Raw genomic sequence first — 71,269 nt, 5'->3', positions numbered from 1 at the left:
TGTGTCCTTCAGTGCTCTGAAATTTGTATTACTTGCTTGGAAGTTAGCATGCAGGTGTTTTGCGCTTTCAGCTAACTATGCATTTGTTAAGTTCACAGGTGTCATGTGAACATCCCTCTCTCTGTCTCCCCTTCTCTGTCTGATGGCCAAAAATAGGGCCAAGACAAACAGTTTTCTCCAGATGTAAACTGCTCCAGTTATAACTCCTGCACACTGTTAACAGGCTTCGGTAAGCTTGGTAACCAGCATAAAACACAGATTTCTCTGAACTGCCAAACTCTGCAGTTGTTACAGTGTGTTATGTTTCTGGCAGGAAATCTGGATGAGATGCCAAGTTGGTGGAAAATTCAATATCCCACTATAAAATGTTTATCGTTTGGCACATATATCTAAGTGTACCTTCCTGTTGCTAGGTTAACTTGATTAAAAAAATCCCCCATCTGAGAATCAATCATCCAGCTGCAGAGTTCAGTGAAATGACTCTCCATAAACAGTGCAAGTGTGACGGAGCCATTCCTGCAAGGGCTTTGGAGCCAGAGCACCTCCTGTTATCTTCTGCAGGCCCTTTGCATTTCCTGATGTCTAGACGTGAACTTTTACTTAGTTCATCCTTTTAAACAGTCATAGAACCGTTATTAAAACGATGAAGGATACGCCACCTGCTTTCACAGTACAAACTAGGAAGATACAGGCTTGATCCTACCCTAACAAAGCCAGATACTTAGTAGTTCTTACATCATAACCATAGCTATAGCTGGATGAGAGAAACGAGATTTCTTTTTTCTCTTCCTGAATATATGTTTTAATAATTTTAAAAAACCCCAAAACATTCATGTATGGGTTTGTAAGCCATGTGTGTGGCTCAGGTTCACAAAATGGCACATGTTCTCATGCTAGGTAATGTATTTACATTATAGCATTGCTAACACTTTAAGGATGTAAAAGGTGAACTTCACAAATGCGCTGTCCTCATCCACATCCTTTGAGGGCACGCTAGAACATCTCCATTAGGTAGTTTACAAACATGCCAAACCAATGTGTAAGTATATTCCATGGTTAAATGGTCTTACATTGCATGAGCAGGAACCATGTGATCTTCATTACCTTAAAATAAATCTTTTTATACCTATTTCACCTTTGCATTCAATAATATTTGCTCATTTGTAGAAACAAATTTAAGTTTTAGTGAGCCTTTTCAAAAGCGTCCTTGATTTCCATTGGTTACCCAGTACTGCAGCAAGCCTTTATATAAACAGAAAGTGTCTTGCTAAGGGTGCTTGAGACTGCAGGCTGCAGCCGGCTCACCCCCAGATGTGTGAAGTGAGCTCTCCTGCAAGGCTGCGATGTCTGGCTGGACAGGTTCAATCTCCACCAGCCATTGTGACTTCCCCAGCTGCAGGTGTGTTTTAGCCTGGGTGCCTTCAGGAGTTCCCACCTGCTGTCCAGTGTCTCAGACCTTGCTGAAGTGTTTTGGATCGAGGAGTAGATCCACGGTGGCTGCAGCCCATGGCTGCGTGGTCATTCTGTTGCTGCTTCCCTGTAGCCTGCATGCTGCTTAGAAGAGGTCACCGATGACAGCACGTTTGGTCCTGTCACGGTCCCTCTTCATGTGTCTCACCCCCGCCAACAGAGCACGACACATTAAGCAATCAGCTGAGCAAATGAGGCCCACGAGTGCAGTAGAGCGTGCTGCAGATAAAGACAGCAAGCTGCTGGGAAAGCTGCCTGTGTGACCTTACACAGCACTTGTCCTTTTACGGCTGGCTGAGGCCAGCACTACTCTCACAGGGACGGCTGCACACTCACTTCTGGGGGCCTGGTGCCAAGCCGCTGGAATTCCACTGCTGTAACTAATGAACTCACTTAGGAACCTCAGAGTAAAGCTTAACATTCTGCAAAATGCATTTATTGCCAAATGCACTGGTGAGGATGTGCAGCTGCTCTGGATACACAAGACTTCACAGTACACAGACTATAGAGGCAAAGGTTAATAAAGCTAAGGTACAAATTTAGAATCACATTAATTCTTAGAATAGTTCACCAGATGATGCAATTTTCCACCAAATTAGCAGCAGAGGAATTACCAAGGTTCTGCTGTCCTGTCTGACATAAAACCTGCTCTTGAGGAAAGGAAGAAACCTTTACACATTGTAAGGAAGCTAAATAACATGGAATTGGGAACCACTGCTACCTCACAGTTAATCAGTCGAGACAACAAAGTGAAGCAAAGATTGCCCCTCTTCTGCACAAGCTCACTCACTCTAACAGTCTTTGCCAAGTTCCATAAATGCTGGCTGTAAGAATGATCACTAAGTACAGAGCATGTGCATTTAGTCTACTATGTGGTTTTCAAAATAGCTTACAGTGCAATTAATAGCTGGATAAGGTCCTTCGTGACAATCCAGTCCATTTCCTTGGCACCAGACACTAATGCCTGTGCAAAAGAGCATGCAGGTAGTTCTGTTCAGCTCCAAGCAAGAAAAAACCGCTTTGCAAACACAGGATGCTATTAAAACCAAAGAGAGTTTTTGATGTTTTTGACAGGCACAAAAGCAGACCCTTTACATGACTCACTCTACAGTGAAAATAAAGAGGTCTCCTGGCCCTCCTGCTGCCTTCTGTGGGTAAATTCACATGTGTTGTAGCCTCTGGCAAAGCCAAAGGCATTAGCTAAACAATTTCACCTTTATTCCCTGATATAATTGCTTCCTGAGATACTTTCTCCGTAGCTTCCTTGGAGTTCAATGTACTGTCTTCACCTTCACGTTGGCAAGACTCCTCCCTTGTCTCTCTGAGTTCATCAATAGAGAGATCTATGTATTTATAAATTGTTGCGATGCTTTAGGTAAGTGAAAATGTGAATAGCAAAAAGTAACCTTCCTCACATAATCATGTCTGTCTTTTCAGAGGAAACCTGCAGAGGCTGTTGTAAATTCATACAGCAAAGGAATACCTCCTTTCCTGCTCTTGCTCCACCAGAAAATAAAGCTTGGGTGGCTGGATGGTAAAACGGTGAAGACACGGGAGTGACCACAGTGAAGTGGGATAGAACATCCTAGCACTCTGTGCTCAGACTGAGAGAAGAAATAAAATCATCTACACCAATAGTTTTGAAAAACTGGTGTATAAAACTGTTGTTCTAGGAACAGAGATTTGAAAATCTAGGAGTGCTCCCATCTGACAGGAGAACAGTAGGCACCGTACCCATGCTTATTAAAAAGACAAAAATTATCTTGGCAGTCAGAGGCTTATCAGTCTTTCTGCAATCGTGGGCAATCTTTAGAGCAAATTTTGAAGAAAGGAATAATTAAGACCTGAAGATAAGTAGAAAATTATGTAGATAAAATGATTAGGGCATACTCAGCTCGTATCTTGTGTTGATTTTCCAGGCATAACTCACTTACATGGATGCTGAGCTGACAAGCTAACTAGCTAAGCTGGGTTGATTTGATCAATCATGATACCTGTCTTGGACTAGACAGGATAGAAGTGGGTATCAAAGCAAAAAAGGAGCCAGCAGAAGTCAGCCTGGGAAAAGAATTACTGATTGGGAAGGAAATTAATACTGGAATTCCTCAAGGTGCTGGGCCTGATCCTCCTAAATATTTTCATTTATTACCATGGCACATGTAAGGAAGTTTTGAAGCATCGTCAACATGGAAGAGGGATGGAATATTAAAAGCACTGCATGACACTGGTGACTAAAGCAGTGGAAATAAGGTAGTGTTTGCTATGGCAGAACACAAGCCATGCATGAGGGTAGGACCTACTTGTATGTTAGATGTCAAATGCAAGCAGTTGTTAAGGCTTCTTTGTCAGTAATATGGAAAGAAAAACACTTCTGGAAATTCAGTCTTGCTACCTTAGACAATAATCTGGGTGAATCATCTGTGTGAGGTATCTCTGATGTACTCAAGAGGTAGCTGTGAAACCCACTATTTGGTCAGTTGAAGCTGTATCAGGTCAGTCAGACCTGCTCCAGAAAGGCCATCCATAGCTCTGAGAGGGCTGCAGCAAGGAAGGAATGAGGATAAGAGTTGATCATGGCATGACTACGATGGGATGGTCATGAAAAACACAAACAGATGCTCTATATATCCAAAGAGATCTTTCTAAATCAGAGTATTGATGTATTCCCAGGCACATATACTCAAAACTCATGCAGTTCAGGGAACCTGTGCTTGAGAAAGAGGAACTCGAGACTGCACCATGTGTGAAGAAAGCTGCAAAAGTCAACGTAAGAATGGAAAATGTGTTTTGTTAACAGTGCTTGAAGGAACTGGGGTTGTTTAGCCTCAGAAAATGAAGATTAAGGGGGACTTTTGCCTTTTTAAACATATCAGAGCAAAGGAAGAGCTTTTAAAATTCCTGACATGATGCTGGTAAAGGATCATAGTCTAGTTAAGAATAAATTTGAACTAAAAATGTAAGGGTCTGTAGCTGTCAGAGCAGCTGGTATTGCCCGACAACCATTTTCAAAATGTTGCTTGATACATTTGTAGTCCATGTTTTTTTGGTTTAGGTTGTACTCCAAGTTAAATATCATAATGAAGAGTCCTACAGAAACAATTTTTCACTGTTAATAGGACACTTCTAATGAGATCCTGCTATGTCCTCTGTGTTTCTGGTTCAAGCTTCATTGTTGTACATTCTCTAGCATGTTCTCAATATCAGCCTGTTACAGAAGTTCTAATTGTAAAGGTTAATTTATGATAATGAGTGGATCCAATCTTGCTGAGCTGCCAGTCTTGCTTGAGAAACACTTACCAGTGGCTTATCCCCAGGAACTCCTGTGCACACGAGGCAGGATGTCCAGGCAATTCTGCTGCTTGGGCTCCATAAATAGCAAGGTGACAAATATGAGAATCCTTGATAGGGAGTAAACTGGTATTTATGACAACATAAATGTAAGGGTAAACTTCCAGAGTGTTTAGATTCTCCTTTACCCTAATAACCAGGTGATGCTTTACAAATAAGCCCGTGCTGGAAGCTGAAGGAGTGAATGATGTTTCCTGACTGGTTGCAGACGTGTCAACTTGTGGCTGTCGTTAGGAATCAGCCCCACATCATTAGCCTGGCTTCAGCGTGTAAGAGATTCTTCATATTGTGCTGGCATTTTTACAGCATAGTTGGATGGAAATTTGCAAGTGCCAATGAAGTGTAGGGAAGAACAGAAGCATTTTAAACATTTGCTTTGAAGAACTGCAACTGGGTTATTCTTCAGGAGGTTTTAAAGATCTTAATTTCAATGGTACAGATGATGCCTAATGCTTGATTGAAATCAAACATTCAAACGGATTAGATTTGTGAATTTAAAGTGATTGCCACAGATCAGGAAGTAAGGACTGTGTCCCCCTGGCAGCACGATTCAGTTGATCTGGTCTCTTGGTGTAGGCAAAGTCAGCATTTGCAAAGATAAAGAAGATGGAGCAGGGTGCTTCTCAGTGGCACCCAGTGAAAGGCCAAGAGGAATGAGCATAGACTTAAATATAGGAAATTCCACTTAATGTGAGAATGGTAAAACACTGGCAGAGATTGCCCAGGGAGGTTCTAGAGTCTCCATAGTTGGAGATACTCAAAACCCCACTGGACACAGTCCTGAGCAGCCCTCTCTAGCCGACCCTGCCAGAGCAGGGCATTGGAAATGATCTCCAGATGTGCCTGCCAGCCTGCATTGTTCCATGATTCTTTGAAAGGTAGTGAAATTCCTAAGTGATCAGGTTTTTGGTAGAGATGGTGATACCAGTGTACATTTTGCATCGGTTACTTACTGTTGGCTGAGGAAGGTACATTGCTATCCTCAGTCCTCTAGAATGGGAGAAAACCCCAGATGTCCAGGGACAAGAGCAAGGGAGTTCTGTGGCTTACCTAAGCAGGACTTTACCCATGTCTGCTGAGGGTTTGTCTGCTGACAGGGTGGGTACCCAAGAGGCATTGTCCTCACCACCACCCCCACAGAGGCCAAATCACGTTGTGTGGGATAGGGCTGTTCTGCACCAATTCTGCCTGTCTCATGGCTGGGAATGGTGTTTTAGGAAAAGCAGCCAGGTTTCACCATCTTATCTAGTGATTACCTCAGCATAAATCAGGTGGGTAGAAAATATAGCAAGTCCAGTTTGGGGACTTTTCTTTCACTAAATTTATTTTGTTTCAAATGCATGAGTCTACCTTCCAGGGTAGGAGTAGAAGCTTCCTCATCCTTCAGTTGCTTTCCCAGCAATCCTTTCCTGCCCGGTGAGCCTCTGACTGACCAGAGGAGCAGAAGAGCCTGGCTGTCAGGGGACAACACAATATTATTTATTATTTTTTTAAATTAAATTCTGATTGGGTATTGTTTTGCTATAACTAAAAGTTCTTTTTGAGGACCAGGTAGCTCTGAAAGTAAGGGTGAACTGGACAGGATGTGGCAGAACAAATCACCCGGTCACTTGTTTTTCCATTACCCTGTTCCCCAAGGATCGTGGAGACATGGGCAAGTGTGTCTTGCCACCTGTAGGCTGAAAGTCTACAGTTTGGGTCATATAAGAAGGACACCAAAATGCAATTTACATTGCATTTATGAGTCTGACTATATGAAGAGGGGAGGATATAACAGAGTTCCAAACCATGAGGCCATATAAAGGCTGGGCTCTCAAGTTTTCAATTATTGTTCTTGATAGGTCTGTTGTTGATGATGACACCGTCTCTGGGAAAGTACTGGTGGCACAGTGACGGAACTTGGCCTCTGAGCCGTAATGGACACCCAAAGTAGTGTTTCCAGAATACTTCTACATCCTTTCTGCTCCATCATTTTCTACACAGAAATATAAAACAATGTACTGCCTGTTACACTCCTGTGAAATTCACAGAAACTCAGATATGCTCCTTCTCCACCTCAGGCTCAGCTCTTACTCCTGCGAGGAGGAGTGCCAGTGGAGAGCATCTATCATCTGTAGATTTCTCTTCGTACAGCTGATGGCTTAATGAGAGCTGTGCTAGTGCAGGTTGCTCAGAATTGCTGTTGGGGGCATTATGAGAATGCAATGAACTTTCACAGCTTTCCTAGAAAGTACGAGAGGAGCAAAGAGGCAGCAACAAGCAGTTCCGCAAGGCAGTAAGAGGTGTGAGACTCCTCTGCGGGGGCTCTCCCTTACTGACTCATATGAGAACTGTACTCCCACTTTTCATTTGAAAATGAACTTCTACCCCTCCCTTGACTGTAGGTGTCCCCAACAGTGTTGGTGCCACCTCTACACATCTTTCTCTCACAACCCTGTGTGGGTGGTGCTGCTTTGCACATGAAAACACTGGGGTTTGCTCAGCCCTGCTCTTTTGTTCTGGTAGTGGTCACCACTGAATATGCTTTCATTTGTACTGACAAAAATGTTTCCACCATAGCAAATACAAGGATCAAGACTGTTGCTAGGTACTCCTCCTACCACACAGTAACTAAAAACAGCCAACAGAGCCTCTGGTCGAAGGTCTCTGCTCTGGAGTGCTTGCAACTGCCCTGCTATTGCTAAAACACCTGTGAGACAGTCTTTCATTGTGTGTGAAGTGAATCCACAAAAAAATAGCGACAGGGGAACATAGATCAAACTGCCAGATGAAGGAAAAAGACATAGTTTGAAGACTCCTTGCTAATTACGCCGAATGTTTCAGATGGGATTGTGTTGACTCACAGGAAGGAGCTGCTTTTGCTATCTTCCACACAAGTGTACTGATAGTGACAACATATTGCCACCCCAGGTGGGTGGCAGCTCTTTGAGACACGAAAGGGAGGAGTAAAAAGACCTGGAAATCTGAATTCTGCAGTTACTTACCCCTAGGTTAATTTTGTCCTTTGTGCTTTCCGTCACCCTCCTCAGGAGTGGAACAAACAGTCTGGTTTTACAGATGAATACGATGGCCAAGCCCTCACTTGACAGCAAGTCTGGCACTACTCAGAGTTAATGGTCTGAGTCCTAAATCCTGACTGCAGGCACATCACTTGCTGGGAGAGCATTGGTGTAGGACATAAACACATGTAAATCTGTCGTCTCTTGGAAAGTTCCTGAAAGGTGCTTAGTCTTGATGGATCTAGTCCTGTACAAAGATTAGAAGCAGGGATTCAAGGCATCTCTGGAATTACAAATTCCTGCTTTTTAACCCAAGGCCATTTGCCGTTAGAATGGGCACACAGAGAGCTGATAACAAAACTCAGCCCTTCACTCTTGCACAAACAGGATGCGGCAGCAACACACCCAGCAAGATTTAACAACAGCTCACCTGAAAATGAGTCAACAGATAAGCATTTTGAGGAGTGAGTGGAAACTTTCTGTTCCTAGGATAACAGCTCTAAGCAAGACTGAAAACTAATGTTTTCTCTTATTATTGTGTAGAAATGCAGTGTAGTCTGCGGCACCGAGGGTGGAGTCAGGATGAGTCCAGCATTACAGTCAGAGCTGACTGGTAGTTTAATGGTAACTCAACAGTCATTTAATATTCTTCATAATTAATATTGTTGTCACTGCTGTTCCTTCACCCAGGCAAGGATGTTGTAGTCCATTTTGTCACAAGCCAGTGGGATATCCTCAAGCATGAACCCCTCTCAGGCATATCAAGTGCAAGAAGTGATGTCAAGACCATAGAATCATAGAATCATAGAATAACCAGGTTGGAAGAGACCCACCGGATCATCGAGTCCAACCATTCCTATCAAACACTAAACCATGCCCCTTAGCACCTTGTCCACCTGTGCCTTAAACACCTCCAGGGAAGGTGAAACAACCACCTCCCGGGGCAGCCTGTTCCAGTGCCCAATGACCCTTTCTGTGAAAAACTTTTTCCTAATGTCCAGCCTAAACCTCCCCTGGCGGAGCTTGAGGCCATTCCCTCTTGTCCTGTCCCCCGTCACTTGGGAGAAGAGGCCAGCACCCTCCTCTCTACAACCTCCTTTCAGGTAGTTGTAGAGAGCAATGAGGTCTCCCCTCAGCCTCCTCTTCTCCAGGCTAAACAACCCCAGCTCTCTCAGCCGTTCCTCATAAGGCCTGTTCTCCAGCCCCCTCACCAGCTTTGTTGCTCTTCTCTGGACTCGCTCCAGAGCCTCAACATCCTTCTTGTGGTGAGGGGCCCAGAACTGAACACAGGATTCGAGGAGCGGTCTCACCAGTGCCGAGTACAGAGGGAGAATAACCTCCCTGGACCTGCTGGTCACGCCGTTTCTGATATAAGCCAAGATGCCATTGGCCTTCTTGGCCACCTGGGCACACTGCTGGCTCATGTTCAGTCACTGTCAACCAACACCCCCAGGTCCCTCTCCTCCAGGCAGCTTTCTAGACAGACTTCTCCTAGTCTGTAGAACTGCATAGGGTTGTTGTGCCCCAAGTGCAGGACCCGGCACTTGGCCTTGTTAAACCTCATGCCATTGGACTCAAGATCATTGACCAAGATCAGAGTTGTAATATCCAGCATGAGAAATACACAAGGACTCAAGGGTAATTGGAGAGCTATTTCTGTCCACAAATATAGGTGTTTATTTTCCCTAAGCTATAAAAATCAAAGGCACAATGCTGAAGGAAGGCCTGCTTGTTTTAGTTGCTGTAGGAATTAAGCAGCAACAATTCACCTTTATGCAAAGATTAATCCTTAAATAGAGAGGTATGGGTCTCTTTTAACACTGCTTGACTTTTCCACAGGAGTTTTTATATTTATAAACGACTGTTCCTGCTTGCACGGAAAACTTCATTCTCTTCATCTGCTTCCCTGGAGACTTCTGAACTTGTTATCAACCTGATATCCCAGCCAGAGGAACACTTCCCCACTATGCAATGAAAATTTATCAGCTTGTCCTTCATCATGTCTCAACAACTGAGAGATTATTAACTCCTCTTTCAAGTGATTAATACCCCTGGGTGTTTGAGAGGCATAACTCTGGTACTTATGAGGTGCTTGGAGGCCCTGGAAAAGAAGGCAGGAGGCAGATGCAAAGTGTGATGGTTTGGGTTGAGAGGCAGACTAACCACGCTCTGGTTCGAGTCCTCTGCCCGTACCACTTGTGTCCTGCTTTAGCTGGCCTCTGTAGGCCCCACAGCACAAACAGGGAGCAGCCCTTTATAGCCTCCTTCCTTTGTATGACAGTTCAGGTCTGCAGATTCCCGAGGGAGTACATCTGAGAAGAAGCCATTTCACTTAGCACTGCCTAATTATAGGCATGTTGACAGCCACAGTTGTAACTCCTCTGCTAAGAGAGTTTTAGTATTCATCAGCAGGCTCCTCATTGGTGGCTGCAGAGTACCTGTCAGTCACGATAATTACTAATTTGTTTTAACTTGCCTCGGAAGCATTCCTAGAATTTATAGCTGTGAGTTGGCACAGGCTTCATTATTCTATCTGTGCCTTCTACTGTGACAGAGCTATGGCAGAAATGCAACATATATAAAGTCATCATGACCAGTCTCTAAGACAAATGATGTACTGAGAAAATGCACGACTGTGATGGAGATGTGTTTGTGCCATGAAGAATGCCAGCAGCACCTTACTTATAAATCCCTCCTGGAATTGCTCTTGTGGGTCTGCCTGTATTTTGAACATAGACACTGGTGAGTGCATGTATGTCATTTTCCAGGAGAGCTGGTCTGTCTGTCCTTGCACTTGTGGCTGAGGCAGCTAATGGGGCATCAGAATTCAAACAGGGTCAGGCCAAGTGAAAAAGAAAAAGGAAACACAAAGGATAAAGACCATATTTCACAGCTAACCAGGCATAGGTCCAGTGCTTTTGTCCAAAAGATCTCCTATTGTGTCCCTAGACAGACTTTGACAGTCTTGCAGGAAGCAAAGTTGCTTCAGAAGATTGTTACAGCAGGATATGTCCACCACGCTGCTTTACTGGAATACATCAGTGCAGATAAAGAGCACCCAGATCGTGTAAAACACAGGGCAAGAATAGCACGAACACAGTAGTTTGTGCTCCAGTTAAGGGCTGATGTCCTAATCATAACGTTGGAAATGAAGCAACATTCCCCCTGGCCCCCTACCACGTAACACAAGACAAACAGGCCAGTTCACCCCAGCCTGCAGGACACCCCAGGACTCCTCCACAGCATTGCCCTGCCATGGAGCCTGAGAAGCCACCCCAGCAGCTCTGCTACCTGCATGCCACTCTCACAAACCTTCCCCTCTACTTCCCACCCCCCTTTCTGCCTTCCATGGATACTGTGTGGCTTTCTGAATCACGCTGAACATGCTTGAAGCTTCCCAGCTTGGCCCAGGCGAGCCCCTTGCCCATTTTGCTGTCGTGTCTGCACCCCTGTTGTGCTGAGCCATGTCTGGCAGTCTGGAAAACAGCCTCTGTGAACTCTGATGTCTGCTTGTGCACGGCAGAAGAAGGGGATCCACAAGCATCGGTTCTTCTCTGCTGTGCTCCTGCTCTCAGGAGAGTTCCCAAAGCACACATCATAAATTGCTTTTCCATCTGCAGCAGTTTCAGTTGTCTTGCAGCCTGGGAGCCTGTTACCCTTGTGACCATCGTGACTGGAGAGGGGGTTTCCTTGCATACCCTGCTCCAGGACCCAAGGAGTTTCCAGGCTCCTCAGTTTAGACAGAGCAACTCCCACAAGGCAGCACTGGGTGGATCATGAGGTTGTTCCAGAGGGCTGGGCTGAGCAGGTATGACTGGCAGAAGAGCAGAGTGACTGTGAGCAGCCCTGGTGCAGTTACTCTGCCCAGGTCGAGATGTCCCTCTGCCGGCACAAGTCCTTCACAGGAATACCTGGGCCAGAATCCCCACGGAGACCAGTCCCAAAGTCTGACATATTATAGCCAGTAAGAATTTCTGAGTTTTGACAGTGTTCAATAGCCATGCCATATTACAAATATGCCAATGATTATTTTGAGTAAGAATTGAATCAGTAAGGTTCCACGTGTTCCCTGCAGGAGGAGGCTGCTCCAGCAGCCCTGCTCTGGCTTCTGATGTTATTGTTTTACCTCAAAGACCCATCACACAATCAGTTCTGCTACTGGTCCTTGAATCCAAATAATCTCCTTTCCATCAAATGGAAACATTAATTTGATGAACAGATGGATGTTTCAAAATGAGACCTTCCCCAAGGTGAAGCACTCATTGGATGTATTATTTATTGGGTTTTGGTTTTTCCACAGGCAGAGATGTCTGTTTTGTCAGGAAGGTTAAAAAAGAAGATGTTTAAAAATTCATTTAAGTGCAAATGCAGCCTTTACTGCTGTAGTAAGTCTTTCTCTTAACTGCACATTAAAGAGCAAGAAGGGGCTGTACTGGAGGATAAATGATAGCTTGTCTGAGGCAGGACTGACAGCTTGCAGCTATCCATGGCCGGCTGCAGGTGCAGATTAAGCAGTCTCCAGCCCTTTCTTCTGGCTCACTTGTAATCCATCTGCTCTCTGAAATTGGACTGGACTGTCCTTTAAGCATGGAGTACCTCTGTTTGTCTCACCCAGCCGCTGAGCTCATGTTCTTTGGAAGGTGCTCCTCTCCTCTCCTCTCCTCTCCTCTCCTCTCCTCTCCTCTCCTCTCCTCTCCTCTCCTCTCCTCTCCTCTCCTCTCCTCTCCTCTCCTCTCCTCTCCTCTCCTCTCCTCTCCTCTCCTCTCCTCTCCTCTCCTCTCCTCTCCTCTCCTCTCCTCTCCTCTCCTCTCCTCTCCTCTCCTCTCCTCTCCTCTCCTCTCCTCTCCTCTCCTCTCCTCTCCTCTCCTCTCCTCTCCTCTCCTCTCCTCTCCTCTCCTCTCCTCTCCTCTCCTCTCCTCTCCTCTCCTCTCCTCTCCTCTCCTCTCCTCTCCTCTCCTCTCCTCTCCTCTCCTCTCCTCTCCTCTCCTCTCCTCTCCTCTCCTCTCCTCTCCTCTCCTCTCCTCTCCTCTCCTCTCCTCTCCTCTCCTCTCCTCTCCTCTCCTCTCCTCTCCTCTCCTCTCCTCTCCTCTCCTCTCCTCTCCTCTCCTCTCCTCTCCTCTCCTCTCCCCTTTTCTTTTTGCAGATTTGTTAAATAATTATGCCAACAGTTGCAAGAATAAAATCTGAGTGGATTATGGAAAAGCAGAACAATTTGCTGAGAAATTAGCTCATTTGATTGGAAATAATACCTTATATGCCCTGGTGAATCGTTTAGAACTAGAAAAACGTGCATGAATAATGTAAATAAGAACAACATTTTGTAGTCATCTTTCTGGGAAAATCAGTCTTGACAGCTTGTTGGATTTGCCTCTTCTGTGAGGCAAATTTGCGATGGTGACTTAGAAACTCTTACTGATTGACTGCTCAGTCAAGTAAAAAGGAAGACTAAAACCAGTGTAGGCTCTTACATGTTCTGTTATAAAAACTGACAGTGCTTAGTCCTAACAAGATGCATTATTCTCCTGTGCCAAGCTGAGGCCGGGCCCCAATGCAGACTTCCTTCCTGAGCTTTGGCTGTTGATGCCATTCTCTGATTTACGGTGTGCAGCACAGAATCATTAGCATGTGTTGAGCAAGTTTAAATTCCTTCATAATCAGGAGTAATCAGTAACAGAGGATAAGAATAGCAAGTAAAAACTGCAGCCCAAGTGATAAAAATAGTCTGACTGAAGCACTGGAGCTGGAATACAGCAGAGCCTGGCACTGCAAGACCAGAACCTGAGAGTCCTGCTCCTATACCTCCTCCATATGTGCTTGCAGGCTCTGCACAAGGTGCCCCATGCCATGTGAGGTGGGGGGGTCAGCACCAGTGGAAGGATTTTTCTGTAAGCTTTCTAACCCTAGAAGAAAGGCCAGATTTGATGGTGTTTGCATAGCAGGGATCACAGCCTGGACGCCCACCTCGCTTTTGGTTCCCAACAGAGCCTATGCATAAGCAGCCAGGCTCCAAGTCTCACTGGGTCAGGCAGGGCTTTCTCACAGCTGTATCACCTTCTCCTCCCCTGATGAAAGCCACCCTGGTTCTTGCTGGCAGTGGATGAGCCTAGGTCCTACACCAGGGAGCAGCAAGACCCTCGAGGTGTCTTCAGCACAGCAGCCTGTGGGGACAGGGTCGGCATTCACAGTCCTGGCACAGCACCCCACTCCTTTCCCTGGAAGCCCTCTCAAATGCAGCAGCAGCACCCTGACCACAAAGCACTGTCCCCCTGCTCTCCTAGAGCCCACAGCATGTCCCTTGTCTTCCTGCTGTAGAAATCTCATGGCACTGCCACATCCTGCTCTTTGGGCACATCAGTCTATGGGAGCCAAGAGGGCTACACAGGGGACATCCTCGGAGCATGGGAAGGAGCACCTGGCTCTGTGTCTGCACTGTGAGTGAAACTTGGTTAGCAGAGCATGGAAAATGTAGTGACTTCCAGTCCTTTCCAGATCTTTCCCACACTCTTAGCGTGACTGTGCAGGAAATGAAGAAGTTAAGCAGCTTGCTCTGCTGCTTTTCCTCTCCTGCGACCCTGGCGACAGTGAGTAAGTGTAATGCCCATGATATACTCTTATTACCATAGTAACTCAGCCAGGAGCTGACGGTTGCAAAGTAGATGCTGAAAGGGAAAGACTGCCTAAGGAAGAAATCAGCTCTCTGCTACCTGGGTGCATCATCCTTATCTGCACTAGATACTCCTTTGAAGACAGTGGGATTCCTCTGGCACACAGCGAGAGCAAATTACAGCTTAGGTCTAAGTCTGTGCTTGCAAGGCAATTTTCCCGAAGGATCCAGCCATTTTATGTCTACATGAAAGATAACCCACCCGTTATTAGAAGAGGCTGATTTTCAGCAAGGCTCTGCGCTGCCCTCTCTGTATTTCTCCCACTCCCTTTGAAGCAAGGACATGGGGTGCAGCCCGAGCTGTGCCACCTGCAAGAACACAGGTGTGTCTGCATCTCTCCCTGACAGCGGTGGCTTAGTGCAGAGGACACACACTTTGATGTTTCAGCTGAGTGAGAGTGGCTGGAGGGTCCACGCATGGGATGCCCGTGGCTGTGCAGTGTCTAACCTCAGCAATCTCTGCACTAGCCTGGATGCCATGGGGTGAAAAGGCCCTTGGATGGACTGTGGTGATGAGACAGCCCCTTGCTCCAGGGCACACCGTCAGCCTGGAAACCTCCCAACAGCAGCTAATCTCTCATCCATTTGCCTTCACTGTGCCCTGTGGGGTATGAAATTACCATGATATCCATCAGACAGGCGAGTAAGGACTGAAATACAAAGAAGCTGTCCAGGTACCAGGGCCACCAAATGGACATGTAGCAGGGCAAGGATTTGAAAGCTTGTGCTTTACGTGAATACAGTATGAGTGCATAGGTGATCTCAGGGTCATCCTCCCTTTACTAAAGCAATAGAGATCAAAGAGGACTGCTCCAGGTACATGCAATTTTGTTCATCTTTTCTTCTTAGCTTTGCCTGTTGGGCAGTAAGCTTTCTAACATTAAAACTGCTGTTCTTCTAGCATACACTACTCTTATTCAGGGGCATAACATTTCTGCCTGGTATCCAAGGAAGGAGAGGGACGCAGAGGAGCAGGATGAGATTATTTTGGCAGTCCTGGACACCAAGACTCTGTGAAGATGACATTAGGTAGTGACACCCTTCAAAATCCATCCTTCCCAGCAGCCCAGGATATCTCCCTCAACAACACAGGAAAAAACATGACCATCACAGACATTACACCATGGTGGGAAATAGCAAAGTCCTGCCACACAGTCCTGCCTAGTTGCATAAAAATGTTTCAGGAAGATTTTCATAACCTTTCTACCAAGTGCTGTCAGCCACTACAAGGGCCAGACTCAATTATGCAAGGTTTCCTCTTAAAACTTCTGGTCAGCAATAGCTCAAACCTTTCTCTACCCCCACCTAGAAACATGCATAAGGTAAACCTTCTCTCTCTGTTAAGTTTCTATTGAATCCTGAAGCTGCACAGAAAAAAAAATGTACATATTGTGGAGGAGGAAAGAACTGGAGCATTCATGTGGGAACACACAAACCAAAAATTACATAGATCAGCTATAGATATTTACTTGTATACACGTGCATGCATCTGCTTATTTGTGCATATAAATCCTGAGAGATCTGTCTCCTCCCCTGCGGCTGTGGACAGCAAACCTCTGCACTCTTGGGGCACAAGGTGGCAAGGCTGCCTGTGCTCCTGTCCCTGTCTCATGCTTCTCAATGTCTCTGGCCCATAAAGGCACAGGCCAATATTAAGAACCCATTTGAGAAGAATAATCAAAATGCTGCATTGGAAAACCAGAAACCTGCTGCTAGGTCTTCCCAAGCTTTACCAGCAGAGAGCAACAGCTAACCCTGCTCCTTGCCCAACATTTCAGGGTGCAGGAGCTGGGGACAGGCTCGGTCTCAGCACACACAGGACACGCACAGGCTCTGCAGATGGGCAACTGACTCTGAAAGCTAATGCCATATTTTACCCACTCCTCTCTTGAGACACTAATGCAAAAGTACTTGGGAGAATGCCTTTATTTCTAAGGCTGTCATATAAATCAGAAAAGTCTTGCTGCATTTGAGTTCCCAGAGATGGTGCCAGGCTGACCGGCCAGCTCATGCCTCCATTCCCACTGGGGTCTGACAGCAGCAGGTGCTGAGTGTGTCCAGACTCACAGACCAACTGCTCCCTTCTCTTCTCTGAAATCTCTACAACAGGAAAAACTGAAAGGTGATAACGTGTCAGTCCCTAGCTTGTTTCTAAAATACTAATGGAAACGGAAAATGAGATCAGAGACAACTCTATGGCTTTGTATGTGACAGCCTACAGTTAAGGAAACAGACTGGAAAGAGTCCAGGGCAGAGGAAAGATGAAAAGGAGAAGAAAGCAGAGATAAAAGTCAGTGGAGCGGCTGGAATGTGTGCTGACGCTGGGGGAGATTCTGCAGCTAATGATGAGATGACAGTACACAAAGAGATTTGAAAGTGGAAAGCCAAACTGGGAAGCCAGATGAAAAGCTGGAAAAGGCAGGTACTGATGTGTGTGTGATCATGGAAAAGAAGCTGGAGAGAGAAAAAAAGTGGGAACAGCAGAACAGAAAGGTTTTCTGAAATGAGAAGAGACATCTGTCGTCTGCTCTACCAGACTCAAAGGAAAGCAAAAGGAGTCAGTGGCATTTCAGCCCTTTTTGCAGCAGGTGGCTTGCAAGCTCCATCCCCAGCTGGAGCTCTGGGGAGTCACAATTAAATGCAATGAACTGGAATAAGATAGGCTGGAGCACTGCAGCATGGCAGTGCCTGAAGCCTGGAAGGTAGTGTCTAAATCCACGTGGGAGTCATTCCTGTAATCTGCAAGGAAAATTGTGCTCGCAGTCCTGCTAAGCACTAAAAAAAAAGAAAAAGAAAAGTGCAAGTTTACTGTATGGTGGTAAAACATGGAATTCTGTAGTAGCAGAGGAAGGACCTGTGGGTTCCCAAAGCTCTGAGACAGATCTGATGTGGCCTTCCAGCACCAGACCTAGCGTGCTCACAGCTTATACTGGGGGTCCTGGGAGCATTTCTCTCAGGGCATTCTTCTTAGGAGCCCTCTTAACAAGTGCAAGGGCTTGGCAATCTCACATAGCTGTTTGCAGGCTGTCTTCTGAGGAGCAGAGGGCACTGAGGGGTTATGTGTGCTTTGTCTTCAGCAAGACAGCCTGTGATCTTAGTCTCAGATGCGTGGAACTGCATATTTAAGCGCTCACACCCGCTCCTCACACTGAGCGTTAGCTCAGTTGGTTATCCTCCACTCTCTACTCCAGACCCACGTGAGAGGGAGACTCAGCTCTCAAGATCTCTCATGGCACAGAGGTCTGCCTTGAACCCATGTGCTGGGATCCACAAAGGACCTATTTCCATTGAAGCCAACAGCAACCTGCCTTTGGGCCAGACTCTGAGCTTCCTTACTCCCATCTCATGTGGTGATGGGAGTAGGAGAGGTGTAAGCCAAGCACACCCAGCGCTGGGGAGCCAGACACCTGTGTCCCCACCTCTTTGCAGGATCCCTGGCTCTGCAAGCTTGGGTCACCTTCCGGACCAGGAGTCCAGGACTTCTAGCAATGTCTTCACTGCCATTAGGGAGATTCAAGGGGAGTGAAGGGAAGTTCATCCCCTAAGGCTGAATGTCTTGTAGTGGCCAACCTGCACAGAGCCTGTACCACAGCCGGCCAAAGCCTGCAGCATGTTCAGTCCCACCACATGGGTTTACCATCTGCTTGTGGCCACGAGGAACCCAAGGCAATCACTAGCTCAGGTTTTGATGCTGTTGCCTGCTCTCCATGAGAAATCCAAGGCTCAACGATAACTGCCTTATGAGTGTACTGGCACCATTCACTGAAGCTCCAAAACTTCCCATGTACATATAAAAGCCACTTAAATCCAAGGCTTCAGCAGAGTGAGTGATGGGAGCCTGACGGTAAATTTAAGCACCCTCCTGAGCTAATCTTGCATGAGCAACCACTCCTGAGGGTCCAGTAGCCAAGTTCCTAACATGAATACGCTGCATTAGTTGTATTTGCTTTTGTTTCTATTAGACAAATGTTTCTATTTGTCTCATTACATGATAACACCCACAAAGCAGCCAAATAGCTTTTGCAAGCTGCTGTTTAGTTGCTTCATGCTGGTAAAGACTGGTTGTGCTTGTCTTAGGAAGCCAACCTACATAATTTCAGCTGCTATTATCTCGTCAAACTGGCCAGCCTCATGCTAGGTAGTTCTTGTCCTGTCTTGTTTCAATCAGTTGGCACAGTGGCTCTTTTTTCAAGGATTCACATTTCGTTTGCATAAGAATGTTAATGAAGTAATTTCAGAAATCAACGCCCAGCTTAACCCTGCTTAGGAAAAGTCCTCCCTACTATGAAAGCTTTTTGGCATTTCTTTTCTCTTCTCCTGGCTCACAAAAGCACACGCGAGAGAGGTCAAGCTTCTCTTTGTGCCATTTCCAGAAACAGTGGCTTTGACAACAAGAACTCACTCCCAATGTTTTCTGTCTTAGGCTAAACTCATAAACGTTTCCTAGGTGGAACCAAAGAAGAGCAGGCAGGCTGGAGAATCTTACTGCTGGCAAACGTTTGGCCTTTGCTTTCAGTGATGGGGCACATGTGGCTGGGGGACAGAGCCACGTTCAGGGTCTGGGTTGCTGGGCTCTTTGCACATTTCCCCTGAGGCAAATTCTAAAAGGAGAAACCCCCAAATCTGCCTTTGCAGGGCACAGAGCCCTATGGCTGGGGTGCAAACCCAAACTACCTGTTCTCTGGGATGTTTGCATCCGTGGCCATACTGTAGCACATTCCCACTTCGAGTCAGGAAAGAATGGAAAATCTTTCTTTATCTGTGAAATAGCCTGCAACTTGCTGGTTTTTGCAGGGAGGTGGTGGATGTGTACTTGGGCCCCTTCAGCTGAGTAGATGCACTAGACGATACTCTCCAGCACACAGAAAAGCCGATGCCTGTTTTATCCAATCCTTCACACTCACTGTCTCTTTTTCTATGAGCTGTGCAGAAAGATTCTGCTTTGTCAAGGTTAATGAGATATTTATTCTACATTTGATTTCTCCATTTAAAGCTTAATTACTGCCCTAGAAAGCTCCAGTCTCTGGAAGTTGGTATGTTTGTATAACAGAAAGATGGAGCCCTCAGCTATTTCACGCTACATGAAAGAAGCACCAGGACATTTCATGTTATAAGGTAGCTCTGTTTGATGGTGAGTCAGTCAATCACAGGTTTTCCTCAAGCACTCTCTACCCTCCACTCTTCTCCTCCTCCTTCCTTGCTGTTCTCTTCCAAACCTCTATCTTCCCTCACTCCTCGACACCCCTGTGAGGACACCCAGCTGGGGCACATGGCCTCCAAGCCTAGGAGATCCTTCAGCCCTTTGGGGAAAGGTTTTCTTTCTATGAAGGCACTTTGCTATTTGGGTGACAGATCCCCTCCAGAGATGCTCTCAAGCTGTCAGCATGATGTGCTACCTTTCTGTCCCCTGCTCTGGGTTCCTGTCTCCTTGGGCTTGTCTTCTTTGGCACATAGCTATGTGCCTCAAGAGAGAAGGGGAGAAGGCCCAGAAAACCAAGGTGCATTTGAGCAAGAAGTGCAAATATCACACCAGGTCAGAAACTTCTGCCAGGCGGGATGCCAAGAGGTACAAGCCAAACCTCCAGACTGTGTCAGCACAGAACATCATGCTGAGCTGCGCTAATCAGTAGCCTAAAGAGAAACGGCATCAGCATGGATGAGCTCTCTGAATTGAGTCTCTGCACAGAGACCTGCTCGTGTATCAACCCTTTCTGCAGGCGTTGCACCAGCTTCCAGCTCTGGGTCCAGGTCATTGTGTTGGTCTTCTACCAGGCTGACGTCAGATGTGCCTGGCAGGCAACTTCTTGAGAGCTGAAGAAAGCAGTGGGGTCACTTAGGCTCCAAATGCCAACATGTGCTGGGCAGGAAGCTGAACGCTCTTTTGAAAACACTTCTGTTCTGGGGCATGTGATTTCCTGAGGAGGAAGGGTAAATGGGTCACCGGGAGGTGCTAGCAGTGACTATTCAAGTGTCAGCAGGGAACGTTTGCACTGGGATGTGTTTCTGAAGTCAAGGCTATGTGTGTTCTCTGAGCTTTATATAATCACTTCTGTTAAGAAAGGAATAGCCATATGTTCAATGTGGTTTAAGATTTTAACAAATTATTCACCAGAAACTTACCCTGGACAAGGTTTTTAGCATGGCCCAAATATATATAAAATAAATGATCATATAGAACCATAGAATAGTTTGGGTTGGAAGGGACCTTAAAGATCATGCAGTCCCACCCCCCTGCCATGGGCAGGGACACCTCCCACTGGATCAGGCTGCCCAAGGCCCCATCCAACCTGGCCTTGAACACCTCCAAGGGATGGGGCAGCCACAGCTTCCCTGGGCAACCTGTGCCAGTGCCTCACCACCTTCATAGTGAAGAAATTCTTCCTTCTGTCTATTCTAAATCTAGCCCTCTCCAGTTTATACCCATTGCCCCTAGTCCTGTCACTAGATGCCTTCGTTAAAAGTGCCTCCCAAGCATTTCTGTAGCCCCTTTCAGGTGCTGGAAGGTCACTATAAGGTCTCCTGGGAACCTTCTCTTCTCCAGTCTGAACAACCCCAATTCTTTTAGCCTGTCCTCATAGCAGAGGTGCTCCAGCCCTCCTCTGGACCCGTTCCAACAGCTCCATATCCTTCTTATGATGAGGATTCCAGAAATGGACACAATACTCCAGATGAGGTCTCACAAGAGAGGAATGGAGGGTCAGAATCACTTCCCTTGACCTGCTGGCCACACTTCTTTTGATGCGGCCCAGGATACAGTTGGCCCTCTGGGTTCCGAGCACACATTGCCAAAAATATTTGGGCTCCCTCAACAATTCTTATTCATGGCTTTTTCCAACACTCTCTGAAGTTAATGGAGCAGTTACAACTCATCAAACATATGTGGATATTACTGTGGGCAAGAGAAAACATTCCCAAATGTAGCTGCATGCTTCTTACAGACTTGCTGCACTTAATAGGCGTATGTCCTTCCAAGACCAGCACTACAATTGCAGTTATTCAGAAAGAAAAAATACCCAACCTCTATATTTCAGTTTGAGATAACCTGGTGAAAGCAAATCTAAAGATTATGTGCAAGTCAACTTTGCAAAGCTTAATTTTTAGTATTTATTTTGATACAACATACTTGTTCTGTTGGTTGTTTAGCCCAAAATGAGTCAAAATTTCTAGGTTACCTAAAGAATATGTAAGCAGAACAGAAGCCAGCCATCTCTCAGCATCACAGAAAGGGAAGAGCTCTTTGGCTCTCTGTACCAACCTGTTGTCCTCCCAGTGCAGGACTACACACTGTTGCATGGCTGCGTTCAGACTTACCAGGAGAGCATCAGGTCATGACACTCCATATTTTCCTGCTGAAAACTGTTCCACTCTTGGAAAAAACCTCTTTAGTAATGCTTGTCCTAACTGTCTTCTGTTGTGCTACACTATCAGCAACACTTCCTTGAGCCATATCATTCTGAGCATCATAACCGGCGATAGCTAGTGCCAAAGCCTATACATTTAGTGCGGAGAGAAACAAAAAAACTCTTTCAAAGCGGTCTGTTTTGGAGTCTGCTTTCAGACTTATATGCAGCTTCCCTTCACCCATATTGCTCAGGTTTAGCTCAGCTGTAATTGCCCTGAACTATGAGGTGGTGGCAGGGCTGTGTGGTGTAGCTAGCTGTGATAGCTAGTACTCCTTCCTTGCCTCAGGAAGTCACCCGTGAGAAGGTACCTAAACCTGTTTTCCTTCCCCACTCCCTTCTGTAGGGCTACAGCCTTTCTCCTCCCTCCCTTCCAGTGTGGAGGATTATGTGGCATCAGATGTTGGCCTGCAAAGGCAGGCTGAGATGATGGCTGAACCAGCTGGGGAGGTTTAGGGCTGAGCTTCCAGAGCTGTGCAGAGGGAAGCTGGCATCTTTTCTTCCAGCAATGCTTTTTTCTGTTTCATTTGCATTTCTGCTTTGGGCCAAGAGGTAAAATTTTCTGTCAAAAGAAGGTGGCAGCCCAGTGGCAACCTTCTCAGTGTGAAGGGGCTGGTGCCCAAAAATATTTGAGTCCACGTTTTTGCTTGCTATCCCAGAATAAGACAGTAGTGATCTTTTTGTAGGCCTTGCGTATAACAAATTTATCCAAACCTTAAAACAAATAAACCACTAATAACAGGGGTGAATCTCTCATCTGCTGCAATAATAAGGTTAAACCATTCAAGATGTTGTCACCGCTCTGAGAGGTGACTCTGGTTACGACAGCTCTGATGCAAGGAGGGGAAACTCCTTTTGGAAGTGTCGGGACATGCCCAGCAGCGGCGGTGTGTAACGTTTGCTGTTATCATAGGATCTTTCATTAAATGCTGGGAAAACAACAGTATGTCATGCTAGAAAAGCCATCTATGTTCCATGTACTGTAGCTGCAGCCCGCGAGGTGGCAGAAGGAAGCAGGTGGCATTGCAGGATTTGCTTCACTTCTCTTCATGCTTTTTTTTTTCTTTTTAATTTTTAAAAGGAAGGCAAAAGAAAAACTGATTGGTTCCTTTACTGGACTCCCAGTGCATTCTGCCTCTACTGGGATTGTCTGCTGAAGGAAAGGCAGCTCATGCCCCCTTTAAAGCCTCCTAGAAAGGACTTCTAAATCACAGCTGCAAGATATTGCTCTGCCCAGTGTGATAGCTCAGCAATGTGGCTTTACTTTACATTGTGGTTTCTTGGGAAAAGGCCTTAGAAAACAGAAGAATAATCTGCTTAATTCCCCAACTTGGCAGGGGGAGGGAGGTCAGCATGAGCTCATTGTGTCTCAGACAGCAGAGAACCCTCGCAAAAGGCCCTCTGTGTGTCTTCTCTCGGCGCAACCCTGTGCATGCCCCAACGGGAAAGCTGTGATGAGAGCTCATGCTGTTGCATCCTACCACAACGCACAAAGTCTGAGGAAACCCACTTTTATTCAGTCTGCCTCTCACTCCTGCATGTGTTGCTGCTGGGCTGAGGTCTGTATTTCACAGCGATCAGCTTAGACTGTCTTTATAGTAGATCTTAATAAGTGTGACTGAGGAGTACGTACCTTCCTTGCCACCGCTGCTCTGAGGTACAAGGCTCATCAGCCATCACTGGAGGAGTTTTGCTGGCCAGCTAGCTGAGCTGCCTCTGCTTTGGAGCCCCTGGAAGCAGGGCGCACAGCACACAGCGTTCACCAGCTCACCCTGCAACACCAGCCCTGCTCACACAACCCAAACAAAGCACTGGAGAAAGGGGTTCCTTTTGCTACAAGGCTATTGTGTTATTTCTACTCTAGATTCCCTTCACTAACTTAGATCTCCTTAAAGCCGGCTGACAGCACCTCCTCAGGAACCTGCGGTGCTTCTTGCAGATCCAGCACAAGCATGAAGCCCCCACCAGTAGGAAATATTCCTGCCCTGGTGCTCTCTGGATACTGACTTAGGTTGTTCTGCCTTTGGAAACCATAAGTACTTCCTAGTGGAGCCAGCCTGGTGCTTTTCTGTCACTACAGAGCTTAGTAATTAACACTGCTATCATTTGCTCATGATCCTCATTTGTTTCTACCATGCTGCGGTTTTGGGCTAACACAGATGTCCCCAACAAAAAGACTCTAAGTTAATTTGTGCCTGAGAATTTCTTTAGATTTAGTTGCAGCGTTCTTAGTTATAATAAAAAGCCTTACCCTGAAAAGTTAAAAAGCAGTTGATCTGCACAGCTAATCCATGTTTTCCCATGGATTTATCATTGGCTTCTTTGGTGTGCAGCAAGACACAAACTCCCACCAAAATTTGTGTAGGTGGGATGCAGTGTCTTTTGTGTGTGGATTCTGTAGTGCCTGAGAGCAAAACTCACACTGCAGCTTGCAGGGCCTGGAGAGGATGCTCTGTGCACAGACGGCTGCCACTGCTGATTAACCGCTCCTTCAGATTTTGACTGAAACCCTCCAATGGACCCAACATTGCTAATGGGACAGACTGGATGGTTCATAAGCCTCCTTTCCATGGGAAAATGCTCCAGAAGAATATGTGGTCAGACAAACTGTGTGGGTATCGTTAACTGCATTCTGAGTAAGCCAATTTACCTCAACCAGTCTGGTCCTGTCAACAAAATGTAACCACTAATACAGGAGACATGCCAGTAAAGCCTCAGTAGCTCTGATAACATTGTGTATGGAACAGAAAGGTTAAGATAAAGTCAATGGAAAGAATTTAAAGCCAGGTGAGATCTGCAGATGAAGCAGAGCCCTGGCAAAGCCAGGAGCCCTGCACTCAGACAAGCTTTTCCATTTCTGCAGCAGAAGTATGCCCAGCGCTCTTAAAGGTTTGCCCCAGAAGGAGAGACTGATGGGGACCAATTGCAGGGTGCTACGCTCCTCCTGAAGAGAAAGCCCTTAAAAATGCAGGCATCACCTTAATTGCTGCCTCTGTCTTTGGCAACAGAAATCAGACCTACTTCTGAGTTCGTGAGCTTGCACTCACTAAGACTAACTGAGCCTGGGCCAACGTACTGCAGAGGCAACGCCAGCGGATGTTGTGCTAGAAATAAATTGGACTCTATAGCTTGAGTGGATGCCAAAGAGAAACTCTAATCTCCAAAACAGCAGCTAACAGACCATGAAGAGAAGCTGGCAAGAAAACGCAGCAATCAGCTGTCGAGAGCTGCAACACACCCTGCAGATGAGGAGCTCAGGGCTGGGTACCGCATTCTCGTATCACATGTGAGTGGCAAATGCACAACTGGACCTCTTTTAAATTCACTTGTGGGCTTTCTAGAAAGAGTCAAACACAGGTAACAGCATTCAAACAAGCAGAAGTGGGCTGGATTTCTCCCAGCATTTCTATATCATATGTAAGACTTCATCAGATAGAGAGCAGAACCAGAAAGGAGGCCAAATACAGCTGTTTTCTGAGTGTTTGCCATGCACCTAATGCTAGTGGAGCTGTGCACGTCAGTGCCAGTGAGCAATGCAGCCCATAGCATTGCATGGGATTATCTCTTCGGATACTTTGCAAGAAAAACAACGTTCAGAAATTCTTAGTCTGTCCTTCCTTGGATGTTAAGGAAATGCATTACTCATAGCTGACATTATCTGTCACGATACTACTTTTGTCCTTGTTCAGACTAGGGCTGTCCGAGGCTCTGCTGTGACATGTGCCATTTGATTGCTGTTAGCCTCATCCAAAGGGAGTGACTGAAAAGCGGAGGTGGAGACGTTACTGGAGAGGAGCTATCCCAAAGGGCTCGGGGACTCCACCATGACGCCAGTAGAGACTTTCATAGTAAGCTGGAACATGTTTGCAAATGTCAGTCTTGTCCAGACTGGACTCAGCTCTTTCTTTGAAGAATGGATATTGGATACTTTCTGAGAATTTTCCATATTGTGCTGGATATCATTGCCATGGTCCTCCCATTGCAGCACAAGGGAACAGCTGTTTCCCCCCTTGGGGTGTAAGTAACAGGATCTGTTGGCCCCCTGACGCTTTGGGTCAGAAGGGCCATTACCAGACTGCGCCGGGGCAAGTAACTTTAATGCCTCCCTCATCACAGGCAGCGTAAGAGCTGCAGGCACTCGGGAGCAACCAGGCTTTCTGCTGTGTGATCAAGTTGGTTCATCATTTCTGCTCCAGTAAATTCCACCTAAAACTCTTCAGGATTCACTAAGGTTAGACAAGACACACCATGCAAGTACACTTGCTGGTTTAATATCCTCTCACCATCATGCTTTGTCCTAACTGCTAAACCAAAATATTTTGTACCAAGAAAGTTCCTGGATGAAGTGATTGAGTGTTTCCACGGCCATTATGCCGTTGTCCAGGGCTGGTGTGTCAGGGTGTCTGTGTGCTGTGCAGCATGTCCCAGAGAGACCGTGGCCACATCTACTGCCACCACTGAGATTTAAGAATGTAGATGTCCCATCATGAGACAGCTGAGAGCAGGGGATCGAGCACCTGAAGCTGATACACTCCACAGGATCATAAAAAAACCAGAAGGGAACAGCGATCCTGCCAACTGTGCCTTTCACTGGTTCTTCAGCCTTGACATATCATTCTCCCCAACAGCCCCGAACAAATTCACAGAGACTTCGCCAAAGCCTTCTGTCTTGCCTGGGCTGTGCTGAGCACAAGCACAGTTCCTCCCACCTCCTCCTCTTTCCCAGGACAAACATTTCTGCCTTCTTTGCAGGTGGGCGTGGTAAAAAGCCACCTCCAGTGCTGAGCCAGCAAAGCCATGCGTTCTCTCCCTTATCATTGCTGTTTGTCCAAGCACCTCACCCTCCTCTGCAGCGCTGCTCTGAGCAAGCGGAACAGCCTCTCAAGCTGTGTAGAGCACAAAGGTCATTTTCTGACCCAGGCTGAGGTCTAATGAGTGGAGTTAGGAGATTAATTGCCGGTGAGGACAGTTAGCGAAGCTCTGTTCTGGCACAGGACTGTGGGGACAGAGCGATGAGGAAGAAGAGATTTGGTTTATCAAACAGAAGGGTAAAGAAAAAAAGGATCTGATCCTGATTTTAAATAGCTGAGGAAAAGAATTCTCACACCTAAGAACTCTTTACAGTAACAGAGAAAAATACAGAAGCAACAAGCCTGGGAGATAATTTCCAGTCTAATTTTATCTTGCTTTAAGGTACCCATTTTTAAATAAGAAAGAGGTGAAGTGTGCAAGGGCTCACACTTTGCAGGCAGCCTTTGGTTTGAGCTTTGCAGAGCTAAAGTTACTCGTTACTGTGGACACCGGGACACAGGGGACAGTGCCATGAAGAGCCTGGGACAGCTGGTTTGGAGAAGGGTATGCTGGAGATGTGGGAGCAGGAAGGCTCAGGTGCAGGATGGTAAGGGGCTGCAGTCTTCATTTGGGTTGGGGAGACAGTGCAGCAGGCAGGTCTTGAAACTCTGTACCTGTCTAAGCATGGTCAGGATCAGGCCCTTGTTTTCTAACCTGGTCCTTTTTGCCTGTGGAAACATTTGCCGTTGGGACAGACATGCAAGTCGCCAGCACCAGGCATTTCCTTTTCACTTCATTATAAATTCTTAGCCAAGCTGCAAGGGCACAATTTTTCAGATTAGCTTTACAGACCAGCAGTCAGATCAAATGAGCCTTTTTTGTTAATCAGGTAGTTTAAATGAGAGCTTTAAATTTTTCTGGCCTAGTAAGAATAATACTAATGTGCAAAGCCTGTACCTAATGTTACCTCATAACCAGCTCTTGTTTCTTTTCAGCTCTGGAACTCTCCTTTAAGTGTTATTCTGTCTTGCCTGATTAGAGATGTGCACTGAGCGTTTTCACAGAAGCATAAGTCATCCTCCGTGGTTTTCTCCTGCAGTTTCCAAGTAAAAGCCAGGCTAAAGAACAGAGTGAAAATGCAGCCCTCTGCCTGTGCTGCTCAGACACCAGCCATATAGCAGGAAAAAGGATTTCCATTCCTCCATCCCATGGCAGTCTGTCTTAAGAGTAAACTTATAAGCATCTACTGGGACATGACTGTGCTTCATATATCCACAGTAACTCAGCTGCAGTAATTCTGACAATCAGCACATATGTTCCACCTCACTGCCCCACAAGTAAAATCTTTTGCTTCTACATAGCTGCAATCTTTTGGCATTAGTGCCTGCTTCCAGAAATGTGTTTTACATTGTGCTACCACATCCCACAGCACATCGCTGTTGTGTGGCACTCTGGGATCTTTTGCAGAAAGCAGTAGGATCCAGTGGCCTGGTGCAAACCAAATCATTCCCCTGATTTGTCTTGCCAGGTCCTATTTATCCACCAGTGTTTGTGAGCTAGACCTTACTATGTTCAAAGCACTGTCAGCAGCTGGCAGGAAACACTGGCTATGAGAGCAATCCTCGTAGCTCAGTTTGCAGCAGGTTTTTTGGATTCCTGCCTTTAAGTCATGCAGTGACTTCAGAATGAGTGGAATGGGGCATCTCAAAAGGAAAATGTTGAAATTCTGTAGATGTTTCTCACTGATCTCTTCCTGGAGCAGCAGGCTGCTGGAGCTGAGCCATCACTGCAGACCTGGGAAAACCAGCAGTGTGCGTGTGTGGCACTTTCAGATGTCCAGTGTTGCTTTCCTTCCGTGGCAAACGTCCTGCAGCTGCAGAGACCGTTCCTCTCTGTTCATTCTGGGATGTGTCATTCTGGGATGCACCCTTGGCCTTTGCTTCCTTGCCCAGAAAGATTTTACATGCTGTTTGGAGAGCACAAACAGCCTCCCATTCTGGCCTTAGTAGTTTCAGAATGGCAATGAAATCTGCACGCGAATAACTGAAAGACAGATGGAGAGGCTGTCTGTGGATGAGAATGCACTGCCCCTTCTGCAAACTACAATATGCAGTTACTGAAATGTTAGCTAGTATGAGGGTGGAGTCTTGCAGTTGGGCTGCAGGAGGAAGTAAGCAGAGCTGGTGGATTCTTTGAGCCACTTCAACAGAGGCATCTCTGGGATGTGCAGCCACTCAGAAGCACAGACTAAGGGACATACTGCCCTCCTCGAGGCTAGAGGCAAGTTGTCAGCAATGCTGGCAAGTTTGTGAGAGGTTTTAATCACAATCGCCACACGTGTTTTAAAAGGCACATGACACAGTGTGAGGATTTTTTTCATGCTTCATACATATTTAACTGTATTGGTGGAGAGGAGGGAAATCTTGGTATTCTGAATTAATAAAAAATGTATGGATGTATTGATTTTCATTATAAGGCAGGGACTTGAACATATACGAGATTCAAAAGCATGAATGGAGGGCACATGCAAAAAGGGAATGAATGCATCAAATTAATTGCTGTGCATTTAAAAATAGTAACTGTACGTAGTGCTGTGCAAAGCTAACATCTATTTTAAACTGTTTATATGGAACAGAAGCGTATGTTCTCGAGGTCTCCAGTTTGTCTATGTGGGTTGGTCAAAAAAGTTGTGACATGCTGAGAAAGGCATTTGCACCTTGTTTTTAGCAAATGTCACAACCAACAAAATGGATTTAAAAGAGGAGAGACTGCAAAATACTTTGAGGTCTCAAGGCTACCATTGCTCATGCTCTCCAGGAGCTGGATATGCCTTACCAGCCTTTGAGGAACTGCATCGACAAGCTTCTGACTCCTCTTTCTCCGTCATTCTTCCTGAGCCTTCTCCTCAAGCCCTCTTCTTCTGCATCTCAGAGGATGTGGGTAACTCCCTTGGATATTTTTACCCTTCCAGTGGAGAGGAATGTTCACTGAAGCAGTTCTGTCCATGCGTGCCACAAAGGGTCAGGAGCTATTGGAGGGAAGGGGAAAAAGAGAGAAGGGACGATTAGTTGTAGTCTCTATGCCAGCAAAAGCAAAACAACATAACCTACCATAAGCTTTGGGACATTCTTCCTGAGGTTTGTCCTAATTTAAGGTTTAGTGGCAAAAGTATTTCCATGGGCTGCCTTATTGCACCAGATCCTGAGCATGTAGTAGGGATGAGGTAGAAGCGACTCATATCAGCTTTTGGAAAAGGTTAACAGATGTGTGGACATGCTGCCAACCGGCTGAGGGTGTGGAAGAAGAAGGGATTGTCCCACTAGGAAGGATAAAGTTGCTCTTGTTTATGTGCTTCTGAAGTCTGCTGAAGGGAGCATGAGGACGGTGAGCAGCACAGGGAGGCTGGCAACATGAGGGCATCACCTGAGGTTGTCCTTGTTCTAGAGGATGTCACCCATAAGGTGTCCTGAAACAAAGAGACTGTTCAGAAAGGCAGCAAGCAAACTAGGAAACGATGCTGTGATGCTGCTAATGGGGCTGGTCCTTCAAAGTGAATGTGGAAGCTCAAGGGTATCACAAGCCTGAGGTGCTCTGTCAAGAGCTGCACTGTTGTGCCAGCTTCCTTCCAAAACTGAGCATGGTCCTTGGCTTTCCTTCTCATTTTCTTTGCTTTTCATTTTTTTTCCTCCCCTTCTTTTCCCATTCTTAAACCTTGCAGATCAGCATACAGTACACTACAAAATACCTAGTTCTACAGTAAGAGGCATACTGTCACATGCCTTAACATTTTTCTTTCTGCAGTATTGTGATTTGGTATCATCCCATACCAGTGCAAAGCTAAGAATCTGTTCAGGCTGTGAACCAAATATGTGATTTCAGATCTCACTCCTTTATTGTATTTGCCACAACAGGCTGCCCAGGGAGGTGGTTGAGTCACCTTCCCTGGAGATGTTTAAGGCATGGGTGGACGAGGTGCTAAGGGGCATGGTTTAGTGTTTGATAGGAATGGTTGGACTCGATGATCCGGTGGGTCTCTTCCAACCTGGTTATTCTATGATTCTATGAATATGAGACAAGCCCATGAGGTGTCAACATCCCAGCTGTGGAAAAGTAGCACGCAGCAATCAGGGTCAGCAGAGGGACAGGAGTTAATGTTGTGCCAGGCAAGCGTGAACTGGATGTATGAGAGCTGGAGCTGTGGTTGTGAAAAATGCATTTACAGGGAAAAGAATTGTATGCTAACGCATGGGGGAGGAAAGAGTTAAAAGTCCATAAGGCAGAGAAAGGATAAATGAACAAAACACTGCCCTGTCAGGCCCCTGAGCTAGGCTAAGTACCACTGCATGATGTTTTGTATCGAACAATACTAATCATAGAGGATTCCAGCCTGCCTGGGGTTCTGCCTGCGACTGTCATCCCGTCCCTGAAACTCAGTGACACTGACTCAGATCCACCCTCGCATCGGCTTTGAATATCCTTTCACGGGATATTGGGTTCAAAGTCTGCATCTTACAGCCTTTGACTGCAGAGCCATCTCTTCTGCATTCTTATCAACGTTGGTCTACATCCACAAAATCTAGTGAGAAGATCTCTGTCAGCGGCAGGTCCCAGGGCACGTCCCAGTCCCCTTCCTTCACTCGTTCAGATGTGCTGAGGGGTCATGGTGGGGCACCAAAAGAAGTCACTCAGTAGCCAGGCACACGATACGGGCATGTGTATCTCTGCAAGTGAGTAGCAAAGGGCAGCACTGGGCCACAAGCCACTGTTTAGCTGGCGAGTTGATGTTTGATCGATGCGACGCTGGATCAACAGCAAGCACACGAGCAAACAAGGAGGAGAAAGACGCGGGCAGCGAGCGTGGTAGGGAATGGCAGAGGGAGGACCTGGCAGGTGGACAGGACTTGACTCAGAAGGGAAATGCAGCCCCACCTATGCTGTTGTGAGCAAACTTGCCCTGCACCTCAGAACAGTTGCTTTCAAAATGGGTTTAATGACACATGCTAAAACATCAGCTGGTTCATAGCAGGGAATTGCATCAGGGCCACCTGTCACGCTGAGGTGAGAGCTCAAACTGACTAGCAACAAAATTCAAGTGTCAACAAGTCACTCTTGAGCAGAACAAGTCTTTTGATCTAAAGAACAAAATTGCACCTCTGTGCAGGCACAAAAAATGATGGGGGGCTGGAATCCAAAGAGATGAGAAATAAGCATGAAAATAACAAACAATCAAGACAGTTTTAAAACCAAAGCAACTAACAAATAATCCTGCCTAACAGCATTGCTCCTCCCAGTTTCCTTTGCTGCTTTCCTCTCAAGCAGACCAGCATTCTGCTTTTTCTGATCATGTTGTTCACCATGTTCATGTTTTGCCTCAAACTGGAGCTTTGATTCTCATCAGCTGTCTCACCAGGAGAAGATAATAATGTTAGGGCTTTTTTAAAAATTTTTACTACTTGGGTGGCCTCCATAATAGCTCAAAGGCTTTACCCATACCACTATGGAGCTGTTTTCTCTGCTATGATGCCACTACTGATTTCAGTGAATTGTAAGCACTGAAACATTTTTGTAAGGTTTGGCTTGGGGATAATAACAAACTCCTTGTGTTTTGGTCTGCCTTAACTACTGAGAGGTTCTCTACTTGATTCTCACTCAGAATACCCAGTAATATCTGTAGGGTTTATGAGTTGTTTTTAAATTAGAAAACAACAATTAAACAAGAAGCACATAGAAAAATGCTGCAGTATATTACTAGCCATTTAAAAATACAACATTTCAGACTAAAGATTGCATTTGTTTTTCATTTTAACTTCTATTTATACTTTCATTCATGTACTCTGGATTGCTTCACCTCACATGGGAGCAACACAAAGCAGAGGAAGTCCGTAAGCCAGATAAACTGCAGTTACAAGGGTTCATTTTGTCAGAGCTATGCAAAGCATCCAGGACTCAGACCAGCCTTGCCTCTCGACCAGCTCATTATATCCACACTGTGTCTCTCTGCTAACCTGCACATGTGCACAGAAACATCCCTTTTGGTGGGATAAATAGGTTTTTGCAAGTAATAAATTCTGAAAAAATATTGAAAGTGAATAGGAATTTTTCCTTTATTCCCTTCATAGTCGACATCCCAATTATGGGGGCTTGTATTCTTCTTTCACACGAGGTTTTTACTTCTCAAAGGGTCTCTTTGGAAGCACCTAAGCTGCAGAGCCATGATTTGGGCACTACAGGGACAGACTCTGTGACCAGGACCTACTGCACAGAGGGGTAGAGGGACAGAGCAGCCAGAGGGAATGCTGCGATCCCCTGTCCTGGAAGGAGGGCTTCTATTCTCCCAAAAGCAGAAAAAGGTGTAATAACCAGCCAGAGCAAAATGTGCCTTCAGGAGATTTGTTTTATTTGAAATTCTCATCCAGCCAGGTGCATAGCATTGCTGTGGTATGGGGACACAACCCTTGAAAGCAGCCTCCAGTGACACATCTGAGACCAGAAGTCCTCCTAAAATAGCATCAGCCAGGAAAGAGGCTACTTTTTCACTCAGTGATCTTCTCTCTGATCAAAGCAAAACCTCATTCTGAAAGTCACCTGCTTCCAAGCACAGCACCCAAAATGCCCACCTCTCCCTACCACCCCACAAGCACACGTAATTGTACTTTCAGTGGGTTTTATGGTTTCTTGTTTTAATGAAGTTCAGAATGTACTGACACAATTATTTTAACGCAGTGTGGATTGCACTGCCCAGGCATAAGCATTTCCAGTGCTGTCAGTTTAATGTGAAAGACATCATTGCAAACAAGAATGTTAGGAAAAATGAAGCTCAATTTGTTGTCATAGGCTTATGTTTGACTGTCTTAGATGTTGTCACGTCCAGAGCTACTTCCAGTGACTTAAGTGTCAGAAATCTGCTATGCAGCTCTCCTCTAAGTGCATCACGCTCTGGGCATGACTCGATGATGGCCCAAAATGTTCGCTGTATTACTTTGGGCATTTTTCATTGCTCTCCCTCTCTCTCAGATCAGAAGGGAACATAGCAATCCTCAAGCCTGAGCCCCTGTAAAATGTGAAGGCAATACCTAGTAATTCCCCCAGTAAGTGTATTATGTTTGCCATTTGGCCCCAGTTACAGACCTGCTAAAAACTCCAGGTTTATTTTAAAGCCACAACAATTGCTCAGTGTCAGAATATCATGTCTGAGCAGAAACACCACCTCCTTTTCTCCTTTTCCTACACTTTGAGAAGGCACAGACATTTGGCCTTCCTCTGGGATGCCTGAAGATGTCAACAGAAAATAAAGCACTCCTTTATCTTTCTTTACAAGGCCTGCCTACATCTCTACTCATGCAAGCTAATACCTTTCAGAACACTTGTCCTGTGAACACAGCCTGTAAATGACTTCTCTGCGGTCCTTGCCTTAAACGCCAAAACAAGACCCAGTGTACTTTCAACTTGAAACAAATTCTGTTTCTCTCATCTCAGGCTGTCACCTTCTGCTTTCAATTCGTTTAATCCTTCTAGCCTCTGTGTGAGCCTCCTGCACAAACTGCCTCCTGAACAGGATTTCATCATCTCCAGTCCCTTCCCTACAGCCTCTCCAGAGCCATTTCTCTGGATCCCACTGAGGAGGAGCGGCAACTATTTTTAGGCTGCGTCTGTACGCTAAGCGCAGAGGAATGTGGCTGCGAGCAGCGCTTGCTGGGAAGAGAGGAGACAGTGGCGTGAGGGCAGGCGCCTTCCGCAGTCCCACCGGCACTGCAGCACAGCGGGGACACAGCTGCCCACGGCCACGCAGTCACCCACAGCAGGCACAGAGCTGCCCACGGCCACACTGAGGGCTGCCCATTAGGCTGGACATTAGGAAAAAAATTTTCATGGAAAAGGTCATTGGGCACTGGAACAGGCTACCCAGGGAGGTGGTTGAGTCACCTAGCCTGGAGGTGTTTAAGGGACAGGTGGACGAGGTGCTGAGGGGCAGGGTTTAGTGATTGATAGGAAGAGTTAGAATCAATGATCCAGTGGGTCTTTTCCAACCTGGTGATTCTATGATTCTGTGACCATGTAGAGTGGGCACAGGGCTGGTACAGGGCTGGCACAGGGCTGCCCATGGCCAGGCACGGCAGGCCTAGGGTTACCCACAGCCAAGCACCACTGGTATAGAGCCGCCCACGGCCAGGCACTGCAGGTACAAAGCTGTCCACGGCCAAGCACAGAACTGGTATAGAGCTGCCCACGGCCAGGCACGGCAGGCACAGAGCTGGTACAGAGCTGCAAGAACACGCCCAGAGCTGTCGCAGGGCTGCCCACGGCCGAACACCGACGGTACAGAGCTGTCCGTGGCCAGGCACGGCAGGCACAGGGCTGATACGGAGCTGCTCGCCGCCCACGGCAGGCACAGGGCTGCCCACAGCCACAAAGTCAGCGGCCCACGGCCAGGCACAAAGCGTCTCGCAGCCGGACGCGGAGCTGACCGCGACGGGCACGGGGCTCCCTAGGAACCCGCAGCTCCGCGGGGCTCGGGCCCGGGCTCTGCGGGCCCCGGCACAGACGGGGTCCCGCCAATCCCGGCCACGCGGGGGCAGCGCGTGCCGGCCCCGCCTCTTCCGGGTTCTCTGCGGGCGCGGCCCCGCCAAGCTCCGCTCCGCTCCCGTCCCGCGGCGCGCGCCTTCCTTTTCCCCCACAGCCTTATGTAACGCGCGCGCGCCGCCGGGGGCCGGCGGGGCGGGTCCGCGCATGCGCCCTGCGCCCTTCCCGCCCCCCTCCCCTTCTCCCTCGTCTCGGTGCGGCGGCGGCTGCGGGGCCGCGCGGAGCCTTCTCCTCCCGCTCGGCCAGGGCCGCGCTCCCACCCGGGTGAGCGGGGTCCGGGGGCGAGGGGAGAGCAGCCGCGGGGGAGCGGGGCGGGAGGAGGAGGAGCCGCCGGGCCCGCCGCGGGGGCCCCGCGCTCGGCGGCAGCAGGACGCGGCCTGGCGGGGCCGGTGCTGAGGCCGCTGTGGTGCAGCCAGCCGCGGCCTGGGCCGCAGCGAAACGAGCGGGGCCGGCGGGGCGAGGGAGGCGATTCTGATCCTCTGCTCCGCTCTTGTGAGACCTCCTCTGGAGTACTGCGTCCAGCCGAGGAATCCTCAGCATAAGGAGGATACGGGGCGGTTGGAACGGATCCAGAGGAGGCTACAAGGATGGTCAGAGGGCTGGAGCACTTCCCATATGAGGACGGGCTGAGAGTGTTGGGGTTGTTCAGCCTGGAGACGAGAAGGCTCCGAGGAGACTTTATAGTGACCTTCCAGTATCGGAAGGGGCTACAAGAAAGCTGGGGGGGACTGTTTACAAAGGCTTGTAGTGATAGGACTAGGGGCAATGGGTATAAACTGTAGAGGGGCACATTTAGACTAGACGAAAGGAGAAATTTCTTCACCATGAGAGTGGTGAGACACTGGCACAGGTTGCTCAGGGAACACCTGGAGGTGTTCAAGGCCAGGTTGGATGGGGCCTTAGGCAGCCTGATCTGGTGGGAGGTGCCCCTGCCCATGGCAGGGGGTTGGAACTGGGTGATCTTTAGGGTCCCTTCCAACCCAAACTATTCTATCATTCTATGATTCTTCTGAATGAACTCCAGTGTCATTTTTGTGGTGTTCTAAGTACGCCCCAGAAATCCTGATTCTCTAGTAATTGAGCATTTACTCAGTGTGTTTCAGCTGTATCAGTGTAACTTGCGGTATTTAAATGCTCAGATTTTTGCTCTCAGGCCTCATATGGAGGTTTATGTTTTTAAGCAGATGGTTTTGTTCATGTTTTCTTGTTTGTCTTAGCTAAAACCAGCAGTGTTGCGAAATGCAGGGTCAGTGTGGTTGGTTGTTGCAAGGTCTTTCTTTAAAAGCTCTTAATAAGAGACTAAAATACAAATTCATATGCAAATACTCTATGAAAATCATTGATATTTTAATTACACCTGAGTATTTTCTGTCAGGAACCCCCTGACTTGTGGATGCTGGTGAAATAGAACCAAAATAAAACCTACTGTTCATTCCAGTGAATGCAAAGATATTGGAAATATATCTTCTCTCTTGCTTTTTTGGGGGTTTATTTTGTTTTTAATTGTAATTCAGTGTTCTTGTTGAGTTATGTTCTACACAAGCAGCATGAGGCCCTGGCTGGAATGTTGCAGAGTAGCTGTAGCATACAGTGATAATTTGATCGGTATTTTTAGTCTTACTGACATTCAATGCTGTGTCTTATGGAAACTTATATTTCTGTATGCTTGTTAATGGAGGTTGTGTTTTGTTCTTTTCAGTTTTTTTAGACATAGGGACTTCTGAATTGTCCTTTAGAGAAACTGATGGGGAATAGGGAGGGAAGGCTGAAATGTAGTATAATACTTCTGCAAAGGGTTACATGCTGGTGTTAAATACCACAGCAGAACTGGACTGTGGCCTGAGAGGTGGAAGAGCTGTTTAGGTCTCTGGATGGTTTTTTGCTCAGTGTTAAACACTGCGATGCTACATGTCCAGAAATTCTTGCTATAGTAGTGAATATCCAGGTGCAGTTGACATTTCACAGAAACTGCATTTTTTTCGCAATGGTTTTAAGGGCTTTTCATGCATATTTACCAGAGGATGCAGGCTTTAGATAGGCCATTCTCCCTCTTGTAGTGGAAGGCGATCTGTCCTTGTGGGAAGGGCCCCATGACAGATCTGTTGTGGCCACACAGCATGTCTCGTGAGTACTAGGTTGCTCAGAGGGGCAGTAACCAGCTAGCCAGCCAATCTCCTGGGAATGTTACTTTACTAGTTGTCCTGAAGATAATGGACTTGCTAGGCTGTTCTCTGCTTGCGTAGTAAGTCTTGTTCCTCTGTGAGAGCTGCACCACTGGATTGTGTGTGGGCTGTGAGGGACTGTGAGAAAGATAAGTGCAGAGAGTGGGCTGCAGGGTTATATCACCACGCTCTGCAGCCACCTCTGTCGGTGCACGCAGTCCTGCCTGGGGTCTGAACTGGAGAGGGAGTGCAAGCTGAATTGGGTGGCCTGGTGGGCTGCGTGCAGGTGGAGTGTTACTGCTGTAGAGTATTTGGTTTGCTGCTCCCTGAAATATATGTAATGTATGTAATTTCTTTTTGTGGTGGACCTTCTAATGGCTTATGGCAATAGTATTTCCTGCCTTGATGCTGCTGTGATATGTAGATTCATCGCTTCTGGTGGGGACAGTTTTGCTGCTTCTTAAGAACTACATATGCATGTAAAGTCAGCTGAAAATCAAAAAGAACGGCCACCTGTAAAAATAGCTTTAAATAAAGAGGTATGACTTACTGGTTTTGGCATTCCCAAATCTAAAGCAGCTCACAAGCATATATACCAGAAGACAGTAATACAAATTGGATAATGCTTTGATTTGCCTTTCCTGGAACATGTTTGAAGTTCCAGAAATAAAGGTTGAGTCTTAAGCTTTAAAAAACAAGAGCAACAAGCCTCCTAAATTTTACTGAACCTGTGGAAATAGAGAATAAATTTCTATTAACCGTAAAGGAAACTTTAATTATTGTGACTATTGAAAACACTTTTCTAAAGTAGACTTTGAGGTTTTGTAGAGAAAGAAACCTTAAAATTGCCTAATAATTGTGGTGCGTATTTTAAGAACGATACTAAAGCCAGCGAGTCTTTCTTTACATAGTGAAAGAGCTTGAACAGACGTGTGTTGTGTATGAGCTGTGGGAGTTGTAAGCCTTACAGACAAAGCACACGACTGCTTTATGCTCATGGTTATGGCTTCTGAGTTGGCTAGCAGCAGTAGTTTCTCTCATTCATAGACTAAATGTCTTCCTTTTGTTGTAGATATGGCTCGTGGACAGCAGAAGATTCAGTCGCAACAGAAAAATGCCAAAAAGCAAGCTGAGCAAAAAAAGAAACAAGGACATGATCAGAAGGCCGCAGCGAAGGCTGCCTTGATATATACCTGCACTGTCTGTAGGGTAAGAGGAACTGAAGACAGTATTATAGTAGGCAGGCCTGTCTTCCAGCCTAGAGCAGGATTTTTTGGAAGATTATGTAGTGGAAAATAAAATACTTCTTAAGCAGCTACCTAGCTTGTTGCTATAACTATTTGCATCTCCTATGTGATAACTGAGATGTGAGAAATGCTGAGAGGTCACGTACAGATCTGTTTTGGGTAGTTATTTTGCCTTTTGAATTGCAGGGGCCCACATGTGCTGCTGGTATACGTACAAAATGTAAAATGTGTGAGATCACTTCCTGTTCAGTTTCCAAATGGAAACATCCTTTCTTTGTAATGGAATTGGCCCCTCTTAAAATCGCTGGTTATTGATGTTAACATAGAGAGGGAAAGCGGTGTTGCCAAAAGCATTAGTGTAAGTTTGATACACACTAACTTCTACAGGAATAAATGACTTGACAAGAGAACAGAAAAGTGAGCACTAATTACATTATACTTTCCTTCTGACTGGTTTTCCTGAATGTGCTCATTTTGGAACTGAAAGATAAACTTGCCATTTTCACTTAAAGGATCAGTCCCAGAATAGATTTGTCACTTTGAATAAAATTCCAAATCAAGGGCTGCTCACTTAAGAACTCATAACCAGCTCCTCCTTTTGTGAGACTAGGCTGTAGCAGCAATCACGTTAGGCAGCTGGTCCCCGCGACTGTGTAGTAGCAATGGTGTGAGGTACCTTGTGCCAAACAGTGTGTTAATCTGTGCCACATAACTCTGCCCTGTAGATAAACACAAGAACTAGCTTTTGTAAAGATTTTATTCTGAAAAGGATAGTTTATCTTTTAGATGTTGAAAACAAAAATGGTAAGGAGGTGGGTTTTCTACAAAACCAGCACATGAAATGTAAGGTCTGCAGGGAGTTTTCTGCCAAGAAAAATACAGTCATCAATGTGCCAAAAGAGTGTGCTTAAAAGCACCTATCTTAAATATTTTCTCTTAATCTGCAGCTAAATTAATGGTGCCTCTGTCACTAGAGCTATGTCATTGAGGAGACAGTTTGCATCAGGAAAAAGAAAATAAAACATGAGAGGAACAGGTTTTGTGCTATCATTAAACACTTGTACTGTGCATAAAGTTAAATATCTCTCTTTAATCAGACACAAATGCCGGATCCCAAGACCTTCAAACAGCACTTTGAAAGCAAGCATCCTAAGACTCCACTTCCTCCAGAACTGGCTGATGTTCAGGCGTAAAGTTGCCTACAGGTCATTATCTTAATTTTTAAATTATTGCCTAAGAGGGGTATATTATGAATCAGTTATTTTACCAGCAGCAACTGAGACTTAAAACTTTCTTTATTTCCTTTAATGTGAACATTAACTATAGGTTAAATTTATTCCACTGGACTGTTACATGGGAGGAGTAAGCTAATACTTACATAGGTGAAATGGCAGTGGCATTTCACTGCGTGTGGAGGTTGTTTTGAAAGGGATTGTTATTTCAAACGGTCATCCTTAGAGTTTTTGGAATACTTTATTATTTAGCTCTTGCTTGAAATGTTAGTTTTGCTTTGAACAAAATGCATATAATAAATACAATCTGTCTGTTGTAACAAAGCATGTAATGGAAATAGTTGCTTAGAATATTTCCAACAATTGAGACTTTTTGTTCCTGAAGCTGTGCAAGTGAATGCAGATTTTTCTGCGTTCAAATATAAGACTTAGCCTCTGTGCTAAGGGATTTCCCAGTAGCCAGTTGTTAAGCTGTAACTGAAAGTGAGTCTAATGAAAGGCTGGAATGAGACAAAAGGCAGTATTATGGTATTTCATTCACGTTAAGTTAAACAGTGTTGTGTAACAGTTCCGCTTAACTGAGTTGTTCTTATTTTTTATAGGTGAGATCATGGCACCTATTGACTCTTCTACTGTCAGACCTTACATAACAAAACTGCAGCTGCTTTTCTAAAACTGTTGATCAGCAAAAATGAAGGGGCTACAGAAACATTCATATTTTTATGCTGTTCCCTCTTGGGTTTCATGCAAAGACAATTCTGTGTAAATGTACAGTTGTGCCCTATTTGGAAATCCTGAAAAATCAGTCCATACTTGTTATAAAAAATTTTTTACAATTGTAATTATATTGATGTTCATATTGTGTAAAATAACTCATTTAATAAAGTAGTACTTTGATTTTACAATATCACAGATGAAATCCTTGTAGAAGTTCTGTTTCAACTTTCTGTATTATCTGCCTTATAAAATAATAAAAAAAAAAAGTGGAATTTTCCCCATCCTGCCAAAAAATGAGCAGTATTGTTCCACTGAAAGTAATGTACATTACAGTAAATTAATCTTAACTGAAGAGGGAAGCAGCTCAGATTTACGGTTCAGCATGCTGCCTGCTTGAGCCCAGTCGCTAGTGGTCAAGTTGTGGGCTCAAGGCAGAGCAGACTCCCTAGAAGCTGCATGAAAACTGTGAAACTTCCTTCTATGATTTTGTCCTGTGTATTGGAATCTAATACTGCAAGCCATGTTGAATGGGATTCCCTTTCTGTGAGGGATCGTGTTCCTTGAAGTCATGTGCTGGAGTCTGGTTGTACTTGTTACCCTTTTTATTGGGTAGATGGCCAAGGAAGCCGAAAGGTAGCAGATTAAATGCTTTTAGGTATTTTGGCTTGAAAAATGCTCACAAATACTAGGTTAAAGCAACTCTCTCTTAGTTGAAATGTTGATTTGAAAAGTTTTTTTAGTGGTATTTTGAGCAGTTGACCACACATGTTCCCCCCCTCAAATGCGTCTGGTTATTTCAGTAGCAGCTCTTCAAGAAATATGTAAAATAGCTACCCGTTAGTAACCTTTCTTCACAACCAGCTTAAAATAAGCCTGTTGGAAAAGAGCCAAAGTAACAGAAATAATATGGCTCTGTTAAGAAATCAGGTGTGATTAAAGTTGCATTGACAACTGGATAATAACTCTCGGGCCAAGAACATTTGAGCAGCTAAACATAATTCTCCTTAAAGTGTTCTGGGCTAAGTTCTAAACCCAGGTGCTACAGCGCAGAAGTAGAGGAGAAGCCTCTGAACTGTGCTAGAAGGTCTGCTCTACAAAATCCCAGCTTAGGCATTGGGAGGGAACTAATTTAGAGCTTTGTTTTTTTAAAGATTTGACCTTGCAGTGAGAAGCAATACTAGAATTTCTGTGACGTACTGAGGTTATGAGGGATGTAAAAATTCTGGCAGTTGAAGTCACCCTTCCTCTGCAGCAGGACTGTACATCTGACCTTCAAATGGCTTCCTAAAATCTAGGACCATATTCTCAAAGACTCATTCACTTAAAAGAATGCACTTGGTATTTTATTATATAAAGTCAAAACCTTTGTCTTTGTCCACTCATTTGCTCTTTATTGAACTACTTCTGTGAGACTAGCTTCCCTGTCCTCTTTGCTGTGACAGTACCTCTGTAAGTACTTACTTTGGCATAAAGTTGCTCTGTATGATAGTCACTCCAGGATAACCTGTACACCACTTAACTTTTACAGATAGCGTTGTTCTCCTCCAAGAGTAACCCACTACTGCACTTGGACATCTGACATCAGAATGTAAAGCTTCATTTATTTTTCTTTAATGTTACCAACACATTGTCCTGGCAAACTGGCACCCACAAAGCAAGAAATCTGCTCTCAACGTTTGTGCTGTATGAGGGAGAGGTATTTAAATGTTCTGATGCTGTAGTTTGTCTAAAAATATGCTGAGTGCAAATGGACAAAGATGTTTCCTGCACTGATTGGTATTTGGAAATCTGGTTTTACTTTGGAAAATGTTCTGGGATATATCCCTATAGCTTGGTCCTGAGGTGAGGTATATGTTCTATTCCTTCAATTCAGATTGTGTAGCATTAAAGAAGAAGATCTTGTTTCATAAACAATCTCTCTTAATGAGCACTGAAGAGCTTAGAAGCTGCATTGTTAGTGGGATGGTTAACTTCAGTTAGAATTGTATTTTCAGAACTCCATGATGCTCAAGTTGAAAATACCCTGTGAGATGATGGGGTTTTATGTATTCAAAGGCAAGGGTGATCCTCAGTTCAATAAGATGCCTACTTGCCATAGCTGCAATCTCAATTACAGAAATAAATGAAAGTTACAATTAAATTGTCATAAAGGCTTCATAAGTATAGGGGAAATGCTATACTAAATGTGGGAGTTGTTCTCATTTAGAATATCTGCAATATTCTTTGTACTGAAACAGTCAGAGGAAGGTCTAGGAGTTCTCCATTATCTCTTCCTGATCTGAAGGATGGCACCCTGTTACCTGGCTAAAGACACACTTGTGCATTGTAATGTGTCTGATTAAAGAGAATTAAAAAACTAAAATGTAAAATGTCATATTTCCTGCCTGCTTTTGAAACCAAGTATTACTGCACTTACAGAATTAATTTCCTGACTGTGTACAGTCTTGGAACTTGAAGCTGTCTAACTTGACAAGAAAGAAAAATAGGTGTGGAAAATTTCCCATGTTCCCTTGAGAAAGATTAATCTTTGTGCTGGGACAGTGTTTAGGTAAATGGTTCTCATGTTGTCAGTATGGGCATCAACTGTCGGGGGTACTTGTGGAACAACTTATAAAGTGATGTGGGATTTTCAGAAGCACACCTCTCCTGGGAATCTCTTCAAGAGGCATCTGAAGTTGCATTTTAAGCAGGGCTTAAAATGTTCGGAAAAAAAGTCTCACTTTAGATGCTGGAGTGGAAGTTAGCACGTGTGATTATGATGGGGCCATCTCAGGGACTACTGAATAATCAAGAACAGATTTACAATGTGTGTCACCCAGACTGAGGCTGGGTTCTGTACCTCCACTGTACCTGCCTCTAAGGGTTTCTGGTCTCTTGCTATCAAAAAGCTGTGTGAAAAATCTGAAACAGAAGTTGAAGACAGTTACTGTGTCGCCTTAAGGAAATGGCTTCATGTGGTGCTCTTGAAACGTCCTGGGAGACTCCCCTTTTGGTTTTTTGCTTTTGAGCTGAAAACACTTCAGCTGTTTGCAAACCACATAGTAATGAAGGAATTTGTGGTGTTTCTGTAAACTGTATTGAACTGTTTTCCCATCTTGATAAGAAGAGCTAATAGATGGAATTTCTTTTATCATCAAATACTGATAGAATTGGGGTCTGATTTTTTTCCCATTTTCACAGAAAGGTTGGGAAGTGTTTGATTTTACTAGAAGGCTTTGGCTTCCTGTGTGGCTTTGTCTTGGTCTTCCCAGGGTCTGTCCACTAAACTCGATTAGTCCTACAGAATCCACAAAATAAAGGTCAGCTTGTGTTTCTGTCTATTCAGCCCAATTTTGCTGTGTGTAACTTAGGGGCCTTTGATTTACCTATTTCGAACCTTACAGGTTTCACAGTGGACTTTGAATTCGCCCCTAAAACTCAGCTTCAGACTGGTGTTCAGAATGTGATTTTCCATATTGTGTGGCATTGTCAGCACTATCGCTCTTATCCAGACAGTGGGAGGGGGTCACGTTCTGCCTGTGGGATTTTACTGTCCATTTTGGAAATTACTGGGACTTTTTTTAATGCATTGTATACTGTGTTATGGTTTTTCTGTAGGTAAGGCATGAGACTCACTGAGAGAGTTGTGTTATCTTGGTAGCTTTCAAAAAAGTGGTTGAATAGGTTGGGTGTGTATTTTACAGTTCTCTTATATGGCTTTTAGCATTGGGGTTTCTGGGAAAGGAACAATCTGTGGTGGTCCCAACACTCATCTGACACGAGTTTTCAAGCAGTGCCTCACCTTTTTCAGGAAATACGGCACAGCTTTCCTCTGGACAATACTGTCCATTAACTACGTAAAGATAAGGTCCATACGGGACTTTGATGCCACGGCAAACGTATTGGCGCGTTCCCTGTTCGTAGCTGTTACAAAATCACATGATTAAAAGCTGGAGACCTTTCAGAGGAGTAAGGACTAGGGGAAATCTCAGTTAACTAGTACATCTGCTTGCTCTGAGATCTGATCAAATCTGCCAAGACTGTCACTAACAAGTGTTTCTCTTAACTCATAAAAGCTCCCAGCGAAAGGGATCTCATGACCTTGTCAGCAGCATGTGCCACTGTGGAGCCATACAACTGGAGAGTCACCACAGCAAGAGTTTATCCCTGCAAGTTAGTCAATTACTTCTTGTTCTTAATGGCACTAGCTGTGATGAGTAGTGCCCTCATTTGAACACTGGTATTGTGTTCTTCAAGTATTCTCTTTTAATAACCCGGTTAACTGAACCACACCGCATAGGTCACATCTTCCAAGTCTAGTGATAGTTGTTACTCTTTTCGGGATCTTCTCCAGTTTGCCTGTGCTTTTAAATCACACGGCCCAAAACATGACCCAAAGTTGCTAGCTGAGGCCAATGCAGTGTAGCTGGAACAGTTAACTTCTGGCATTTGCATACGTTAGTACACTGGAATTATATTTACCTTTTTGCAAAAGCATGCCACTATGTCGTATTCAGTTCCTGGTCTGCAAGCAGCCCAGGTTCATCTCAGTACTAATAATCTCTGTTTTGTGCCTACGTATTTGGTGTCTGCATACCTGTCTCTAATGGATCTCAGACCAAGTTTATCAAGATATCAGCATTCAAACCTGTTTCCTATGGTGTTTCCAGTTATCCAAGTATGCTACCATGGGAAATTCTTGCAGATGTTCTCTTTTTACTCTATAGTCTGAGTTGTTCCTGAACACACTGAATGGGAAAGATTCCAGGCAAAGCCTTGCAGGACCCTGCTTGAGTTTCTTCCCAGGTTTCCAGTAAACCTTTGGTAGCTGCTGTTTTAGAGCATTTTGTACTGTTGTGATTCTCCTCATGGTCAGCATGGATTGGAGCCCCATATTTCACCTGTGAGGACTTCACAGGTTGATCATATCAAAGGCTTTTGTGCAACAGGGAGACTTGGGATCCTGTGCGCCCGTGGCCACCAGGCCAATTTTCATCAAGATGGAAATGGATGGTACTTTGGTATGGTGCACTTTGTTCCTGACAAATCCACGTTGGCTGGCTGTTGCTGTGTTACTTTTTCATGTGTGTTTACAAGAAGGGTTTTATAAAAATCATTCTAGGCTTTCTCCAGGTTTGGGTTGACTGGCAGAGTCCCCTTCTCTTAAAATTCTGTGTGCTTGGCCCAGAGCTCTCTTGGACTCTTTTCTGTGTTCTATGAGTTCTCAAAGAGCAACACTCATGGTCCACACTGATGCGGCTAATTGCTGGAGCCTCTGAGGATAAGAGTAATCAGCTACTGCCAACTTGAATACCATCTCAGTCCTCTGAATACTTCAGCTTACTCTTTCAGCTTCTTAACATGTTTTGTGTGGTTAACTTCTGACTGAAGTCAAAAGTGCTGTTTATTACTTATTTGTAAATCTTTGTCTCTCATTTTCTTTCCTTCCGCATCTAGTAATGTACTTATGCTTAACTTTATCCTTCCCTGGATATTTATATGCTTTGTATCTTCCTTTTAGAAGCTCAGCTGTTTCTTTGATTCTGCTCATGAAGGTGGTACTTGCTGACTTCTGAGCTGTCTAAAACCCAGTCACCCGTCTGTCTCTCAGGATCCACATCAGCTCTTAGATTTATAAAACACTGTGCAACCAATGAAATCGACTCTTTGAAAATACTTTTTTGGGGGTTGTTGGGATTTTTTTTGCACAGTGGCAAAATATAGTCCATCCTGGTCAGTTCATGGTCCCAAACATGTCAGAGCTGCAAACTTCCTCATTAAAGCTTGAGCTGTGCTAAGCACTTACTTACTCACACGTTGGCAGTGTGAGGACACTACCAAAATGAAGGTGTGCCTGGAAAACAAATACATGTTGATTGCACAGCATATTCTCAGGCCAGCAAGATGGGCCTTAATTTTTAGCTTCGTATTCCTGATGTGCCTTCAAGGTCCAAAAGCCATTATCTGGGTGTTGTCATGCGTGTTTTCTTTAGCTGTAAATGGTCACTGCATATTTTGCAATAAAATGGTTGCTTTATTTTGACTTATTTGTGGATCTTTGAAGGGTGAAAACTGAGTATTTGTTTCTGACCAAAAGAATAGTTGAAATGAAGCCTTCTGAAGAAAAAAAAAAGTCTGAAATGTTTGTGTATGTCCTGCCGGTATTCAGAATTATTGTCATTACTCACTTTCTGTTACAGTAATGCTTAACATAGCGGCACTTTCTCTTGCTGAAGGAGATACAGTTCAGATTTCCTGTCACAGAGGGCTGTTTGCGGTGTAAGAACCAACTCGAACAGTTTCTCTGCAATGGAGCTCCTCTTTCTCTCTGCACAGAAACAGAGGGAAAAATAACTAATTTTTGTAACTAGATTTCACTTGCTATATTTTCTATTTAGAAAGTAAATTTAGATTGTTTGGGGGAATGGCTTTAAATTGCAAAGGGCTAGATTTAGATTAGTCATTAGAAAGAAATTCTTCATGATGTAGGTGGTGAGACACTGAACAGGTTGCCCAGGGAAGCTGTGGCTGCCCCATCCCTGGAGGTGTTCAAGGCCAGGTTGGATGGGGCTTGAGCAGCCTGGTCTAGTTGGAGGTGTCCCTGCTCATGGCAGGGGGTGGAACTAGATGGGCTTTGAGGTCCCTTCCAACCCAAACCATTCTATGGTTCTACAATTTCCTTAAAGGGCTCCTACTGCTGCTATCAGCTCTTGACAGATCAGTGCTAACAGAGAATATTTTTCTTAGGAAGGTCTAAGAAATACTATTTATTAAGGACCATCTTAAGAAAGGTTAAGAAATAGTACACAGCTGCTTTTTGCTGCTGCAGTAAATCATTCAAAGGATTTGCTATAATGCCTCTGAAAGATGAGCTGTTACGCAGCTGAAAGAATGTGATGCTGTTTGGATCATAACCACCACTACTGAATGGGGACGACTTTTCAGCTGCTGTACTCTTTCTAAAAGGACAAAGCATGCCTGTATTTTTCTCAAGTAATAATTGAATTCTACATCACTAAATCTTTTCATTTGCTAAATATTCGCATGCATGTGCTGAAAGCTAGAATCAGTTTAACTGACCTCTGTCAGTCAAAAGACAATTTCTGCACTAGTCTATCCCAGAAAACATACTCGGTGTTCTACCCAGATGGACTTCACAAACTGCCTTTGATTATTATTATAAGATGTTCTTGGAGTACAGTCACTGTCAAGCCTCAACATTTCTCCTGCTATTTTATCACGAGCCTTTTAACTGGCAACGCTGTGTGGGCAGTATGAGTGTGGACCTAAGAGACACTACTGCCCCACGGGCAGAGATTTGGAAACCACTCACTTAGACAGTTCTGAAATGAATCATCTTGCTTGCTTGGTCTGCAGCACCAGGCATTTTCTCAGGACTCAGACATCTCTGTCACCCTCTCTTCTCCAGTTCCACCAGGAGTAGGCGAAAGGGTAGGAACGCAATCATGCAACTATAACATTGTCCAGTGTAAAGCTGCTAACTGCTAATACTACCTTGACTGTACTATTTTTAGTTGGTGGTGGCCAGACTTCACCTTTCACTCCTATGAAGGGATAGAAGCAACTCGGTGTTGGCTGAGGAGTCTTCTGGGATGCTACTGCTGGGCGTCAGCCTGCTTTCCTCTCAAAATGAGGTTTGTGGAGCTACACAAGGGGTATATCTTCTTGTGTCTAGCTGGCCCTAGGCCCAAACATTTAAACCCCTTGGCTGAAGACAGCCAAGTTTGCAGAAAGTGAGCTATGTGAAAGGCAACCCTGTTGCTGCAGGCTTTGTGAAAACAAGCAGCTGTGTAGAGGAAGGGCACTCTGTGCTATTATAGGGGAGCACAGAGGGTTAGAGCTGCAAAATAAACTCTTCCAATGCTAGACACCAGAGAAACACTTGAGAAAAGTCAAAACCACAATGAAGATTTCCATCAGGGTTTGCATTTCTTCAGTTAGGAGAGCGAATCCAGGCTAAAGCACCTGATGCTGAGTGCCTGCACCAAACTTGCTCAATTCCAGAGCTTTGGCCATTGCTCTGTGGGCAGCAGAGCTGGTTTTACCTCTCACTGGCCAGGACAAGGTGGTTCTTCTGCCTCCCTCTTTTCCCTGCCTTCACCTGTGAGCCCCAGCATCACCCACGGTGGGTGCTTATTGGACACTTTCATGAGCCAAGTCAACCCAGCAGCTTGATAGAAAATGATCCCTTTGACTTTTGTCAGGCAAGTGAGTGAAGTTGGCCCTGTAAAAGTCTGACAGTCTGTGAAGTGCATGTCGGGGAGCTTGTGGCTGGGAGGAGGGAAGTGGCAGGGAGTGTGTGTTTCTGTATGAGACCAGCAAAGACAAACAGCTTTCTCATGACAGCTGCCCCATGTGAGGGAAGGAGTAGAGGGAGAGGTGGGATGCTAATTACAGGCTGTAAGAGTAGTTCACTGTGCATTTACTTACATGAAATGTTTGCTTCTGAGCATTTAAGGCTGGCTCAGAATTAATTGATTGCTAGTGGTGGTCAAGGACCATTTAAAGGCAGTAAACTAACAATAACTCAGAGAGATTGTGCTTTATATGGCACCCGTGACAGATGTTTTGCAAGTACTGACACACGATCCCTCTAACTAATGTGGTAATGAATGTACTAAATGCCTGGATGATTTTTTTTGCCTCTTCCGTCCCTCCTTCTTGTGGGTATGTCTGTACCAGACCTCCTTACCCAGATACTCATCTCTCCAAGTGCTCTTTAGCAGGCTTGTATATAATTGGTGTCTCAGGAAGGGAAAAACTGGGTGGAAGTGTAAACAAAGCTGATGCTGACACTTGGTTGTCAGCAGGGATTTTTATGAGCTGATGTTGACCAGATTTGACTCCAGTAGATCACATGCTGTAGAGCTGACAGGGCCGAGTCCTTGCATTTCCAGAGAGCTCCATGGGAAGAAGTGAACAGGAGGCTCGAACGAAGCAGTCACTGTTCACGAAGAGACTAAAACAAAGTTATGGGAACATCAAAAAGTGCCACCAAAACAACCAGACATGAACTTAACAGCCACAATGTGCTTCCCAGAATTTCTTTGCTGATGGCTCTGGCTTTTGGGCAGGTATAAGCTCTGCCAATAGCTTGTTGGTTTAGTTGCTAAAACTGATTACAAGAAAATATTGAAATGTAATTTCTGCTGAAGGTTAGATGTCGAGCTTCTTAAAACAAGTAAAGCTGTTACTGTCCCCCTGGAGAGTGAATGGAAGGGGATTATAATGAAACAGATGGTGCAGAATTTAACTGAAAATCAAGATTCTTCATTACTGAGACTGGTCTGTCTCAAGCCACACTTCAGGCAAATTGGTGTGGAGAGCCATTAAACAAATAATCCCAGTGGTAACCCCTGGTTCAATTTCTTAGTTACCAGATTTCAGAGTGCTAGACATATCACTTATTTTTGAGACAGGTGTCTCTTGTTTTTACTAAACTATAGTAAACGCCATCTATTTTAAGAGGTGGATCCCAATCTGTGGATTCATGTTGTGTAGAAACAGCTCTTCTTTTCATCTAGGAAGCTATACCAAACCCAGCATTATTATTTATATTCTTTTTGTCTTCCAATGGCTAACATTTTCTAGATTCTCCATTCTTACGGCAGACTTTTCCTCATCCTCATTTCCAGCCAGCTGTCTAGGAGAGCCATGTCTTTCCTCTTCAGAAAAAATGCAGCTCCCATTTTTGCTCACAATAATTCCTCCATCTGACCCTTCACTGTGGAACAAATCTCACCCCCTCCCTCTGGCATTTCCACGTGAATGTCTAGCCGAAAGCTGTAGCTCTGTACCACTATTAACCTTTTGCCCACAGCTCTTCACCCCTTAGTCATTTCTCCATTGCTGCCACTACCTTGTCTTCTTTGGGTTGTACGTGTGCTGGTCAATAAGAAGCTTGATGTGAGCAGGCAATGTGCGCTTGCAGCCCAGAAGGCCCAACCGTGTCCTGGGCTGCATCAAAAGATGCGTGGCCAGCAGGTCGAGGGAAGTGATTCTGCCCCTCTATTCCTCTCTTCTGAGACCTCATCTGGAGTACTGTGTCCAGTCCTGGAATTCTCAACATGAGAAGGATATGGAGCTGTTGGAACGGGTCCAGAGGAGGGCTACAAGGATGATCAGAGGGTTGGAGCACTTCCCATATGAGGACAGGCTGAGAGAGTTGGGGTTGTTCAACCTGGAGAAGAGAAGGCTCTGAGGACCTTCCAGTACCTGAAGGGGCTACAAGAAAGCTGGAGAGGGACTATTTACAAAGGCTTGTAGTGACAGGACTGGGGGCAATGGGTATAAACTGTAAAGGGGCAGATTTAGACTAGACATAAGGAGGAATTTCTTCACCATGAGAGTGGTGAGGCACTGGAACAGGTTGCCCAGGGAAGCTGGGGATGCCCTGTCGCTGGAGGTGTTCAAGGCCAGGTTGGATGGGGCCTTGGGCAGCCTGATCTAGTGGGAGGTGTCTCTGCCCGTGGCAGGGAGTTTTAACTGGGTGATCTTTAAAGTCCCTTCCAACTCAAACTATTCTATGATTCTATGATTCTGATTCTATGAGCCCTTGGCTTGGTTTGGGTCTCTGTCTAGATCTCTCCAGACAAGGAAGGAGTCCTGCTGATTCTTCTGCCTTCCTAAATTAATCCTTTTTTCCAGATCCCTGACACTTTTGTGCAGCATCCCTCCCTCTAATGTATAGCCATCATATATGATGCCTGGCCCTGCTCATTGGTTAGAGAGTAGCTGTCCAGAGAGCTGCCCAACAGACCACCTGTTGCTTTTCCATATTCTCCTCTTCTTTGTACCACCCTCCCTCTCTCTAGACCTTACTGCCTTCCTTCAGTACTCTGCTTTACCAGGTTACACCCCAGAAGTCAGCAGTAGCTGCCAGGCTGCTCCTGCTGTCCTCCTGATCTCTGTCCTGGCTATTTCCTACCCCACTGCTGCCTTTGCGGCACCCATCGGTGGGGTCTCAGAGAGCACCTGGCACAGCTGGATCTCCACGGCCAAGGCTCTTAGGTGCTTCCCAAGTCCCCACTGGTCACAGCCACACTGCTTTTTCTCAGGTCACATTGACAAGTCTTTTCCCTGCAGAACAGGTATTTTGATTTGATAGGAGTTGTCATAGATGCTGAAACGACTTTTTCTCTGCTTCTCTGTTTTCTTCACTGTTCATGGACGGCTGAGGGGCTATCTTGCTCCTCTTTGCCAAGTTAATCGATTACTCCACAAGATCTTTGCTTGCTTCTCAGACTATTTATTTTTAATTGGTATTTAACTGCATTAGCCTTTGGCATCCAAAGCCACACAAAAGCATCTTTTCAAGACCACCTTTCCCTGTGCTCTGACTCCTTCTCCTTTTCTGCCGTCTGTCACACACGTGAACTTATTTGGTGACAGGGAACTAGCCAATCAGAGTCATAAGGGCAAGGTTTGGGACAAAGACTGCACACCCACAGTCCTCCCCATCTACTTGCTCTGTGATCTGCAGCACAGCGATGGCCAGGTAGGTTTTTTACTGCACGATGAAAGTTCAGCTAGCCCAGAGAGGTGGGCTTGGGAGCAGCCCTGACCCACTCTCCCCATACTTAAAACCACCATGGTACTGAGCATCCCTCTTTCTGAAGGGAGAAGCCAGACAGCTCCCTAAAAACCTTGAGTGTTTCACAGCTATGTATTTAACATAGTTAGTTCCCAGGTCAAGGCTTACCACTCCACATTTTACGCCCAGTTAACCCTGAACTGCCAACACCTTGCAGATCCGCGTTGCTGAATTTCCAGCATCTCCTGCCCAACCTCTTTGCTCCTTTCTCTTTCTCATTCTTCATCATCTCATTTATTTTTCATTTAGTGTCCTTCTATCTAGAAAGACAAGGTCTTGTGTGAGAGGAAAAGAATCCCCAGCCCACCTGCTGTCCTCCTCAGCACAGTGCATATAGAGAGCAGGCAGCATAAAATCCTTATGAGAGATCCCACCTGCCCAACTTGAGTCCCAAACAAATCAGAGGATTGGGACTTGCTGGGTCCAGCCCTTATATTTTGGCCATCAAGGCAAGAAGCTTTGTCCTTAGTGGCATCACTCAACCACCTCTCGGGATCATTCAACATGCCTTAGTCCTCTGTAACTGTCATCTGAAGTGGTGCTTGCATGTATATTCAGCTGCATCCTGTGTTTTCCAAAGCACAGTTACTTTTGGGGCACAAACAGCTGGGCCCTGGACTTGCTCAACTTGGCTGCGTCTCTGCCTAAATACAATTCATGTCTGTCTTCATATGGGGCCGTGAATTGGCAAAAACGTACCTTAGGTGCTGATTCAACTTAAGTTGGAGTAGGATTAGCCCAAAATTTCAAACTTCCTTTGCAGGTGGCTTCTCTTCCTGCACCTATGTTTTCCTTTGAAATAATTCCAAGCTATCTATAATTGCCATTTATAACGCTATATTTTCAGTCTTAATCTCATGCTCTTTCAGATAGAGCTACAGGGATACTCCTTCAGGCAGCTACTAGGTATTCCCCTTCCGTGCTGACATAAATTAGCCAAGCGACACTGTCAGTAATTAAAACACAAAAAATCAGAACAAAAAGCTTCCCATTTAAATCCGTGTTAAACTAATTCATTGCAGTGACACGATTAAAATCTTTGGGCCAAATCCTCTTTGTCCTCTTCATGTAAGTGGTGCTTTTGAGAGCAAAGGGATGAGTGAGAACAGCATTTAGTCCGTACATTAATAATGTATATCGTTTGACTGACAGGGAATGGGCTGGCAGAACAAATGAAAGCACCCTGGGGTAAGAGGAAGAAAGCTTCAGCTTGCTGCTACAAACTGCACAGGCATAAAAGTACATTATGTTCTACTGTTAAATAAGGAGATTTGGGATATAATACTGTCTCCTTCTGCAGCCCTTCCATTTTTTGCTCATGGCAAAGAGGATAAAACTGTCCACAGATGTAATTGTTCCAGCCAGTGCTCACATGCCTGGGAGAATTAATCGTGATCTGCAAAATCTACTTCTCTTAACTGCAAAGCATCACGCTTTTGTACGGTAGGTATCTGCTGACCTTTGAGTCCAAGTACACCAAAGAGTCTGTCCTCCGTGTCCCAGAGCAGCACCCCATGACGATAGCTCGCAATGGACACCCCTTATTTCAACTACCTTTTTCCTGTCTTTCTTTTATTAAGCTGTTTGGGAATGGATCTGCTGAGACAAGAGACACAATCCTATGTGAACAGCCTCAAAACCTGTGGCTGCGGTGTGGGCAGGACACGCTGGGTGTGTATCTCCGGCTGGTGACTGCCCATGAGTGGTTGGAGCCAGCGTCCAGCCTTCGTGGCTTCATCTCTGCTTTATGTCTTGCAGGGGTTTAATGTTCATTGGAGTTGGATTTGCTGCTTTCCTTCACTTGTGGGTTGTTTATTTTTGTTGCAAGAGGGATTCTAGACAGACATTATCTGGTGAATTCGATAATATGAGGGAAACAAAGCAAATTCCAGGAACAAATTACCTCAGATTTTGCACAGTGTAATCATGCTGCACTTCTACCATCCTTCCAGCTATTTGCTAGTGATTGTTGTAGTTAAAATTAATTCATAATGTTCCTGTCTAGCTTCTGCCAAGCAACTCTTCCTTATTTGTTGCTAGGCTGTTTCTCTGGATGATTTTTTGTAATCTTATCATACCTGGTATTTTTCATGCCTCCAGAGCAAAGCCAGAAACTCCTGCATTGGTGATGAAGGGAGTCAGGGAAGGTGAGTCAGCTCTTCACCTCCAGTTGTAAAGTTAATGTTCAGTAACCAATGAACACCTGCTAATCAGGGTAATCACCTTGCCGTTTCCTTGGTCTTGAGCACCCAATTTCTAGCATGATAGAATTATTACACTAAATATATTAAAAGAAGAAGCTTGTTTGGATGCTTCAAAGTGTGAAGGCAGCATGGTGCCCTCATGCCTGGGTTCCCCTTCTGTGGGGCAGACCAGCAGACCCAGGCACAGCTGCATTTCTTCCCCAGCTTGCACCCACGCAGGGTCATTGCTGAGCCACACACCCAAGGCCGGCTCGTGGGAATGCCTGCAGCCGCTGAGCCCTGTGCGTGGACTGGGGTTTCCTCAACAAGGCAAGCTCAGTGCTGACACCCGAGAGGACAAGGGAAGGCAGCAACATATGCGGGGCAGGGGTGTGACTTAAGGAGCTCCTTGGGGCGAGGTGGGCACTGTGAGGATGATGAAAACGTAATATCCTGATTGGTTAAGGATGAATATGTAACATATGTAACATTTAGCCTTGAGAAAAGGAGGCTGAGGGGAGACCTTATTGCTGTCTACAACTACCTGAAAGGAGGTTGTGGAGAGCAGGGCGCTGGCCTCTTCTCCCAGGTGACAGGGGACAGGACAAGAGGGAATGACCTCAAGCTCCACCAGGGGAGGTTCAGGCTGGACATCTGGAAAAAATATTTCACAGAAAGGGTCATTGGGCACTGGAACAGGCTGCCCAGGGAGGTGGTTGAGTCACCTTCCTTGGAGGTGTTTGAAGGATGGGTGGACAAGGTGCAGAGGGGCATGGTTTAGTGATTGATAGGAATGGTTGGAGTCGATGATCCAATGTGTCCTTTCCAACCTAGTGATTCTGTGATTCTGTGATTCTATAATATATATATAAAAAACACATAAAGAACCTCTAAGAAACAGAATTGTGTAATCATCGTATGCACTACTGTCCACCCTGCCATTTGAAAGCTTTCTTCTTCAGTGACTGAAAAGCGAAGTGCCCAGGTCGAGCACCTCCCCTGGGCAAATGAGAGAAGACACGTCCCCAAAAGGCGCTGCTTCCCACTGGAGGCAGGGCTCGGGAGTGGTGGCGGAGGTGTCTCCTCACAGGGCTTCACTGCAGTATTGATTTTGGCAAGTAATTTAGAAAATATTTGACTTTTAGAAAGTCAACAGAGAGTTCCACTCCTGAAGTCTGAATGGCTTTAGAGCTTTAAAAACCAAATCCTGGTTTTCATGTATAGGCAGATAAACTTTAGTTTAAAAACATGACTAATCAAAAAATATTATTTCTCTTACCAAAGATATTTTTAAAGAGTTTTTAAATCCTACTCATCACTCTAGCTGAAGTTCCTGCAAAGTTTTTGTGCGAGGCAAGCTGCTGTTCAGCAGGAGCGGTGGGATATTGCAGCTCTGCAATCTCAGTGGCAGGCTGAATCACAGGGCAGGTGGCATCAGCCGGCTGCTGGTGAGCGCTCAGGCCGTCCTCAGCGAGGGCTGCTTGTTTCTTGGCCACGTGAAATGTTGTCTAGCCACACAGTCCTCACCCTGAGGCTGAAGGAGCCTGAGGCTGGCTGGCAGGGGATTGGGAATGGCTGAGACACAGTGAAGAAAGTGGAGAGGGGACAAACCAGCAAGGGGAACTGGGACAATAGGTGCAGAGAGGGGATGATTCCCTAGCAGGTAATTGGGACTAGTTGAAAGACAAGAGATGGCGTAAGTGGGGAGTTGAGGGAAATCATAGAATCATAGAATCACCAGGTTGGAAAGGATGCACTGGATCATCGAGTCCAACCATTCCTATCAATCACTAAACCATGTCCCTCAGCACCTCAGCCACCCGTCTTCTAAACACCTCCAGGGAAGGTGACTCAACCACCTCCCTGGGCAGCCTGTTCCAGTGCCCAACGACCCTTTCTGTGAAATACTTTTTCCTAATGTCCAGCCTGAACCTCCCCTGGCGGGGCTTGAGGCCATTCCCCCTTGTCCTGTCCCCTGTCACTTGGGAGAAGAGGCCAGCTCCCTCCTCTCTACAACCTCCTTTCAGGTAGTTATAGAGAGCAATGAGGTCTCCCCTCAGCCTCTTCTTCTCCAGGCTAAACAACCCCAGCTCTCTCAGCCGCTCCTCATAAGACTTGTGGTGCTGCTGGGAGACAGGTGAGGATGGGGCTTGGCACCCCCTGGGGATGTCCCCTCCCAACCAAGAGACAGAGCCCAGAAGTCCTCTGTCTTGAGCAAGACCTTGTGAAACCAGGTGCTTATAACAGTGCAGGGGTGCCGGGGCCATGGGCTGGGGGCTCTCTCCACACCTGCACATGACCCAGACAAGTACTGGTAGGCTTGCTGGGTTCGTTGCATGGTGGTGGAGGGGTTAATTCCACATACGAAACCCCGTGGGAAGGTAGCAACACCAGACACCCACAGCTGGGAAATACCACCTACACAAACCTAAATTCAGCCTCTGGAAACCAGTTACTGTGATACGGTCTCTAACGGCAATCCCACAGGCATCCTTCCCAGCAACGCAGGGCTCAGGCACCCTTCCCGTGCTCCAATGGCAAGAGAAGATGTGATCCCCCCTGATTTCAGTTTGAGCCTGATGAGATCAGAAGAGAACATGGGTTTGTCTAAAAAATTATGTTTGGAAGCTGCAGATCCCAAGAAGAGGGGAAGTCTCATGGGTTTTCTTGCTTGATTTGGGACAGACTATAATGCCAAGGCCCTGCAAGCTCCATATGTTGTGTTGGACCCAGAAATGCTACCAGGGCCGTTGGTCTGGAGGCATTCCGCCTTGGAAAATCGGAAGCCTTGTATTTACCCTGAAAGCACACTGTTTGTTCAATGCCCAAGAGCAGCTGTCAGGGAGCGGGAAGGACACGTGGAGGCTTTATTGGCCAAACCAGGGTGGGAGTGTGCCATCAGCAGGGCTTTAAGAGCACTCACATCCTACACTTTCCACTTTCTAGCTCAAAAGCTTTTGGCAGCCTCCACCGCGTGGCAGATGGCTAATGACTTGCTCTCCCCTTGGATGTGGTACCACGGGGATGCCATTGGTTGCTGGTCCATCAACGGGGGAAGGCACAAAGCATCTGTGGAGATACTTCTCCCTGCCCTGCTCACTGGCTCAGTAGCAGAGCTTTGGTGATGGTTGGTGCCTAAGCCAGGCTTATGCCTAAGGAGGATTTAAGCCAGGGAAGCTCCCCTCAATCAGAGACTCCATTTGCTGGGACCCATGTTACTGGTATAATAATCAGGAAGGTCGTGGCCAGCAGATCATAAGCTTCCCTTCCTGCAGAGCTTTGGGTAGTGAGCCACTAGCAATGATCCTTGGGAGCTCTGTGTAAAGCATATTTTTTTCCCAGCCAAGGGCCAGTATTGATTTGCAATGAGCTCCTTGCATATTAACTCCAAAGCAAAAAAAGCAGATTTGGCCATAAGGTGTGACAAACTGCTGGAGTGTTGGAAAAATCAAACCAGAAGCTTCTAGAGAGTTGTGAGATGCTCACAAATGAGGCTTTAGAATTTATATTTGGGGATTTAAAGTTATGAATCATTTTGTATTTCCTGCGCTAGCAGTCTCACTGCATTGGTCTTGCATAGTTCATATGCTGTGTCTAACAATTAAAGGGAGAAAATAAGTGAGCTTGTGCCTGGCCCCTGGCAGACTAACCTTGAAATGTTCACACTGGGACAAAGGGCTGGTGCCTGGTTCCATACTTAGGGACCTAGATAGGTGCTACCAGGTTTTCTGAGTCTGAGGGTCAGAGATCTAAATCCCACTGACCCTTCCAGGGGCTGGGAGCGAGGTCTGGCCTGCACAACACGGCACTTTTGGGGTGAGTCTGGTCCAGCACAGCCTGGGCAGGCACAGCTGCAGAAGTGGACAGCCCTGGAACCATCGCCCACCCAGCAGAAGCAGCCTCTTGTGCGGTGGAAAGCTTGAGCCAGGATGTCTCTGGGCTCCAAAGGATGTCCTCTTGCTAGGCACACAGGGCTCAGCAGGAGAGGACAGACCTGCTGTTCCTTCCAAACTGACAAGAGAATTTTACTGTCCTCTGGAAGATGGTAACCATCTAAAAAGAGGAAGTATGTTTTTGACCAAAACCCATGGCTTGATGCCACTTTCCTTATTGCTCTGCCCCTTTACCTAGTCAGAGATGCAGAGGAGGTGATGCTCTCTCCAAGGGCTCCCATGGGCCGTGCTGTTCCCTACCTGAGACCTCCGGTGGGATCCGGCTGCTTTGGAGGGGCTGGAGGTTGTGCTCCCCAGACAACAGCTGTGGGGGACAACATTGCGCTCATGGCTGATTCACTGGCTGGCTCAAACAAGTTCATTTGGTCCTGGTTTAATGTTTGCTTTTAGTGATGTTGGATGTGTGACACCCTAGAAAGGTTAATTGTCAGGCTACTGAGAGCTTTGTGATTTTTACCACTAACCAAAGCTAAATAAATAGAGAGTTCATTCTCTGGACCTTACAGCTCTTAAGTTTTGGCCAAATGCATTATGCCACAGTCAGAGGTGTTATGCTGGCTGGCATCTTGGCATCCTTCCTTAACCCTTCCTTCTTCCTATCTCCATCCTCTGCTGTGAAAATCCTCACGGCCCCACTTCCACAAGCAAACTTACCTTTTCACCCGTAACCTGCTCAGGTTTTGCTCTTTCCTCTCTTCTTTGTGCAGCTGCTGGGCCAGGGATCCTCACTGAACCACCACAGCTCTCTCCTGTGCTGTGCTGCCTTTCTCCCTTTTCCCTCTGTGTCTCAGGGTGCCCAGGAAAACCCCCTTTATTAGGGCATGCCCAAATTCCTCCTCCTTTTCTTTGTGAAAACCATGGAGGACCTCACCTACCTTGTAAAGCACAGAGCCAAACCCTTGGGGCAAACCAACCACACAGCCACTGTGCTGCCAACCCGAGTTTGCATCAAGGCAGGACTTCTCCTTCCTTCTCCTTTTGCCTCAGAGCCCATTCCGTGTGGCCCCATTACTGGCTCTACAAGAACCCAGCTCTGTGAACCGATGTCTGAGGTGCAACACCACATTTAGGAATAAGGTGCAACATTTTGGTTCGCTCCCCATGGTTTGCCCCCAGTTTGTGTGGGGCTGGGGCTTCTGCACTGCATGATCTGCTGAAAGACAACAGGATTTGGGGCATCAGCATTAAACAGGGTTTTGATTAAAATGTCCCTGGTTTATGGTGAAAACTCTGCTGGACACCGCAGTTTGCACTGTGGTAAATGTGGACTGGACACTGCAAATAACCTTCAGCTACATAGATATTTCAGAGTCAAGGCAATAAGGAAGAGGAGGCTGAAATCATCTCTCCATCCTTTGTCTTCATGCTGGAGAGCTCTCACATGGTGGGATGCTGCTCTGAAGCTCATGCAGCAGTTGCTACTGGAGTGATTGGGATGGACCCCAGGATGCCAGTCTCTGCTGTGGTGGAGAAAACTCACCATGAGCATGCCTCTCCATGCAGAAGGAACAAACACTCACTGAAATTTACCTTTCTTTGGTGTTCCTTGCTCATGGCAAACCTAGTGTGGTACTGGTAGAGCAACCGGTAATACGTAACGCTGCATGGATAGCTACCAAGGGACCAAGAAGCAGCCAGCAGTGTTTGGCTACATATGTTAGCAGTGATATAGCCAGAGCCGACCCTGTCTTGCAGCAGCCTAATGAACTGTAAGGCATTTCCAAGACTCTTCCATCCCTGTTTTCCATGGTTTCCATAAGTCTGTCCCTCCTGTAATTGCCCCATCTGCATGATACGGCTATGTCCATGTCTGGGACTCATCCTCTGGCATGTCCAGTTCCTCAAGGAGCAGCTCCTCTGGCTTAATGGGTCTGGGAAGGTGTAGGCAGGAGATTCCATCCTGCTGGAAAGCCTTAAGGGCAGTCCTGGGTCTATCACTGGCCTCCTGGAGCACAAACCCAGTCTCAGGAGAATGTGCAGTGAATCTTTCCTGAGAAACATATTCCCTGGGTGGGGGAAGGGAGGGAACAGCAGCAATTTAGCACACACTCCCTTGATAAGTACCTGCAGAAGGAGATGTAGCTTTGGGCAGAAGGGCAGCATCAGCCTGTTACAGCCACAGGCTTTGATTAGCAGGTCAGGGTACTGGCACTAGGCTGCTCAGTAAGCAGATGCTGAGGCAGAGCATCTTTCACCTCTGCAGTGAGGGTATGGGCTGTGATCCAGCCATTCTCTTGGCCAGTCGAGCCCATGGATTACTCGGAGGACAGTGGCCCCAGTCCAAAAGCAGCGCAGGTTGGTACAGAGAGGCAGCATGAGCCAGCATTTGCACTGAGCAGCAACCAGCGGCATGCTCCAGAAAAGCAGCTTCGCTCTCTTTGCATTCTGCTCTCAGAGAAGCTGAAAACACCTCTGCACCATGTGTTCGACAGCCGGGGCGTAAATTCTGAAGACTGCCAAGCTGATAACAGCAGCAAAACCCAAATAACCCACATTCGCTCGAGCTAGGCTCCCAACCCAAGTGCTGGTGAGACCCTTGCTGCTCTGACTCACGCAGTTTATCACAAGGTCTCTCCTCTATCCCCGTGGTTCTGCAGAGCAAATACCTGCTCCTTTCAGTCTCCCATCTCATTACCTACCACATCTAATCCATATTTTTCTAATGAGATTATTTTCATGTTGTCAAAGGTCTCTGGCTTAGGAAGGCCTGCATATCTAGCCTTGCTTTACCTTAGAGTTCTTCCTAACCTCCCTTACTGGAGCTGCTTGTATATAGCATACCCAAGGCTTCAGCAATATTAAGGCTTGTACAAATTTGTTTTGCCACCGAGTTTTCATGGCAGTAATTAGTTTAAAGAAGCCGAAGGCGTATGAAGTGGCCACATGAGAGCAGAGGCAGCTTGGCTTGGGCTATTGCCATGGCCTCACAAACAGTTCCCCAGAGCATCTCTGCCAGCAAGGCTAGAAAACGAGGACTCTTCTAGACCCGCTTAGCTGTCAGGTTTCACCATCCTCTTAGCTGCCTAGGGCGATGTCTCACATCGAATGATGTCTCTTCCCTATAGGACAGCTGAGAGACATGCAGGCCAAGGTGCTGGGACAGCCGATAAGCTGAGTTTTATAACTGGTATTCAATAAGTGCCTTTACATAAGAAGGTAGGGTTGGTCACTCCGGGTCAGGTCACCTGGGTGTGGGAGCTGCCTGCAGGAGAGCCCATGTGCCAAAGGGAGCAAGGCACATCCAGGAGGTATTTCCCCCAGCGCTCCTTAAATTTCCAGCCACTCAGAGCTAAACCAGATGTATAAAACAAGCCGCAGTTGGCTGACAAAGTAATTTTTTCTTTCCTTGTGCAAATTTCCCCTGCACTGTGAGCTGTTGTTATTGTGCAAAAAATAGAGCAAGATATTTATTAACTATCACAGGAAGCAAACTAGAAAAGTAAGCAGGAGCAGGGCACCCTCATTAACTCCTTCAGCTGAAAGTGGAACATCCAGCCGCGGCAGCGGCAGCTCTGCCCGGGCTGAGAGCAGCACGCGGAGCAGCTCGCCCACCACCCCTGGGCAGCGGGTGGGCGAGGGGGGCTGATCACCCTACCAAGATGAAAACCCACAGCCCTGCTGCAATCCTGAAATGGGAGGGACCCTAAAGGGCCATGGCCCAGCTGACAGTCCCACCAGGTGCCGTGGAGAGCAAGTCTTGGGTGTCAGGTAAAGACAAGGATGGGTGTCTAAAACCCTGTCATCACCTTAGCACTGGAAAACACGGGGTTTTCATCAAGTCCCTGAATAACATGTTCTTACAGCCAAGCAAGGATAGGAGGATTTTAATGTAATGAGGGCCTCCTTTGTCACGGCCCTTTCATGCGACCCAGTGTCCCCTTTGCTCCAGGGACAGGCTGAGCTGCGGCAGCTGCTGCCGCACTACTGCAGAGCCTCCCTTGCCATTAAGCAGCAACAGCACTGCTGGCAAAGCACGCTCTGGGGGAGTGTTACTAAAGATACACGCCTGGGCTGCAAGGGATGAGGCATTCCTCCTGTTCCCTGGGACATCTTCAGCGCTCCGTGGCTGGCTGGCTGTTCCCTTGTCCCCCCATGAAGCACATGCCAGGGCCAAAACAAGGCCATGGACTCCCAGCTGCTTTTGTCTGGCTTTTCCCTATTTCCAGCTGAGTTATGCGTTGTGAATATCCTAAAAGCCTTTCCTATCCATGTTTCACACTGCAATTTGACTGCTGGAGAGCTGCAGCCCACAATTAGGCCAGCTCAGCTCAGAATTTGGAAATCGATACGGGGTCAAATTTTGTACAGGTCCATCAGTGATTGCTCTGTTGGATGCTGTGACAAAAATAACACTGTGCACTTAACTGGTGAGTCCTTGCTTTGTTTTGTGCTGGTCACAGAATCACAGAATCACTAGGTTGGAAAAGACCCACAGGATCATCGAGTCCAACCATGGTCTTCCAAGCTTAAAGTTATTAGCAGCTGCATTTGCTCGTTTGCCTGATAATGGCAAAACATTTAGCATATTTTCTGTATTCTGGGTTTGGCATTAGCCTTTGGTGACAGGCAGCCCTTCCCAGAGAAGCAGCAGCCTCTGAGCAGTCCATCGCAACGCGTCACTGCAGTCTGAGAGGGGATGCAGAGGAAAGCGCTCTGCTGAGCTGGAACAGCAAGAGAAGCCTTAACAGGAAAAATAATTAAGCTATAGTACAGTTCCTGGTTATTACCTGAGCGATGTTTGGCTGGGGTATTGGAGCTAATGTGTCTACCCATGTGAAAAAAGCCACAGGCATTTTACTGGTATGGAAATTGTCCTTCACACAGAAACCAGGAAAGCTCTGCTGGGGCATCACAAAGCAGTAGGAAAATTACTTTTAAACCAACAGAAGGAAACTGAGCATCATCTCCCCGCTTTCCTGGTTTGCTGAGCCATCCCAGGGAAGAAATGATTCAAAGACTCACAGGAAGGTCTTTCAACCCCTGCAGACCTGCGAGTGGCACCCAGGGGTGCTCGGTGCTCTCTGGTGGGGTGTGGGTCACCAGGTGTGGGCTCCACAGCACGGGGGGGACACAGGCTGGGGAGATGTGGCTCAAGATGTGCTGGAAAGAAGAATGAAACCACCACTCTGCTTCTACATAGGATTTTGTGGCTCTCCCCAGCTTTAACTACGGGCACACAAACACTTGAAGGGATTTGTGTTTACAGCTGCCATACAAGCAGGGTACCATTTCGAGACCTCTCAAAACTCATCCCCTCGCTAAAGTACCAGGAAATCTTGTTCCTGACCGCAGTACCCTGGGCTACAAAACCAGCACTGCCAGTGGCAGGGCCAGGGGCTGGCAGGGCATGGGCTGGGGTTCCTCAGCGTCAGCCCCCTGCCAAAAAAATACAGCTTAAGAGCCTGCAGGGCTGAGGCTGCGGTGCCTGCAGACGCTGGGGAAGCTATACATTTGTTTACTGCAAACGTCTCCATAGAAACTCCTTCTCCAGGGCTGAAGATGTGGATCTGAGCTGCGGTGGAGCGTGTTTTCTGCCCCCAGCACACCTCCACAAGCAGCCTCTGTAGCTTTCATGGCCAAATTGTTTGGCAGGAAATGATTCAGACTAATGTATCCCCCTGTGCTCCTAAAATTGTGTGGAATTTAAACAGCTAAATTAACCAAATAATTTTAAATGTGCAAGCACTGTAATTACGAAGGGAAGCAAAATATTCAGCCTGCCGGTTCCAATGTTTTCAGGCTACAATTCTTGAAACCATCTAGTAAAATGGAGCGAGCTAAGAAGCATAGAAGCTGCACCAATAAAGAGCTGCTCCAGACTCTAAGATTGCACTGCAAACGCTCAGCAGTTTCAAAGGAGTAGGATCCTCCGAAGTCTGAGGTAAACTCAGAAACAGCTGAAATGGTTGAATTCCCAACCAGTCCTGGGGCAAACACAAAGTCTGCCCTACCAGGAAGGTCCCAGTTGCTGGTGTAAATATGATAAAAGTTCCTTGCTGCCTCTTGGGCTGTGATTGACCCAACTGACAGGCAAGAGATACATAAAGCAAAGAAAAACAGATGAAAATGAACCAAACAGATGAAAATAAACCAAATATCTAGAGAAGCAAAGCTGATGGCTGAATTGAGAAGTAGCTCTTGGCCAAGGGGCTGCGCTGGGAAAGGGAAGAGGAGGAGTATCACAGTAGGAAATTCAGGGAGCAAGGCATGACCTTGAGTGTCAGAGGCTGCAATGTCACAATCTGATGATGAGAGAGAAGAATGTGAAAGCTGAGACTGGGAGAGGGAGCCAGCCAGAATCCCAGATATTTAAGAAGCAGAAGGAGAAGGCACAATTAGCTTCTCCTTTGGACTAACTACTTTAAAAGAAAAAGGAAATAATTATGGCCCTTTAACACAGCCTCTTTCTCCCCTGCTGTCCCAGGGGCAGCACAAGCCTTGGGCACAGGCAGGTTCCCGGCAGTGAGGGGCAAAGCCAAGGAAGCGCACAAGACTTTATTGGGTCCAGCCCTGTTCAGTGTCTTTATCAATGACCTGGATGAAGGCATTGAGTGCACCCTTAGCAAGTTTGCGGATGACACTAAGCTGGGTGGAAGTGTCGATCTGCTGGAGGGTAGGGAGGCTCTGCAAAGGGATCTGAACAGGCTGGACCGCTGGGCTGAGATCAATGAGATGAGGTTTAACAAGGTCAAATGCCGGGTGCTACACTTGGGGCACAGCAACCCTGTGCAGTGCTACAGACTGGGGGAAGAGTGGCTGGAAAGCTGCCTGGAGGAGAGGGACCTGGGGGTGTTGGTTGACAGCGACTGAACATGAGCCAGCAGTGTGCCCAGGTGGCCAAGAAGGCCAATGGCATCTTGGCTTGTATCAGAAACGGCGTGACCAGCAGGTCCAGGGAGGTTATTCTCCCTCTGTACTCGGCACTGGTGAGACCACTCCTCGGATCCTGTGTTCAGTTCTGGGCCCCTCACCACAAGAAGGATGTTGAGGCTCTGGAGCGAGTCCAGAGAAGAGCAACAAAGCTGGTGAAGGGGCTGGAGAACAGGCCTTATGAGGAGCGGTTGAGGGAGCTGGGGTTGTTTAGCCTGGAGGAGGCTGAGTGGAGACCTTATTGCTCAACAACTACGTGAAAGAAGGTTGTGGAGAGGAGGGAACTGGCCTCTTCTCCCAAGTGACAGAGGACAGGACAAGAGGGAATGGCCCCAAGCTGCACCAGGGGAGGTTTAGGCTTGATACGGGATTTTTTTTTTTTCAAAGAAGGGGTCATTGGGCACTGGAACAGGCTGCCCAGGGAGGTGGTTGAATCACCATCCCTGGAAGTATTTAAAAGACAGGTGGCTGAGGTGCTGAGGGGCATGGTTTATTGATTGATAGGAATGGTTGGACTCAATGATCCTGTGGGTCTTTTCCAACCTGGTGATTCTGTGATTCTGTGACTTCCTCAGATTACATGGCCAGGCAGCTACTGCAGCACTGTGCCTCTCCAGGAGCTTGCATCTGAGAAATTGCTTTCCTGATTCGACCATCATATTTCACTCTATGGAAAGAGAAAACAAGGGAGCTTGTAATGCACTAGCCCGTAATAGTGCCGTGCTCTTATACCAGGCTGCACTTGCATGATAGCTTTAAAGATGCTGCCATGTGGCAGCCCTGAAGTGACCCTTTAATTCTGCCTCTCTCTGTTTAATTACTTTTTTTCCTAATATATCTCTATGGATTGTATCTGCTCTGAAGTCTCAGCTGCCATACCCCCCTCTTCCAATCCTCAGGGAAGCTCGAGCTACCCAGCAGGAGAGGTCACACAAACACAAGTGCTCAGTTAAAAATAAAGCCATAAGTAATAATAATAATAATAATAATTATAAGTTTTGGCCTCAGACCAGCACCCACTGTAGATCACAAGCTCATCTTTGTCGCAGCCTGGAGCAGGAACCTGGCCAGGACACAGGTCCTTCCTACCGAAACCCCATCTCTGGCTGAGCCCGACAGCCACCTCATGGCATCAACAGCCGCAGGGTACAAGCCCCATCCTTCCACCCCAGCAGTTACCTCCAAGGTACAAATCCTGCCTGTGAGTCCCTGGGCTGGTCGCTGGCAAGCTGTGGGTAGGAGGGAAGGGAGGACCCTGAGGGCTGCCGAGAGTCTCCACCATCCCAACATGGGCATCTGGGTCCCACATGCCCCTTGCCCAAGAGGACAGCAGCTCCCCCAGTGCTGTGTCCATGTGGATGTGCCAGGCAGAGGGACCTGCAGCCTGGGCCCCCACCAGCTGAGGTGGGGACAGCTAAAGTGACATCCTCTCCACCAATTTCAACTCAACCCTTGTTCCTCATGGTGTCGGAAGCATTGCCAGCACAGCAGGGCCCGGTGTCCTGCCATCTCTTGGGCACCAGTGTCAAAGGTGCATTTGATGGGACGTGTTTGGGCAATGGCAGATGCCGCTGTGAGCAGCTCAGTGTGTGCAGCACAGCCAGCGTCCCTCATGCTTGCCACGTCCCCGTGCTCCTGGCAGCTGCCAGCCTGGGGCAGGGGAGATGGATGTGGCTGCCTTTATTTTGGTTCCTCCCAGTTCTGCCGCTTTTGGCTTTCATCCTGATCAACATGGCGCTATGGGGCAGAAATGAGGTCTAAGTGCACTTCATCTTCCTCTTCTGTAGGTTATGTACCACCAGGCTTTCCCAGGCTGATCCACAGGGATGTCTAAGCATGGGCCTCTGCATCCCAGGAAATGCCACGCCTGCCACCACCCAAATTTTCCCATGAGTCTTGCTAGGGCCAGCTCTGTCAGAGCCCCCCGCCCAGGGACAATTGTCCCCTCCTCATGAGACACATGGATGCTGACAGTATCACACATACCCTGTGTTGCAAATACATTTATTTGTGGGCCCAGCCTCCCTCTCATCAGGTACTAGTGAGGTTTTTGTGTATAGCCGCAGCGCCTTGTGTGGCAGATGGTGTTGGGTTAGATTTGGATTATTCCTGTTCTGCTGCTTTGTCTCTCAAATGTGCTAACTCGTGTACTGCTTGGTGGTGCTTATTGCAGAAGCCCCATCAAGGACCTTTTCAAAATACACCTGCCTGAATATTTGGTGGGAGCTACAGTTCTGTCTAAAATGGAAAGCGATGCCTTCTGGTAGTCCTGAAAATAATTATTCTGCCCAACTGCTCCTGGACTGATAAGGCACTTGGAAAATATTTGTTTTCATTCCTCCTTAAAATAAACAGGTATTATTCTACCTTGTGATTCCCTTGCCTGGAGATCAGTGGGTGGGCAGGCAGCACCGTGCCCAGCGCCAGGACCATCCGCTCCCTCTGCTGGCAAACAGTGCACGGGCAGGGCACAAAAACATAGGTCCTGCAGAAACACACCATCATCTCTTGAGTTTGAGTTCAACACACACACGCTAGGGAATTCTGACTCCTCTCTCATTTGTCTTTCAAAACAAAAGAAAACTTCACCCTTGCTGGAAGTGGGGCTGAATAGTCTTTCAACACAACCTTGCTTTGACGCCCTGAAGAAAACGCCCAGAGCTCGTGACAAAGCTGTCCCGACTGCAGCAGCTCCTCAGTTGGCTTCGTCTCCAAATGCCATGGCACTTCAGCCGCTGCCGGGCAGCCTGCCCACTGCAGGTCCCACTGTGCCGTGCCAAAGGCTGCATCGCCAGGGACATGTGTCAGAAACGGTGTGACCAGCAGGTCCAGGGAGGTTATTCTCCCTCTGTACTCAGCACTGGTGAGACCGCTCCTTGAATACTGTGTTCAGTTCTGGGCCCCTCACCACAAGAAGGATATTGAGGCTCTGGAGCGAGTCCAGAGAAGAGCAACAAAGCTGGGGAAGGGGCTGGAGAACAGGTCTTATGAGGAACGGCTGAGAGAGCTGGGGTTGTTTAGCCTGGAGAAGAGGAGGTTGAGGGGAGACCTCATTGCTCTCTACAACTACCTGAAAGGTGGTTGTAGAGAGGAGGGAGCTGGCGTCTTCTCCCAAGTGACGGGGGACAGGACAAGAGGGAATGGCCTCAAGCCCCGCCAGGGGAGATTTAGGCTGGACATTAGGAAAAAATATTTCATGGAAATGGTCATTGGGCACTGGAACAGGCTGCCCAGGGAGGTGGTTGAGTCACCTTCCCTGGAGGTGTTTAAGGCACGGGTGGACGAGGTGCTAAGGGGCATGGTTTAGTGTTTGATAGGAATGGTTGGACTCGATGATCCGGTGGGTCTTTTTCCAACCTGGTGATTCCATGATTCTATGGTTCTATGTCCCCGCAAGCAGCCAGCTACAACCAGGGCAGCGCAACGGCAAGTGGTCCCACCAGGCAGGGATGCCATGTGCGCACTGCAGCTTTGCCATCACAGCTCAGCAGGAGTGGGCAAGTTCATGAGGAAGACATGAGGATGCATGCTAGGGGCAAATGAGAAAATCTAGTTGTCTTCTAGGCCACTTTGACTCTCAAACCAGAGTGATCAGAAACCAGCGCCTCTCTTAAGACATCACCAAAAGGGAGAAGGAAGGTTCCTAAGAGAAGACCACCTTATGGGGGCTGTGGGTGAACTCTTTTCCAGCTTCAGCTCTGCCTGAAGGCAGTACTGGTGTGGGGTTACTGTGGTTCCCAGCTCCCCATCCCTCAGGGAGCAGCTGGCTCTTGCCAGACCTGACACAAGCGTGTCTGTCCTGTGAGCACAACTGGCACAACCTGCTGCGAGGGATGACAGCTGACGGTATGCATCACGCCAGCAGGCGCTGTGCTGTCCCCTTGCCTTCCCATTGCCACCATCCCCACATTACCTGTTAAATGGCTGCTTGCTTGTTTCTCAGCTGTTTGATTAGGCTGCTCAATGGATTCGTCAGATCCTTGGGACAGAGTCCTCACTGTCTCTAACTGCTCCTGCTCCTGGTACCAACTCGAAGAAGGGCTTAATCAGCCTCACAGAACTCACCTGTCTGAGAGCTACTGCACATTGAAATTAATTAATTAATACTCACATTGTGGTAACACTCACAGGCAGGGGTCTTGTAAACAGCATGTAAAAATAGTATTTTCCCAATCTAACAATAAGGAATCAATAAAGATATTTGAACTATAAGCCCTATCTTTTCAGGGCCTATTAAAATTGTGCTGTAAATGCATGTGTACCCTTCAGGACCTGGGAAAACCCATAGATGGATCCTACTTTGAAAGACCTCTTGCTGTAGGCAGCCCATATTTATCCTTCCCTGAGGCTATCCTTGGCTTTTTATTTTGCTTCCAGCTTGAATACTGATGATTAAATATGTGAGAGATTGAGATCTTTGGCTTCTAAAGGGTGCTACTCAAACAGGCACAGCATGATGTGCAAGACACGTGCAGGTTCTTGGGAGATATTAGTCCCTCAGAAAACACTTTAAATAGGTTTTCCCTTGCCTTCCTGTTTCCCTCCCTGTGCCCTTCAGTAATGATCTGTCTTGCACAAATACCAGCCTTGCTCTCCAGGCTCCTGGGCCTGCTGAGCTGGTAGAAATGATGGGCAGGTCTTGTGCAGGTCCCTGGGAAGTCAGATCACCAGTTCATTAAAATCCAAGCAACCGGGCTCCGCGCAGATCATCGTTACTCCAAGATGTCAATGTCTGCTAGGTTTGAAACGGGGTCCCAAGGACCCAAGGCCTCAGGGCCACCGCTGAACTCCTAAGCCCACCCTGTCCCCGTTCCTCCATCCACGTCTCATTTGAAAGCCCCATTCTGGCTTCTGCCACTGCAGCTGACAGTCACTTCAGGATAAGCTTCTATTCATTATCATTCATTCCAGGTTGCTGACTCTGAGAGGGAGGACAAACAACTTCTGCATCAAGAGATAGCTTGCTGCCTGGGTCACGTGCCTCGCAAGGAAACTTTTCTTCTGAGGAAAGAACCAGAAAGTCATCTGAGACTGCTTGACTTTGATTGCGTAAGTCACCGCCACTTTAAAAACAAGCAAATATGCCCATTTAAAAGGAAGCTTTTCCTAAAGACAGTCATAAAGCAGCCAGTAGCTGGAATAAAGCAAAGTACAGATGCTCCAGAGCCCTAGGAAGTCTCCCCGGTCACCGTATTTGTATTATAATTGGTCCAACCAAGTATTAGAAGTTTTGCAGGCTGAGTAGCAAGATAAGAGGTGCTCTAGATTGTGAGTGGAGGTGAACTTCAGAAACACACCAGGCAAAATCTCCATGGGAATTCTGCAGCCTGCACAGCAACAGCCTCTGCCTCCTGTCCGCTCCCCCCAACGCCTGCTGCCCCAGCACAGCCACAGAAACCAGGGGCAAACCCTGGAACAGGCCTGCAGGCTGCCCGTGCTTTGCAACACAACATGCCCAGAGAGAGTCCTGACAAGCAAAGCCATAAAGAACAGTTGTGAAAAGAATCTGCTGGCCTAAAACACGCACTAGAACATAATCAAAGCTAAACCCAATTCATAGGGCTGCATTAGCCCGCCTGTGCAGGTTAAATATATCTTATCACACTGCGGGCTCCACAGGAAAAGTCAGGGGGGCAATTTTCTTTACTCCTACACAGGCAAAGTCAGAAGGACCTGCAGTAAAAGCAGCGGATTAGCTCCAGCATAAGTAAAATCAGCCTGGTCCCATAGCTTGAGCATTAGGCAGTATTTCAACGCCCAGAGGGGTTTTTTTCCATTCTAGGAAGACACAGAACCGAGTTGGGTGGCTGTGGTGCGGCACTGTTTGCAGTGGCTGCTGGCACCACTGCGTCCCACGCCACGCCAGGAGCCCACAGGAGAGAGCTGCTGCACCAGCAGCACTGAGCAAGGGACTCCATGCCCCAGCGCCCTCAGCTCCTACGGAACACTGCTCCTGCCCGCTTGTTCATCCTCTCTGCCTTGCTTTTCCAGTAGCAGTCTCTTCCATTCCTCTAGAGGCATCCAATGCCCTCCCCAATGTATTTGAGAAAATCCTGTGGA

The 71,269-nt window shown here is 46.6% G+C and overlaps 1 protein-coding gene across 2 annotated transcripts; it reads left to right on the top strand.

Annotated features, from left to right (window-relative positions):
* Nucleotides 1-35,409: 35,409 nt before the first annotated feature.
* Nucleotides 35,410-42,984, top strand: ZNF706 (zinc finger protein 706). Of its 2 annotated transcripts, none has more exons than XM_069854439.1 (4): nt 35,410-35,516; nt 38,487-38,623; nt 39,759-39,866; nt 42,139-42,984. In XM_069854439.1, exons 2-3 carry the CDS (start codon nt 38,489-38,491, stop codon nt 39,852-39,854), a joined length of 231 nt encoding a protein of 76 aa, XP_069710540.1. In that variant the 5' UTR covers nt 35,410-35,516; nt 38,487-38,488; the 3' UTR covers nt 39,855-39,866; nt 42,139-42,984. The 2 variants fall into 2 exon arrangements, with proteins under 2 accessions (XP_069710540.1, XP_069710539.1); XM_069854438.1 differs by having other exon boundaries at nt 35,411-35,516; nt 40,496-42,984.
* The last annotated feature ends 28,285 nt before the right edge of the window (nt 42,985-71,269 follow it).

Source organism: Phaenicophaeus curvirostris, chromosome 3, assembly GCF_032191515.1.
Source record: "Phaenicophaeus curvirostris isolate KB17595 chromosome 3, BPBGC_Pcur_1.0, whole genome shotgun sequence".
NCBI classification, from domain to species: Eukaryota; Metazoa; Chordata; class Aves; order Cuculiformes; family Cuculidae; genus Phaenicophaeus; species Phaenicophaeus curvirostris.
Note: the sequence above shows the minus strand (reverse complement) of the source record. Positions and strands in the feature narration are given on the sequence as shown.

Bases quoted from the DNA above. Each gene is read 5' to 3' on its own strand.
- ZNF706 (XM_069854439.1), top strand. From the start codon at position 38,489: ATGGCTCGTGGACAGCAGAAGATTCAGTCGCAACAGAAAAATGCCAAA. The intron at 38,624-39,758 runs GTAAGAGGAACT...CTCTTTAATCAG, and splicing joins ATACCTGCACTGTCTGTAGG to ACACAAATGCCGGATCCCAA.